This window comes from Malania oleifera, chromosome 7 (genome assembly GCF_029873635.1).
Source record: "Malania oleifera isolate guangnan ecotype guangnan chromosome 7, ASM2987363v1, whole genome shotgun sequence".
Lineage (NCBI taxonomy): Eukaryota > Viridiplantae > Streptophyta > Magnoliopsida > Santalales > Ximeniaceae > Malania > Malania oleifera.
This window is the reverse complement of record NC_080423.1, coordinates 59,981,941-60,054,029: the sequence shown is the minus strand read 5'-3', so window position 1 is coordinate 60,054,029 and position 72,089 is coordinate 59,981,941. Positions and strand designations below refer to the sequence as shown.

The 72,089-nt window shown below is 36.4% G+C and overlaps 1 protein-coding gene across 1 annotated transcript; it reads right to left on the bottom strand.

The window, feature by feature from the left end:
- Positions 1-15,536: 15,536 nt before the first annotated feature.
- LOC131160531 (2-succinylbenzoate--CoA ligase, chloroplastic/peroxisomal) lies at positions 15,537-53,873 on the bottom strand. Its single transcript, XM_058116316.1, has 11 exons — positions 46,511-53,873; positions 35,280-35,481; positions 34,315-34,387; positions 31,638-31,803; positions 31,439-31,537; positions 19,169-19,266; positions 18,775-18,968; positions 18,145-18,272; positions 16,681-17,069; positions 16,255-16,463; positions 15,537-16,173 (listed from the first exon to the last, which is right to left on the bottom strand). Exons 1-11 carry the CDS (start codon positions 47,157-47,159, stop codon positions 16,044-16,046), a joined length of 2,337 nt encoding a protein of 778 aa, XP_057972299.1. The 5' UTR covers positions 47,160-53,873; the 3' UTR covers positions 15,537-16,043.
- Between the last annotated feature and the right edge of the window lie 18,216 nt (positions 53,874-72,089).

Genomic DNA, 72,089 nt, shown 5'->3' with positions numbered 1-72,089 from the left:
GGAGAATAGTTGTGTATGTACAGTTTGAGGAATATTCTAGCACTCTAGTATTGTAATATATATATATGAATATGTTTTCATGTTTTCAGCTTCCCGCTGTTTAGGTTATTTGTGACATATATTTAATGGTATCAGAGTAGTGGAATTTCATGGCATTAAAAAAAAAAAAAACTAGCTAGTAATTAGAAAGTCATTACAGAGAGAGAGTTTTGGGTTTCTTAACCTCTTTGCAATGAAAAATGTTGTTTATAGATCCCTTGACCCGGTCAAATTCGTCGATGAATGGTGCCTTTGTCGACGAGCCACAAGAGACTCTTCATCGACAAACCTCTTCCTTCAGTGATGAACCCTAGTTTGATATTTTTTTCCCTATCGATCGGGATCTCTTCATCGCTGAGGCTCTGAATTTCAGCAATGAACCTTATAAGGGCATTTGTCAACGAGAACCTTGGCTTCATTGACGAAGCCTGCCAAAATTACCTTTTTACCCTTTTTTGATTTATTTCCTTATTTTATGGGTTTGGGTCTCTACAGAATGGGTCATTTTGTGTGGTTATCCATGTGTATCGCAATATAATGTTGGCAGGTCTAAGGGGTTCGTTATATTGTCATTGTATATGGGAGTAGAGCATTGGCAAGCCTGAGGAGGTTGTTCTACTGATATACTATGGATAGGTCATGGTGAAAGTATGACATGATGGTTGGGGGGGGGGGAGAATTTGTGAAGAATCCTGTGTGGATGTGAGTCTTGTGTGGATAGTATTTCCTGTGTGGATGTGAGTCCCGTGTGGATGGTATTTCTTGTGTTGATGTGAGTCCTGTGTGGACGGTATTTATTATTTGGATGTGTGTGAACTTAATTACATAAATATTTATGACAAAGTAAAACTCCCCGCCGAGGGCTTGCTAAGAAAGGCGAGTGCCCTGGTAATTTTTAGTCTGGTACCACAGAAAAGGGAAGCTACTTGCATGGGCGGGTGATCTTTCATATTCTAGGAGACTTTTCCTATATACATAACCCAAGGGTTTACTAAGTAAGGTGAGTGCCCTGGTATTGGAATCAGAGTAGAGGGTATCTACTTGTATGGGCGGGTAATCTTCCATATTCTCGAGAACTATCATTATAAATAATTATGTTTGAGTGAGTGCAATCTGTATGTGCTTCCTTTACTGATGTGGAATAACAAATGATTATATTTGTATTTATTATACTCTCTGCCACACACTGTTGTGATTTATTCTTCTTTATTGGGATGTGTCTCACCCTTGCAATTGATTATATTTTTAGGTCCATCAGGTGATCGAGCTTAGAGCTCCGGGCAGGGTAGTATTTTTGATATGTTTTGGGGTGATTGTAATAATAGATTATGTATAGTTTATGTTTTTAAATACTGAGATGTAATATAAACATATGGATACCGTAGTTTTTCGGGGTTTATAGATAGACTTTGGTATTTAAATTGAGATTGTTTATTTATTTCCTCCGCGTGATTGTAGTTTATGGTATTAGAAATAGGTGAAAGAAACACGTAACCTTCGGGCCTCACTTGGAGGGTTCGGGGCATTACAAGATGGTATTAGATCCTAACGGTTTTGAAGACTTTAAGGATGATTAATACTAGAGTATAGGTTCGAGTTAGGATAAGGATAAGAGTGGGTAGGTCAGGTGGAATAAAGGTCTGGAAACTTGGAGGCGGAGATCCTTTGATAGACTTCTGTGTTTTTCTAGGAATGAAGATTTCTATAAAACTACGGTAAATCCATTAATGGTTTCATTTCTGGGTTGAGAGACTAGAATTTTGGCACGTAAGTAGGAACATTAGGTTGGCTGAGCATGTTGTTGTGTCAATGTTACAGTTTTGTGGTAAGACGGTATGAATGAATTGTAGATTAGAACTTCTATGCTATAATAGCTTTTCGAAACAAACTTGTTTCAGTTATGATAAATGAGGAGATTCTCTAAGTTTTTTTTATCCTATCTTCAGGATGGATCCTAGGGGGAAGGACATTGACATCGAAGGAGATCATCACGAGGATACCTCTAGTGAGGATGAAGTTAATGCCTTGGCGTTGTTGCATAGCATAGCACATCAGGCTAAAAAGGAAGCTGAGAGAGAGCATAATCAGCCACTGGCTGATAGGGGCTGAACTTTTCAGTAGTTCACTTGGACGAGTTCGCCGGCTTTTGTAGGAGGTGCAGACCTGATTGTAACTAAGGACTAGAATCACGAGATGGAAGAGCTTCTGACTGTTCTGCACTATACTGAGGAGAAGAGGGTACAATACGCCACCTTTAAGCTGGTGGGGGAAGTAAAGAGGTGGTGGAGGTTGGCAAAGCTGGTGGAGGAACAGTGTCTAGGGTATGCATCTATTGCCTGGAGCCATTTTAAGGAGGTCTTCTTCGGCAGATACTTCCCTGTTGCCACCCAAGAGGCAAAAACAGAGGAGTTCCTACATTTGACCCAGGGGTCCATGACTGTGCAACAGTATGCGGCCAAGTTTGTGACGTTATCACACTTCGCTCCATACATGGTCCCGGACGAGCCACTGAAAGCCCAGATGTTTGAGAGAGGATTGAGGTAGGGGATACACGCTCAGGTGGTAGCATTGTTGACTCATAGTTTCTCTAAGATGGTGGATAGGGCCGTGGCAGTTGAGGTCAGTATACAGGAAAGTGAGGCAGAAGCGAAATAGAAGAAGAAATCCATACCTTCCAGCTCACATATCGATGTTCGACAGGATTCCTAGAGGGGAGATCGAGATGCTAGGGATCAGAGGTCAGATAGGGCTGATTAAGACTATCGGGAGAACTCATTCTGCCCCCTTTGTGCCAGATGTAATCAGAGACATTAGGAGGAATGCCGAGGTGGGAATACTGTCTGCTATAGGTGTGGCATACATGGCCACATAGCTTGTGATTGTCGTGCTCCACCGAGCAAAGCATACACTCCTAATTAGAATAGGAGAAACAACCCAGTACCTCGTGATGACGGTGGCCCGACTCGTGTCTACATGCTTACTCAAACAGATGGGGGCAATGCTAGAGGCACAGGTAAAATGTTTACGTTTGGATAAGCGATAGTTTTGTTTGATTTTAAGTAATTCAATGGTTTATATGTTAGAATTGTGTGAACTATGTGAATGTGGTTAGTTAACTTTTAAGTTGTGGAAAATGATGGATTAACGAATTTTGAGGACAAAATTTTTTAAGGGGAGAAGAATGTAGTAACCCGAACTTGGAAAATAAAATAAAAATGAATAAAGGAAAAAGGGAGAATAAAAGAAAGGGAAAAGAAAATTTTGAAAGGACATCAAGCAGGTACTTGTCGATGAAGTAGTTCTCCTCGTCGACAAACATCCTTCTGGGTTTCATCGACGAGTATACATGTTTTGTCGATGAAGATTTACTGGGAGAGGTTTTAGATATTTCTGAGATTCGTTGACGAATTCACGACTTCATCGACGAACGGTCTTCTTGGGCTCGTCGATGAATCCATGTGTCTTGTCAACGATGCCTTGCCTATAAAAAGGGTGGCTTTCATTTTAAGCAAGAATTTCTCTCTCCTCACACCACTCTCTCTCTACCTACGGCTCCCTCACCCTCTCTCTTCGATTTCAGACCTATTTCAACCCACATAGACGATCGGGAACCACCACGAGATCCCTAGGAAGATTCTCTGCAACTTAGGCGAAGCAGATTTTTAGTTTGGGGTTTCGGGGCACCATCCCAAAATCAAGGTAAATGAGATATTTTAGTGTTTATGTGTGCATTTTGAGTATGCTAGCCTAGGAAAGGTAGTAAATGATTTTTATACTGGGTTTGAGTTGATTTTGTTGGGGATAATGTAATTTCAGGGTTTGGAGTTTTGAACGCCTCAAGTGTGGTTAGGATTTTAGCAAGCTTTTCAGGAATCAGGTAAGGAAAATTAATTATAGCAAGTTTTACTATGTTTGAACCAGATAAATTTGATTATACAAATTAATATATATTTAGGTATGATTTATCTAAACAGTTAGGCATTTGGAGAATAATGATTTTTGATATATATTATATATGGGAAAAATCGTGTGGCATGAATATAACTTTCATAATTTAACTGGTTGCAAATACTGGCTTTTGTGAATATTGATTGGTAATAAATACTGACTTTTTGTGATTATTGGCTAGTTGTGGATACAGTTTATTTGTGAACATAGATTGGTTGTGAATACTGGCTACTTGTGATTACTGTGTGGTGAATAATTTGATGTGTGTGAATGGGTCATTTTGCGTGGTTATCCATGTGTATCACAATATAACGTTGGCAGGCCTGAGGAGTTTGTTATATTGCCTAGATATAATCACAATATAACGTTGGCAAGCCTGAGGAGTTCGCTATATTGTCATTATATATTGGGATAGAGCATTGGTAGGCCTGAGGAGGTTGTTCTACTGATACACTATGGATAGGTCATGGTGAAAGTATGACAGTGGTGGTTTGGGGGGGGGGGGGGGGGAAGAGTTTGTGCAAAATCCTGTGTGGATGTGAGTCCTGTGTGGACGGTATTTCTTGTGTGGATGTGAGTCCTAAGTGGATTGTATTTCTTTTGTGGATGTGAGTCCTGTGTGGACGACATTTCTTGTTTGGACGTGTGTGAACTTAATTACATAAATATTTATGGCAAAGTAAAACTTCCCATCGAGGGCTTGCTGTGAAAGGCGAGTGCCCTGGTAATTTTCAGTCTGATATCAAAGTAGAGGGAAGCTACTTGTATAGGTAGGTAATCTTCCCTATTCTCGGACATTTTGCCTATATACATAACCCAAAGGCTTACTGAGTAAGGTGAGTGCCCTGGTATTGGAATCAGAGCAGACAGAAGCTACTTGTATGAGCGGGTAATCTTCCCTATTTTCGGGAACTATCATTATAAATAATTATGTTTGAGTGAGTGGAATCTATATCTGTTTGAGTGAGTGGAATCTATATCTGTTTCCTTTACTGATGTGGAATAACAAATTATTATATTTGTATTTATTAAACTCTCTGCCACACACTGTTATGATTTATTCTTCCTTACTGGGATGTGTCTCACCCTTACAATTGATTATATTTTTAGGTTCATCAAGTGATCGAGCTTAGACCTCCAGGCAGGGTAGTATTTTTGGTAAATTTTGGGGTGATTGTAATAATAAATTATGTATAGTTTATGTTTTTAAATACTGAGATGTAATATAAACATATGGATATGATTGTTTTTCGGGGTTTATAGATAAACTTTGGTATTTAAATTAAGATTGTTTATTTATTTTCATTGCATGATTGTAGTTTACGGTATCAAAAACAGGTGAAGGAAACATGTAACCTTCGGGCCCCACTTGGTGGGTTTGGGACGTTACAGATTTGTTCTCTCATTGTAAGGCTTTTTCACTAGTGAAGGAGTTTTATAGTGGATTGTGGAATCCTTGAGTTGGTCTCAAGGCGTGGACATAGTGTAATGCCCCGAACCCACCAAGTGGGCCCTGAAGGTTACGTGTTTCATTCACCTGTTTCTGATGCCATACACCACAATCATGCAACAAAAATAAAATAAACAACCTCAAATTAAATACCAAAGTCTATTTATAACTCTCAAAAGCAACAACACCTATCTGTTTATATTACAACCCAATATTTAAAAAAAAAACATAAATTATACATAAACTGTTCTTATAGTCGCTCCCAAATTCCCCAAAATATAATACCACCCTGCCCAAAGCTCTAAGCTCAATCTTCTGATGAACCAAAAAATATAATCATCTGCTAGGGTGAGACACATCTCACTAAGGAAGAATAAATCATAGTAGTGTATGGCAGAAAGTTTAAATAAATACAGAATATATATTCATTTGTATTTCACTATCAACAGCAGCTGAGAAAACGTATCATTAATAATAACACTAACCTATGATATCAAACACACATTCATAATTATTTTAATGATAATACCCAAGAATAGGGAAGATTACATGCCCATAGAAGTAGCTTCCCTCTGCTCTTATACTAATATCAGGACACTCACCTTAGTCAATAAGCTCTCAAGCTATGTATATAGAAAAAGTCTCCAAGAATAGGGAAAATTACCCGCCCATACAAGTAGCTTCCCTCTGCTCTGGAACCAAATTGAAAATTACTAGGGCACTCGCCTTTCTTAGCAAGCTCTTGGCAGAATGTTTTACTTTGCCATAAATATGCATACAATTAAACTCATATACCATTTATCTTATCAAATCACATTCCACATAAGTTATCCACACAGAAGAACACCATCCACATGGAACTCACATCCATATAGAATACACGGTCCACACAGGACTCACATCCACACAAAATACACCATCCCCACTGGAATGGTCCACACAGGACACATGTCCACATAGGATACATGGTCCACACAGGACACACAATCCACATAGGACTCACATCCACACAGGTTACACGGTCCATAAAGGATTGTCACACAGAATATAACGTGGCCCACACAGACACCACTAACCACCACTACCAATCCCCATGACCTACCTGTAGTATATCAATAGAACAACCTCCTCAGGTCTGCTAATGCTCTACCCCAATATATAATGACAATATACAAACTCCTCAGGGCTGTCAACGTATATCGTGATTACATCTAGGAAATATAATGAACTCCTTAGGCCTACCAACGTTATATTGTGATACACACGAATAACCACAAAAAATGACTCATACACACGTGTCACATTGTTCATCACACAATAATCTCAAGCAACCAGTATTCACAACCAATCTTTGTTCACAAGTAAATTGTACTCACAGCTAGCCAATGTTCACAATCCAATAATACATTTCATCATTCGGTACTCACAACAGTCAATAAATTATGAAAGTTATATTTCTACCACACAATTTTATCCCATATATATTATATATCAAAAGTCATCATTTTTCCAAATGCCTAGTCGTTCAGATAAATCATATGTATATATATATATATACTCAAATTAATCGGTTTATAACTAATAAAAACCCACTATAATTAATTCCTCTTACCTGGTTTCCTAGATTACGCCTGCAAAAACCCAAAACGATGTCCGCAGCACACACCCGAACCTTAATTCAAAAACCCGAGTTTATCAACTCAAATCTCAATAAAACGATATTTTATCATTCCCTAAGCCCTATATACTCCATATTAACCATTAAACCAATATTTAATACCCTTACCTTAGTTTTGGGATGGTACTCCGGAACCCCAAACTAGAAATTTGCTCCGCCTAAGATGTAGAGAATCTTCTCAAGAACCCCGTAGCTGTTCCTAATCGTCAATCCAACCTTCAATGGAGTCGGAATCATAGCGAGAAGGAAGAGGGGTCATGGGTTTGCATGAGAGGGAGAGAGAGAGAGTATGTTGTTTAACCAAAATGCTCGCAGGATCTTTCATATAAAGCTTACTGTAAAGAAAACCGTCGCTAGTTTTCTCAGGCCCTTAGAAAACCGTTGTTGGTTTTCTATTTAACCGGCCTAGTTTTCACTGTTTACCCATTACCGTTCCATGGTAAATCTAAAAGCATTGCCGATTTTCTATTTCCTCTAGAAAATCGTCGTCTGTTTTCTCCTTAACTGGCCCAAAAACTTCTTTTTTCCATTTCTTTTATTATTCTATTTTCCTGGGTCCTTACACATAGGCTTGGTGTCGAACCATGTTAAAATACCGGTGTTGAGCTTTCTCTTCTCTATACTCTTTAATTTGTGTCTTGTGCATGATTTATATTTCATACATTATGATATAATTGCTTGTATCTTGCCAAGAATTTTATTTTGTAAAGAAAAGTGAAAATACATGAAAGAGTCCATTCACCCCCTCTAGACTCTACTCCTGGGCCGACAATTGGTATTAGAGTAAGGCGCTTTATTTTTTGGAGTAAATTCCAGAGCAGAAAGATCAATGATCCATATGGTGACTTCTTCCCTAAGACAATCTATATATCAACCACCGATGTTCGAAGGCACAAACTACCTCTCTTGGAAAAATCAAATGACCGTCTTCATTCAATTACACAACTTGAATTTATGGAAGATCATCTCAAATGGAGACTTCTCATTCACAAAGAAAAACGACAAGAATGAGGACATTACGAAGACCATAATGGAGCTATCAAAGAGCGAAAATAGGTTAGTTAGAGCTTAATTTTAAAGAAAAACATTTTCTTTATTGTGCTTTAAATGATATTGAACATAGTTGTATTTGTGGATGTGAAACCACAAAAGAAATGTGGGATATGCTTCAAATCATCTATAGAGACACATCTCAAAATAAACAATCAAAAATATGCACGCTAGTTAGAGAATATGAGATGTTTAGAATGAACGAAGGTGAAGAAATTTCATCCATGCTTAGTTGGTTCACACACCTCATAAACAACTCAAAAACACTTGGGAGAACTTATTCATTAGAAGATTATATTTAAAAATTTCTCCAAAATTTACCTAAGTCATCAATGACCATTGAAGAAGCAAGAAATATAAAGAAACCTAAGAAAGAAATTGGTCTTGCCGTAGTGCTACACACCAAGAGATAGATGAGGATGATATTGCATTCTTTACAAGAAATTTTAAGAAACTCTTAAGTAAAAGAAGGCAACAAATTAGAAGAGAAGAATCAAACAATAATAGTATTGAATGTCGTAATTGCAGTAACCCGGGCATGGCATGGTAAATTGCCCTTCAACTCAAAAACAAAGGGAATTTTCTAAATGGGGATCATAATGCCATGAATGTTGCTACTTGGGATGAAATCGATGGATTATCCACCGATGATGAAATAGAGAAAGAAGCACATTCTTGCTTTATGGCAAAAGAACAAGAGGAGGAAGTAAGTTCGGATGATGAGGATTATGCTCCTTCTTATGAAGAATTAAGAATCACATGTGCAAAAATATATAATGAATTAGTTGTGATCAAAAGGAAGAACAAAAATTTTGAGAAAGAAGTTGCCTTTTTAAACAAAGGGAATCCTCATTAAAAGAAGAAAATGATTCTTTTAAAAAGAAGAATGAGGAGCTCATTTTAAATACTCAAAAAGAACATATGACTTTTAAAGTAAAAATAGAAATTTTGAAAGATAAATTTTCAAAATGCAAACAAAAGGAACCTTATCTTTGTTCCACCTTAAAAGAGGAAAATATCTTTCTTAAAAGGGAAAATGAGGAGGTTATTAAAAAGGCTAAAAAAGACCATGAAGTTTTTCAAGAAGAAGTGGGAAATTTGAAAAATTAAATTGAAAATATTTTAAAAGAAAATACTCTCTTAAAAAAGAAAGGTGAAGATCATGGTAAAACCACAAGAGGAAAAGAAAACTCCAAAAAAATCTTAGAAGTTAAAAGAAACAACTTTTATGAAAAGAATTTTAAATCCTCTTTTAAATTGCATGGTTATGCCTCATTAAGCAAAAATAATGCAAACATGACAAAACCCTTACACACAAATAAAGTTTGTTTATATTGTGAAAGAAAGGGTCACATGTGATATTCTTGCCCCTTTAGAGGTGCTAGAGGCAAAGAAATGAAGCTAAAATGAGTAGTTAAGAAGACCAACCCCTTGGAACGCAAAGAAGAATGGATACCAAAAAGAATTACATGAATTCTTGAATATTGCTTCCTTAGAACCTAGGATTAGTTAATAGGATTTAGGTAGATTTAACCACAACTAGGTAAAAAGGGATTGTGATGACCAAGTTAGCACTCAAAGTATAAAATCCCAGTTTACACGTACATATTGTTTGATTACTATGCTGGGAACTTAAGAAAATCAAACCAATATTGATGAGTTCAAATGTTAAAACCAATACGATCTTTTAAGTTGCATATGTCCTATTAATTGATTTATTTATTGTCTATAGCTTATGGGATAAAATAGCATGCACACCCCCACAAGATCTATACTTAGGCTTGCTCTTTAAAGATTGGAAAGGAATGAAACAATATTTGATTTCGTGAGACATTAGATATCATTCCTCCAAAATGTCCAAGGGAAAAGGACTTAACTAGCTTACTTTTGGGTGAAAAAAAAAATCCTTGTAATTCTGATATGAATAACTTCAGTATTGAATAAAGGTTCAAAAGCATGGTATAATAGGTAAATCCATCTCTTATGGACAAGAGATGTAATCCTTAGTTACATAATTTGTTTTTGATGATATATGCTTAAATGTGGATACATTGTGAATATATTTTAAGCATAGCACAACTTACCATACATGAAGTTGAGTTTTAATGGAATTAATCTTTACAACAAGTGGTTTTCAAAAAAAAATTGAAAAAGCAGTCATCACAAATAATTTAACATTATCCTACTAGTGAAAATCTATAGTGGTTACCAAAAGATATCTCATCATGATCATATAGAAATATCTACTAGGGATTCTTAGCTATATTGACTTGAGATAGAGAATTTCCTCTATGGTTGATTTATAGGAAACTTCTTAACCATTATTAATGCAAGAGCATTCCCTTCCCCGACAAAATGCTACCATAGAAAAATACTCCAGGGCCGAAGGACATACTTACCATGCTTAAATCACAAGCATGAAGTCTTCATGGAAAATGTCCATTTCCATTTTTTATTACTTTGGAACAATATACTGAATTGGAAAAATAGCTCTCGAGCTATACTCAAATATGATAAGCATCCCCTACCAAGGAATGTATGACTCACTATTTGGATGCAAATCTGGAAAGAATAACGAAGTAATTCAAGAAGAGGTTATCTTAACATAGGAATTATCTACATCTTATCTTAGATTTACTTTGTTGAGATATTTACTCAACAAAAGCTTCAAGCGCTCAACAAAATTCTTCGGAAATTTCAATTTCATACATTGCACTATCCTAGAGCTACTAACCTGCCACATAATTCAACGTTTCTTATCGTTAGAGGAAAATTTGTCCTCTGTAGTGGCAATAATGGAAGCTTCTGATTGCCGAGTGGTGAATTGACTTGATCTTATCCCTAAGTCACTTGAATCAGGTTAAGTATTGCTTTGAGTGTCAAACAAGAAAGAAAAATATTTTTAATTAAATCAATGCCTCAAAAGCAATAATGGGTTCTGCAAATGAAAATTCATTCTTACTTGAGAAACCCACAACCAACCATGAGCATCAATATGTGTGTGAAATGCAATTTGTTGTCAAGCATTCACCAACTTTTGGTTGATTCAAAAAGAAGAAAGTTTCTTCTTATATTCTTATTCATTCATTGTTAACTATTCTTTATATAAGAGTATTCTTCCATACTTTAGTATCAGCTCTCAACCTTTGATAAATCAAATAAAGCTTTGTTTATTACAAGTCATCATTCATGAGTATGAAATTAAGTAAGGAAGCCAATATAGGCATTTCAAATGTTTTGGTTCAACACATACTCGCCTCACCAACATAGAAACTGATCTTAAGGGGGAGAAATTATTTTAGCTAAATGAATAGTACCTCTCTTTTTTATGATGATCAAAAGGAGAGAAGTTTTGTGGTGTTAGGTATGTGGGGGAGAAATGTATTATAGATTGATGCATTTAGTTTAGATTGAAAGTTCAGTTTGCTTATTGTTTTATTTTAGATTAACTTTTTAGTTTGTATAATTGTATGCAAAAGCTCCAATGGTTATAAAGCCTCAAGTTAATTGTGTTTATTGTGCCTTATATGCATATAGTAATGGGGAGCAAAATTTATATCTTATTTAACAATATGCATAAACTAAGGGGGAGCTTACAATTATAACCTATAAGAATACCAATAGATTGTCATCATCAAAAAGGGAGAGATTGTTAGCCTTGGTGGTTACATGAGCTTAATTGTCGTGTTTTGATGTAACAACCCATTAGTAATTCTAGTTAAACTAATTTTTGCATATCAATCTATGATAAGTACAAACTCAAATGTAAAAATTAAGTAAATTCTTAATAGGTTAGACATCATCAAAAATGGGGAGATTGTTAGCCTTGGTGGCTAGATAATCATGTTTAATATGTTTTGATGATATTAACATATTTGTTGTTCCAAGTGTATTCCATCTTTTCAGATTATGTTAAGTACAAGTACAAATGACAAATACATGAAGTACTGGATCAAAGGAAAAGATCAGACCGAGTAGACGTTCAAGTAGGAAAGATCAAAAGGACACTCACTCGGAAGTACTCAAACACATCCAATGAAGATAATGTTAAATTATATGTAATGGGGTTTGTTTGAGGTAGGAACTATTGTAACTCTTTTAGTTATGATCTCATAAGAATATTTAGCAAGAGTTGAGCAAATTGCATGTGCATACTAGGACACAAGAGTATATAGGATTTCACTAAGTCATAAGTTTAACACTCATGGTTTTCAAAGTTAAACCAAAGAGTTTGACAAAAATGTCGTATACTCAAATATGATTTCATAAGGGACAAGTTTTCAACATCTTAGTATTGCAAAATTTTAAATACTTGGTCCCGGTTGAGTCAAAGTAATTTTTATGTCCTAAAGATTCAAGAAAATCTAGTATAACTTTTATATAGGACATACTAAGTATATAAGATGTCCAAATGAGTTTTCAAATGCATTTTCATAAACAAGTTATCTTATATTCAAATGGAACTTCATAAGGACAAGTATTAATCATTATTAGCTTTCATATCTTTCATATACTTTTGTCCAAGATTGGTTTAATTCATTAAAAAGCATCTTAGTGTGAAAAATAGGGCAATTAGTCAACTAATGGACCCTTGTCGTCAATGAATTAAACCAGTAGCTAAATGTGATTTTCTACCTAGTGAAGTCATCGACGAATTGGGGGAAATCGTTGATGAATTGGAGCATGTTGTCGACAAATTAATCCAGTAGCTTAATGTGCTTTTCTACCCAGGTAATCGTCGACGAATTAGGGTAACTCATCAATGACTTGGGGCAACTCGTCGACGAATTGGGTATAACCATCAACGATTTGCATCGAGACCTGAATGCAACGAGCAGAAAAACAGCTAGTTCTCAAGCCAAACAAAGGTTTTTCACACCCAACGACTAGCTAGAGCATTTGCCTATAAATACAAGATCCTTGCATTAATTATACAACCCTTGGAACCATTATTAGTGATTTATTCATTGTTGCAAGCATTCTAGGGTATCATTTTTTCAAAACTCTGTTGTTCCTTATTCTTGTGAAGTATCATTTACTTGAGAGAGTAGTGTGAGGTTTTATATTGTAATACCAGCTCAAGAAGGAGTATTCTTTTGTATCATTTTACAATCTTTGTGAGCCAAGTTGTGAAGGTTCTTGGTGAACCAAACTGTCAGGCTTCTTAGTGAACCTTGTGGCTCTTAGTGAGCGTTAAGAGATTTGTTCTCTCATTGTAAGGTTCCTCCGCCAATGAAGGAGTTTTATAGTAGATTGTGGAATTCTTGAGTTGGTCTTAAGGCGTGGACGTAAGCTTGGTGTCGAACCACGTTAAAATACCAGTGTTGAGGTTTCTCTTCTCTATACTCTTTAATTTGAGTATTGCCAAGAATTTTATTTTGTAAAGAAAATTGAAAATACATGAAAGAGTCCATTCACCCCCCTCCCCCCCTCTATACTCTACTCCTAGCCTAATAGGAGGAATATTAGATACAAAGTTAAACTTGATGATGAAAAAATCAATAGCACTAGTAGATTTCGATACCTTGGATTTATTATGCAAATTGAGAAAGAAATTGAAAAGGATGTAATGTATAGACTTAAAGCAAGTTGGGTGAAATGGAGAAGTGTTTCAAGTATTCTTTTTGATTGTAGAATACCCTTAAAATTAAAAAGGAAAATTTATAGGATGACTATAAGACCAAGTATACTAAATAAATCTGAATATTGGGCGACTAAAAAATAAACATATCCAAAAAGTAACAGTTGCCGAGATGAGAATGCTTAGATGAATGAGTAGTAAAATGTTAGAAGATAAATTAAGAAATGAACATATTTGTAGTAAGTTAAGCGTAACTCCTATAAAAGATAAGATAAGAGAATGACAATTCAGATGGTTTGGACACTTGCAATGTGGGTCACATAGTACGTCACTGAGGAAGAGTGAGTTAATTGCTGTAAGGGGCAGTAGAAGGGATATAAATAGACTAAAAATAACTTGAATTGAGATAGTAAGGATTTAATTGTCATAAATTTGTTGAACGAAATTGTCCATGATCATATAAATTGGTTGAAAATGATTCATGTAACCGACCTCACTTAGTGGAAGTTAAGACTTGATTTGTTATTGTTGTTGAAAAATCGTAATAGTTACAATCCTTCAAATTTTTTTATGACAAAACAAATCTATTAATGAAAGAAATATTTACAATGAATGGTGGATAAGAAGTCCCATACGCCTCCAAAAGTGATTAGTCATATTAATGGTTGCCACATCATCCATAGTTACACTCCAAAAAAAATTTTAATGACAAAACAAATATATTAATTAAAGAAATATTTACAATGAATGGAGGAAAAGAAATCCTCTCAATATACTCCTCCAAAAGTGATTAGTCATATCAATGGTTGCCACATCATCCAACTTGACTGTGTCTTCCTCATAGTAACTCCTGATCACGACTAGATTATCATAACTTTCAAACGACCTACATAGTAAAGTAATTACCTTGGCTTCATCTTCTAATTTCATGCCAATGATTTCTAGCTGACTTAAGATATCATTGAAGCGTTCAAGTGATTTTTTAGATCTTAGGGCTTTCTCTCATCTCTAAGCGATGGCTTTCAAGAGAATCCAATTGAGGAAACACTCAGCTCTGGACAACATTCTAGCTTTTCTCATAAATTGACATCCTCACAGTTTGCGTTGTACACGAGCTCATCCCATGGGCAAGTTTCACCATATCAGCTATATAAATCCAACAAGATTGAAACCAAAGCTTTGTAGTTCCATTTTCTTTCTTACAACCAAGGTCTTAAATTTCAATTTCTACTCAGATTTCAAAGCTCAAAGAGTACGGAAATTTCGACAAAAATTTCGATTTCAATTTGAAAAATAACGAAAATTAGTAGTAAAGCGTGGGTTTCTTTGTGAAACTTTAGAAATGGTTAAAAAAACATAATAATATAAATTTTAGGACTTTTATGTTACAAATTAAATGCATCTATGTTTCGTATGAGATGGAAAAGTTGTAAAATAGTATGTGTATCAAACATATTTGTAAGATAATGTACATTAAATATATTCAGTTAATACAAAAGAAATTCATAAATCATTTAAATATTATTTATTATACAAATAATGATAATTTAGACATGAATGATTAAATAAAATGTTACCATAAGTTTATTTTTTCATACAATTTCAAAAGCACTTGTAATAAACTTGTTTCCATAACATAATTAAGATAGAAAATTTCACTTCACTCTCGAATTTTTCATTTCAATTCTAACGAAATTTCATCATATAGTCAAAATTTCAACAAGTTTCGCTAAAATTTCAAGATTTTGATAAATTTTGGATGATTCATTGAAATTTCGACAGAAATTATGCAAGATGGAAATCCACTGCCAGTTCGATTTTGAGGGTGATGGAAATTGAACTACAATATACAATTTTCTAGTTCTAACAAAACATTAGGATATGGCCCCTTGCCTTTCTCCTTTCATCCTGTTTCTCATTTTTGTTTACATAGACAGCTGTCCTTAAGAGTCCTGGACTACCGTGGCAAGTGTACAGCTACAACCTAAAGCCTCCTCTTATCAAGAAAAAATACCTACAATATGTTGGAAAAAAACTAAGGTGTCTCAGAATTATCATGCCCCCTCTATTAAACCTGCCACATAAGTTTATCTATAGTCACCTTGCTTATGTGGCATGGTTTTATTATAGGGGGTATGATTACCTCGAGACATGTAAGTCTTTCAATACGTCTTAATAGCCCCTTCGAACATATTAAGGCCTATTTTTGCGGAGCAAAGTATACAACTTTGTAAGTTTGGCTCTTCAATTTACAGTTGTTACCATAAGGGGAAGGTAGAAGAAATTTACTGCGGTACTCAAAGATTGCTGGCGAAGAATGGGAGACGAGATATTGCATCCTTTTTAACTTGGTCTCTTCTTAACTTTCCTGTCAATGTGACAGGGAATGGCTCCCTCCAAACAACAAAAAGTTTTGGTATTTTAAACCTGAAAAGGCAGAAGAAAATGAGAAAATATTCCAGAGATATTTTACCCACGATCAGTTAAAAATTATGAGGAGAAACGTACCCAGTTAAATTCCTTTCTTTACAAAATTGGCGGAGGGCATCACTGGATAAGTGTGGTTGTTTGCTAACAACAGTAGAGTGATCGTCAATCCACTGCCAATTTTCTTTCAAGCAAATACAAGCAACAACCATCTCTGTCAGGCGAACATCTGGAACTCCAACAACAACAATGCAAGAGACTCCTGGATGTTGTGATAGGACAGCTTCCACCTAAGCCATCATACAACAATACAGGTCTATATAATACAAATAAATCATACTTATTTAAGATTATGTACGAGAACCTATATAGAATACAGCGCTTTGAAACAAGATAAAAAAAAAGGAATATTTTCCCTGATTTTCACTGACGGTTAAGACAGTGATGAGACAACAGTTTTATCTCATTAGCAAAATAAACAAAGGAGTTTTGTTTTCTGATGCTTACCTCTTCTGGATAAACGTTCTCCCCACCACTCTTAATTCGACCACTGGCACGGCCAATGAGCCATAGATTACCATGACCATCAATCCGCCCTACATCACCAGTGTCAAGCCATCCTTCATCACAAGGACTTGATGTCTTTGCCAGAGCTTCACCCCAGTACCCGAGCATTACATGAGGACCACTAGTTAAGATCCTTCCCACATTAGATGACTCCTCCACCCTAATCCTCAGTTTAACATGTGGTGCAGGCTTTCCAACACAAAAAACATCTAGTTGCTGAACTGAATTGGATTTTATTCCATCAACTATCTGATGAGAGCGATTAGAGCTTTCATGTTTTGGGTCGTAGAGGGTCATGAAGGTAAGTGAAGAACATGCCTCTGTCATTCCTTCACAAAATTCAAAGAAATGACAAGAAAACAAGAACCCAAGGTTAAGTGTGCAGTTGTCAGAAATTCAAAAAAATCCTTGAAGTTTATTTGTCTGAGTTTCCAAATCCTGATCCCAATGTAGTTAGTCAAGCAAAATGAAGTGACATTAATCTCTTAATTAATCTCTAATCAATCGGACTAGAATTTCTCTTCAGAACCAAGCTCAAGTAGATTCAAGCTTTAGCTTGTGCACATGAAGCTTTGTTCAAGCTTGCTCATGAGATTAACAGAGGGAGCTCTATAGTGCAAAATTCAAATACGCTAAATTCTGTTTTAAACAATATCCACTGAACTCCTATTTAAAAAATGAAAAACTAGAGCATTAACAAAATCAAGAAAAATGGTGAAATTATTCCTTTAAACCATTGACTCTTCCTTCTTTGAGAAGATCGACGCTATATTTCAGGCAAACCACTTAATTAATTGCCCTAATAGCTCACTCATATCCATATGTTTCCAATGATTTAATACTTCACATTCCTAAAACAATTTTGACTAGTGTTTCATGAGATTTTCACTGTACAGAATTTCACTTGTCCATAAGACCAAAACACAGCTGATATAGACATTGCTGAAGCTTGGCTTGTTTAGCTGCTAAGGCTTTGCGCCTAACTCCATATTTGGATTGATTAGGTTAGTGACAGAACTTAAATAACACAAATTTGGACTGTTGATGAGCACCTTGCTCATTTATCAAGCCATTAAGCTTAATATCTCCGATCAGCTGAACTGGTTGCATAAGGTTTATACAGAACTGGCTGACAGTGCGAAGGAGTCTAAAAGGACCATTTTTGACATTGAGATAGAATCACTCTGTTGCAATCAATTCACTAGTTTTGAGTGAATGTTGGGGAAAATAATATCTGCAGTTGTTTAATTGGTCATCATTTTCATACTGGAGGTCATGAGAAGACATTCGATCAAGAAATTGCTTCAAGGACAACTAAGACGTACAAAGTTTCATCACGGAATCATATTCAGCAGCTTGAATTATAGAAATACTTGGAGGGGCATAATGGGAAAAGAGATTCACCATAAGCTGAAAGAAGCTTAGCTTTTGGGAAGAATTTGGTGGCTTCATTAATGAGCTGAGCAGTGAGGCTACCACCACCATTTAGTATTTTCTTCACACTCTGTTTGCCTTTCCATGTTTCTTTAGTCCTGAAATATGCTTCCAAAATCAAACAATGAAGTGAGAAAACTGACACAATCATGGCATGAGAAAATTTCTTGCCCATTTCACCAAGTTTTGTTTTTATCCTATAGTGATGCATCGAAGACAAAGATACGAAATAAGTATTAAAGCCACACAGCATAATGTTCCATGTGTGCTGTGAACAAGTGTGAGTTTTAGGCAAGGCAGAAGTGTAGCTGTCCTTATGTGGCAATTTCAGTCAGTTGTGAGGTTTCAGTAGGGTGTCATGTCTGTTAATAGAGTGTGAATCCACAGAAAGCAAGGATAAGGCATGTGGTTGAGTTGAATTTTCCAGGGACCAAAATTGACAAAGCAAGTCATGAAACAAGTGAATAATGAAAACAGAAGAAATAATGATGACACAAAATGCGTAGAAGATAGAAAAATGTATTTTTAAAGATTGTCCAGTGATCTAGCTTCAAATGTAATAAATTTTTTTATCACGTAATGAAGGACTATATGATTTACCTGATTAAAGAAACTAAATCAGCCATTATTGCAGGGACAGTGATTAGAGAAGTCACATGGTGTTGCTCTATGGCATCAAGTGCCAATCTAGCTTCAAACTTAGGTATTATTACATGGGAACCTCCTTTCATCAGCATTGCCAGAGCTGATGATATCCCACCAATATGGCACAATGGAGCAGCATGCAAATAAACCTGCAAATAACATAAAGCATCTAAAAGTCATTCCTTTTGAGCTATATTTATAGCAAACACCAACATTTTTTGTGAAACTTTAATTTTTCTATCCTTAAGTACTACCGCACAATTTCTAATACTTTAATTTCTAATTTCCCTATATGTTTAAAGCCACCAAAATAATAGTAAATCAATTTTAAAAAGGAAGGCCTACTTACATCATCCTCATTGTAGCCAACAACGTCAATTTTGGCTAGAGATTGTACAATCAATGCAGAATGACTTATTGTGACTCCCTTTGGCCTGCCAGTGGTTCCTGCAGCCCAAAAAACAATCAAAACCAAATGTACTGCTCTTCCAAGAAGATTTTCTGACACATAAAAGGAACTTCTTGTACCAACCTAAAGGACAGATGATTAATAATAACAGTTTACATCACATTACAATTTAAGTTACTAAATAATGTTATTCCATGGTGACCCTAAACCAAGCACCATTAGACAGGAACCTTAGGTGGCTAGAGGAAGCATACCAATGAACCTTATGGTTTAACTAGCTATACATATTTTGAGTTCAAAACAGCTTTTCAAAAATATAACTAATCATATATTCGTGAGATTTTCGTGCAGTGACTCTGCATTTACAATTACACAATTTTTAGTTTTGCCTTTTACATGGAAATTACATCCAGAGTCACGTGAAGTGGGTGGGAGAGTGGGGAAGCAGGGAGATGCAGATCATCCAAAGATCAGTAGTGCCTCAGAAGCATGCATTTAACTTATACATAATATAAGAGAAAATATAATCTATTATCTCTTTCCACTCATAGCCAATCCCAAGCCTGGATAGAGGATGGTTGCGTTAAGTAGCTGAGAGACAATGTAAACCTTATCAGATCTCTATGATGTGAATCTTATGGATGATTCACTGTAGACTCCCCTATGAGCAACATGTTGCACATTAACCAGGTGCATGCGATGAAAAATAGGCAAAGGAGTGACATATCATTGCCCCAATGAAACTCACTGCACTGGTGGCAATATCAAATATGCAAAGGTTCCTGCACCATTCTAGATGCATCTGGGCGAAGAATAATGTTCAGGTTACTAGGGTTTGGTTGGCAACTTGGAAGTTGGAACCTAAGGGCCCTTACTCATAAAATATTTCTACAACATTATTCATATAAACATGTAAAGAAGTTGCTTCAAGAGACCAGGATTAGGTTGGAAACTTGGAACATAGGGACCATTACAATGATTAAAAGAATAAGAAACTAAGTGGATATTGGAAAAATATAAAGAAATTGAAAATTATTTATTTTACCTTTGGAGCAGTAGGAAATAAAAACACAAGAATGGGATAGGCCCCATTGTAGACAAAGGCCTAAAAGTTTGTGAATAGATGTTTAAAGAGTAGAGGCAGAATCATAAAAATTAAGATGGTTTTAGGACAAGAGAGAAGTCATTGGTACTTACATTCCTCGTGTAAAGTTAACAAAAAATACCTAAAATGACAATTTTGGGACAGTTAATAAAGGTGGTGAGCACATGCAGTACAAGGATAAGGATACAAAAATAAGTCTCCTCAAATGATTTAATGCCGTGTTTGGTTGGCAAATTCTAAGATGCTGCCCAACATCATAATTCTTAGGAACCATAATACCCCAAATTATGGGATTCCCGGGAATATAGGATCCCTACATTTGGTTTAGAAGCATATTATTGGTATATTCCTAGGAATGTGACATTTTCATGTTTGGTTTATTCATGGGAATAATAATAAAATAACAATATTTTCCCAAAACATTCTCAAGCTGAATGAGTGACTCTTCTAAAAAAAAGTACTTAGTACATAATATTTAGCCAAAAAATCAATAAATAAAAAAATACAATAATAAAAAAAATTCACTCATTAAAGGCACAATATCAAAAATAAATAATTAAAATAACAAGAGGACAATGAGGGAGAAGTATCTGTGGAGAGGGGACAAAGAAGGAGAGATGACATGAGATTGAGAATAAAATAGGTTATAAAAATGTGAGGGTATTTCTGGATTTTTAAAATATATCTAGGGCATTTTTTGTCACTTCATGTTTTTCGGAGATTCCCTGATGTCGAGAATCTGGATACCCACTTTTAAAATGGGAATGAAGTTGTCTGCACTGAAGAGCATTGTGGGGATATGCACCATTCCCAGAAATGGGATTCCCAATTATAAAATGTGAACCAAACTTGGGAATACGCCGGAAGCAAATGAACCATTTCCAAGAATCATTGGTTAAGTCCATGAACCAAACACCACAATAGAGTTTCCTATGTCATATGATCTCAAAATAATCAACGCTTGCTTTAAGAAAGAGAAGACCACTGAATAACCTTTATGGATAAAATAAAAGCCAAATAGATTTTTCTTTTAACTAGGAGTGTACATCCTCTAATACGCAAGGAGTATAAAGTTATCAAAGTTTAACCACTGCACTAGAAAATGGAAAAGAAAGGTAACATATGCACGCTAACGAAAGAGAACTTGGCCGTGGAATCTAAAAGGTGAAAAAATAATAAATTTAAAGATAGAAGGACGAATTCAAGTGGACAATTGAAAACAACATAAACACAAACACCTCTTGTAAGAGGGTGGCTAATTCTGTTAGAGGTATAGTAGAAGTGGTTTTAGATTAATCCTGTTAGATTACCACTTTACCTAAAAGCTTAAGCTATTAGGTTGTGGGCAACAATGCATATCAAGCTTTAACACTCCCCTACATGTGCAGCCCGACAGCATGTGGAGAGATAAACACACAATAAATAACACTTATGATAGGGAACACAATAATATTTTTTAAGCACTCATAATAAATCCGGGCAACAAGACTAGGATCCAAGACCTCCTAGCAACTGGCTCTAATACCATGTTAGATTACCACTTTACCTAAAAGCTTAAGCTATTAGGTCTTGTGGCCAACAATGTAGGAGCATAACTAGTAAAGATTGGTGGTGGGATAAGAATGTCTAAAAGCAATTAAAAAAAAAGGATGTGGTTTGAGACGTGGCGATAATATAGAAATATAGAGAACTTTGAAAAGTATAAAGACGCAAGAAAATATGTAGAAAAGAAAAAAAAATAGAAAATATTCTTGTAGCTCTAATAATTTATATTCAAGATTAAGCACTAAAGATAGCAAAAAGTTCTAAAGACTAGAGAAAGAAAGAGTAGAGACTTAGGAAATATCAAATATATATATATATATATATATATATATATATATATATATATATAAATGAGGGTGAATGGATGATGATGTTTTAGTGAACAAATAAGGTGCAAAAAAGAAAGATGAACAACTTATTGTATAATTTATTTCATGAAAACCAAGTAGCAAAGCTAAATTTATAATTGATAAATAAAGGACTAAAATTTAATTGCAAAATTTAAGTAAATGAAGTTTGCATTAGATAAGATGAAAAATGGACAAGTTGCAGGACCAAATGAAATTCCCGTTGAAGTTTGGGAATGCTTAGGAGAAAATAAAGTAATACAGTGAATTAGTTTATTCAAAAAAAGTATGAGGAAAAAGAAGAAATGGAAATAGGAAAAATCACTCTAATAGCTACATATAAAAATATGATATTCAAAATTATAATAACTATCATGGAACTAAATTGAGCCATATGATGGAACTTTTGGAAAAGGTAGTTTGAAAAAGGCCATTACAAATGAGGATTTCAAAAAATTAGCTTGGCTTCCATGCAAGGTCTTAAATTTCGATTTCGACTCAAATTTCGAAGCTCCAAAAGTACTGAAATTTCGACGGAAATTTTGATTTTGATGTCGATTTCGATTTCGATTTGAAAAAATAACGGAAACCAGTAGTAAAACATGGAATTCTTTGTGAAACTTTAGAAATGGTTAACAAACATAAAAATATAAGTTTTAAGACTAACATATTGCAAATTAAATACATCTATGTTTTGTATGAGGTGGAAAAGTTGTAAAATAGTATGTGTATCAAACATGTTTGTAAGATAATGTACATTAAACATATTCAGTTAATGCAAATGAAATTCATAAATCATTTAAATATTATTTATTATACAAATATTGATAATTTAGACATGAATGCTTAAATAAAATATTGCTATAAGTTTATTTTTTCATATAATTTCAAAAGCACTTATGATAACCTTTTGTTTCAATAAAATAAATAAAAAAATAAATTTCACTTCACTCTCGAGGTTTCGATAAATTTCGACAAATTTCACTAAAATTTCGAAGTTTCGATAAATTTCGGATGATTCGTTGAGATTTTGACGGAAATTATGCAAGACGGAAATCGATTGCCATTTCGATTTCGAATGTGACGGAAATCAGAAATTTCGACGGAAATTTCGACAGTTTCATGGAAATTTAAGACCATGCTTCCATGGAAGCTATATATCTATCAAGTAGATTAATGGAAAAATTTAAGGAAAAGAAAAGGGACTTGCACATAGTTTTCATTGACTAAAAGAAGCCTATGATTGGTAATGGAGTCTCATGGTGAGTTCTAGGCAGGAAGAAAAAAAAAGAGTGCATAGTAGGCAGAAAGATGTAACTAAGAATAATGCCCAATGAGGTAATGACTTGTTTTAAGAGTCCAATACCAGTAAGTGTACATAAAGGTCTGCCTTGGAGGTCCTTATATTTTACTTTAATGGATGAACCGACATATCCAACACGAAGCCCCATGGTGGATGTTGTCTGTGAGAAGGTTTGAAAACCACCACACTTGTAAAGTGGTGAGTGTTGTGTATATATAATAATTTACATATTACATTGAATAATTACAAATCAATTACCTATTAATTAGAGGAAAGATGAAAGGAAAGTATATACATAATATCCTCCTAGAATTAAGGCAGAGAATCCTTAACACCCATTCGCAAGCTTAGCGTCGGATTGGAACGAATGTGAAGCTTGGATCAGAAGAATATAAAGAGAGGTCTGGACACACTTTTGGTGAAGATGTCGGCAACTTGCAAATGAGAAGGCACATACTGGGTGCAAAGCTTGCCAGTGAGAACAAGTTCACGAAGAAAGTGGTAGTCTAGCTCAACATGCTTGGACCTTTTGTGAGAAACGGGATTGGAACTCAAGAAGATTGCACTCTTGTTGTCACAAAGTAGAAGAGGCCGCTGCAGAAGAGGGACTTTAAGATCATGAAGGAGATGCGTGAGCCAAAGGATTTCGGTAGTAATGAGAGCCAAGGCACGATACTCAAATTCATAACTGGAGCGAGAAACAGTAGGTTGTTTCTTTGCACTCCAAGACACCAAATTGTCACCAAGATAAATACAATAACCAGAGGTAGAGCAACGAGTGTCAGGGCATCTTGCCCAGTCTACATCTGAGTAAGCAACTAAAGCACCAGAAGCAACAAATGGATGAAAAGTGAGGCCAAAATGCAGTGTGCCCTTAATATAGCGAAGAATACATTTAATTGCAAGGAAATGGTCTTCATTCGAAGAATGTAGAAATTGACTGACAGAGTTGATAGCATGAGCAATATCAGGACGTGTGATAGTTAGGAATTGAAGAGCACTAGCAAGAGATCTATAAAGCATGGGATCTGAAAACAGAGGACCATCAACAGACAAGTGCTGGGAAACAACCATTGGGGTGTGGACTAGTTTTTTGTCAAGTAACTAAGCTTGTGTGAGAATGTCCCGTGCATATTTCAGTTAATTGATAAGACCATTAGTGGTGGATGTAGCTTCAAGACCAAGGAAGTAACTGAGAGAACCCAAATCCTTAGTAGCGAACTCAGAATTGAGCTTGCAAGTAAAACTATCAAGAAGAGAAGAGTTGTTGCCTGTAATAATGATGTCATCAACATAGAGAAGCAATAGATCATGTCAGACTCCTTATGAAAAACAAAGAGTGATATGTCTGCACGACTGCAATAAAAACCAAGTTGAGTGATAAAAGAGCTGAAACGCTGAAACCAGGCGCGAGGGGCTTGCTTTAGGTCATAGAGACCTTTCTTCAACTAACAAACATGATTGGGGAAATGAGGGTCAATATACCTAGGGGTTGTTCCATATAAACATGTTCAGTGAGATGGCCGTTGAGGAACGTAGTTTTGACAACAAGTTAGCGAAGAGACCATTTGTTTGTCACAACAAGAGAGAGTATAACACAGACAGTGGTAGCCTTGATGACAGGACTAAAGGTGTCAATATAGTCAAGACTAGATAACTGTGTGTAGCCCTTGGAAACAAGACGGGCTTTAAGACGCTCGATAGATCCATCGGGTAACTATTTGGTCTAAAACACCCATTTGGAACCTACAATGTTGGTGTTGGCAGGTCGAGGAACCAAAATCCAGGTACGATTATTTTGCAGGGCTTGAACTTCTTCGTCTATGGTGGCAAGGCAAACAGGATTCTTAGTAGCGCATTTGAACCTTTTTGGCTCAGTGGATGCACAAAGAGCAGAACGAAGTCTAAAGGATTTCACAAGGTCGAGATGCGATGGGTGGCGAATCTTAAAAATACCAGCTTTGGCTCGTGTGAGCATAGGATGGGAGCCCAATAGGGTAGCTGCAATAGAAGTGCAGGAATGATAAACAACTCAGTGTTGGGCTTAGGAGAAGCTTGTCGGAGGTCTGAATGCGGCAAAGATGGACTTGCATGAGAATTAGCTGCCTGCAAAGACTGAACCACTGGATCAGAACAAATAACACACGGGGTGGGTTCGGATTGAGGAATGTGTCGGGGAGGTGGTGCAGGAGAAGGTAGGGGCATGTCTGTATAGGAAAGACTAGGTTCTAGAAATTTTGAGATGTGGAGGGAGGATATGGGTTGGGCCTAGGAAGTATGTTGGAAGGGAAAGTGATTCTCATCAAATTAGGTATGTCGGGTGATATAAAGCCTAGAGGTGGTAAGGTCAAGCCAACGAAACCCTTTGTAAGATGAATTGTAATCCATAAAAATGCAAGGAAGACTATGGAGGGGGGGGGGGGGGATTTGTCAGTCATGTAATCACGTAAGCAAGGATAAACACTACAACCAAAGGGATGAAAGTTCTCTTAATTAGGAGAGGAACCATACAGAAGCTTAAAAGGGGACTTACCTTCGAGAAGCAGTGTGGGCAAATGGTTGATGATGTAAGCAGCAGTGCTAAAAGCGTCAACCCATAAGTGAGTAAGAGTGTGAGAGTGGAAAAGGAGGGCCAAGCCTGTCTCAGTCACATGACAGTGTTTCCTTTCGATGCGACTGTTTTGGGCGGGTGTATATGGACAAGAGAGTTGATGATGAATGCCAGAGGTAAGAAGGTGTGCTTTAAAGCAGTTTCTAGTGAATTTTGCACCAACATTACTTTGAAATATTCTTGTATGAGCAAAATGTTGATTTTCCACAAATTTTTGAAATTGAAGAAAAGTACTATAGAAGTCAGATTTTAATTTCAATGGGTAAAGCCAAGTGAAACAAGAAAAACGATCAACAAATAAAACATAGTATACAAAACCCAAATTTGACTTTAGAGGAGAAGGGCCCCATATATCACAATGAATAAGATCTAACACTTTGGATGATTGATGTTCATTATGAGTATAAGGCAATTGGTGATTCTTCGCAATTTGACATGTACTACATAATAAAGGAGATGGCAATAAAAAGGTAAGATAAAACTATTCTTTTTTATTCAAAAGAGAGATAATAGAATGATTCACATGGCCAAGGCGAGCATGCCATAAATCATAAGAAGCATGAAGAGATTTATTTTGGAGGGTAGAAACAAAAGCGAAATTTTCGCGTTCTAGCACATATAAGCCGCCATCTCGTTTAACAGTTGCCACTACCCTTCCCGTTTAGCAATTCTGAACAGTAAATAAATTATTAGTAAATATAATGGATAATGGGAAATCAGACGTTAATTTACTAATGGACAACAGATTTTTAGTGATGTGAGGGACAACCAAAACAACTAACAATTGAAAATCAGGGGGGGGGGGGGGAATTTTACCAGTGTGGGTGATGGGTACGGACGCACCATTCCCAACAATAACACAATCTTTACCCATATTAGACTGATCCAAGTTGGACTGAGTTGGAGTCATGTGGGCCAAAGGCCCTGTATCTAAATACCAATCCGAGTCCTCATATTCGGAGATGGAGCACGATGAGGTGAGGGCTTCAGCAAGTTGAGCTTTAGAGGCATGACCATGGCAATCATACCATTTGCTGCACCGATCCACATACCCTCCATGCGGCATATTTGGCAACTTGGGGAATGTCGTCCAGAGGAAAAGCGCCCCTATCCTCGTCCATAGCTTCCAGTTCGGCCTTGTTGATTTTGAGAGAAATTGGACCTTGGGTTCTTCTTCGGAGGGTGGCAATGGGTAGCAATGAACGCCGCAGTGGGCGGGGCAGCAGGTTCTAATGATTTTTGAAAGAGCTCAAAGCTCTCGGCTTTTGGCACCAAGTTAAAAAAATAGGGTAACGGGGTGAGAGCCATTTGTGCTATGGAAAAACTCGAGAATTCCGTCCAATTGCATGAAGTTGAGCACATAGAGCCTTGAAGGCTCGAGCGTACTCCAAAATGGACCTGGTGCTACGTTTCATCAGTTGCAAATCATCCTTTAGATGGATTTCATGGGCCTTGGAGCGATGGTTGAAGGTGTTCTCCAAGGTAACCTAGACCTCGCGTGAATTGGAGAGGTCCATGAACTCAACCATGGCCTCCTCAGTGAGGGAGGACAAGAGAAGTCTAAGGAGACGTTTATCTGTATTTGTCCATGCCACATATTTGATGTTTGGTGTCTTAATTAGAATCCGCAGGGTCAAAGCGGGGTGGGGGCTCAAGAGTTCCATCCACACAACCGATCTATTCTTGGCTCTCTAAGAGAGGAAGCAATTGACTCTTCCATAGGAGATAGTTGGAAGAGGAGAGTTTGATTGTAACCATGTGGATGAGGGTGTTGAAAGGAAGAAGAGTGGAGGAGGGTTTGGCAGGGCAGCCATGGGTGGCGAGTTGGCGACAACAAGGGGGCAATGGTGATGGCAGCTCAGCGAGAGGGTAAGGGCAACTGCAAAGACTGTTGCGGTTAATGGAGGACAACACGGTGTGATGGCTTGTAGAGAGCAAGCTTCGATGCAACAAACCGAGGTTGGAGGAGAACAGAAGGTGGGGATTGGCGAGTCGGCGATTATGTCATTAGTGCGACGGCTGTGCAGAGGCCATGGGAGGGAGGGAAGGCCCGCAATCATGGTTTTAAATAAAGGTCGCAACTGTTATGTAACGGTATTTTGGGTTACCGATACCGTTACACACCGCGAAATCAGTAAGTAGAAAAATCATGGTCGTAGCCGCCGTTACGGACTGCGACCGTTACGTAAAGACTACTATGACCGTTACGTAACCACTACAAGACTGTTACACCAAAAAAATATTTTATTTTTTACTTTTTCTTCTCACTTTTTCTCTCTCTTTCATATATCATTATCAACATACCAAGTGGCAAGAGGGGGGAAAGATTATAATGAGGATGAAAATGAAACAAAATTTACTATTTCTTTAAATACTCACAATATATGCATTAATTAACAATTTTAAAATACTAACTTGTTAGGAAAATATTTTTTTTTATATAATATTAGTAATGTGATATTTATGTTCTTTATTTTTCAACTTCAACCTTCTTTCTTTTCTAACTATTTTATATTTATATTATTCATGTCTTATGTGTCTAATAGATTAATGGAGTATATAATATATTTTGTTTTATTAATTAATTTAGCACACATAAGAATTTATCATAGATAATAACAATGAGAAGTATAAATACGCACACACATGTAATTTTCTATCAATGGTGGTTTAAAACAAATGTAAACTTATTGCCCTTACCATATAACTTAGTTACTCGAACTAAAGGATCCAAAATACACAACTCTTTCTAAGAATGGCTACAAGCTCAAAACATGCAAGTACGCTAATATGCACAAGGTTGTGTGTGCTTCAAAAAAACTCACAGCCGTTACACCCGCTTCCCGTTACACCCGTTACCATTACGTTACGCTACCCGCTACCGTGAATTAAAACCATGCCCGCAATAGAGAACGAGTGGTGCCAAGAATCAGAGGGCTATGGTGGCGCTGTGCACAGAGAAGGCCGGTGATACTCTTGGTTTCACAAGAGAGAGAGAGAGGCTCGGTACAGTCATGGAGAAAGCAGGTGCGGCGACTGTAGCCTGCAGATCCCTTAGGGCTTCTGTGCGAAGAAGAGGGTTTGGGGTAGGAATGGGCGAGATAGGGTTGACACCGTGATGGCAGTGCAGCGGCTCTGGGTTGCAGCAGAAAAGATTAGGGTTGCTGGGAGGGGGGAGGGGAGAGTAACTGGTGGGGTTGCGGCAGTGATGTCCACAAGAGATCAAGGTGGATCGTTTAGGCTTATCTGATACCATAAGAAGGTTTGAAAATCGCCACGCTTGTAAAGTCGTGAGTGTTGTGTATTTATAATAATTTACAAATTACACTGAATAATTACAAATCAATTACCTATTAATTAGAGGATAGATGAAAGGAAAATATATAAATAATATCCTAATATAATTAAGGCAGAGGATCCTCAACAGTCTGTTAATTGTATCATATAAATCTATTAACTAGTGGAGTAGAATCTAAATTGGAATCATGGAGAAAAGCTTTAAAATCTGGAGGTTTCAGGCAAGGAGTAAAATTTCAATTTTAATGAAATTTTCAAAGGTCACAATTTATGGTTGATTTTGATAGAAATTTTGATCGTGATTTAAGAAACACCTGAAAATTATACTAAGTCATGGAAAACTTTGGGAAATATTAAAATACATAAGTGTGAATAATTTAGAAACAAAATTTTAAAACCCTTAAAAAAATTTGCTCCTTTATTCAATTTTTAGTTTCAATTCCAAAGATTTCAGCCAAATATTTGCAAAAAAAGAAATTGAATTTTGATTCCCTTTCAAACACTCCTCATATTTGAAATTTCAAACAGAATTTGGACATATTTTTGAAATTTAAGACAACGATTTCAAGATAACTAGGAATAGACAAAATACTTGAAATGCAATTTTAGTCATCTACGAGGAATGGTAGATAAATATTATAATTTATTGTCAAGAAATCCTAATATGAGTACATTTTTGGAACCATTGATCTATTATGCAAGTTGAGGGAGAAATTGAATATGTAATACATAAAATTAAAGCAGATTGTATAAAATGGTGAAGTGTTTCAAGTGCATTGTGTGACTATAGAATACCTTCAAAATTAAAAATAAAACCAGCCATGATACATGGATTAGAATACTAGGCAACTAAGCAATCATATAAGAATAGCTATAGCAATAAAAATGCCAAGATGGATGGCTAGTAACTTTTGACGACAAAATGAGGAACAAGCACTTCTATGGTAGGCTAGGTGTAACACTAGTAGAGGATAAGATAAGGAAAGTGTGGTTAAGATGCTTTGGACACTTACAACATAGACCGAATAACGCTCAAGTGAGGAGGGGTGATTTACCTTATGTTAGGCAGTATGAACTAGGAAAGGAAAGGGTAGACCTAGAATAACTTCGGCCGATGGTTAGTAAGGGTTTGAAAGCACTTCAACTTTCTGAGAATGTTGTCCCGAATTGCATGGAATGGTGGAACAGGCTTCATGTAACCAACAGCCAAGACTAAATGCTTGGGTGTTGTTGTTCTTCTTAAAGGCAAAAATATATATCAAACTATGAAATAAAAAATAACATATAATATTTTCAAATAAATTTTTCTTACCCCCCCTGCATGCAAACTATCATAATTATACAAAGACTGTTTTCAAATGGCAATGCCTAAAAATTGCAAAATTACATTGCCACTTCAATTTTAAGTGGAAATAATTAACTCTAGGTACATGGCCTACAAAAAGAATTTTGAGGCTTGTAATGGTTGAAGTGATGTTTGGTCATGATTGGAGTGAGGTCCTTTCAAAATTCGATGCAAGTACAGCAGCATTGAGGTTCTGATATGGAAGCATCAGCTACAATAGAGGTTCTTGTAACTAGATTACATCACATTGACTTTGAAAACTGGTTTCAACAACCTAAGCGTTAATAAAAAAGCCCTTCATATGCTTACATGATGCAAGAACAAGGTGAATAGTACCATGCAGACTTTCTACTGTGTCTAGGAGCCTTATTTTTTTTCCATCTAAAACAAGCAGTGTCCTAACAAGTAGCCAGTCTTTATGTCAAAAATATGAACTCCTGAGTGAAAATTTTTTAACAGGGAAAAATTTGCAATATATGGATGTGTTTCCTCCATCACCCTTGCATCCATGCCTATTGTTTTCTATAGTTGCTTGCACAAAATTTGAAGGGTTTTAAGCATCATACAATGAACATAAGGACTCAAATGTTCTCGAAGTTTCTTCAATAGATTTACAAGAAATAAATAAATAACAAAAACAAACAATAGAAACTATACCTGAAGTGAAGCATATAAGAACAGCATCCTGGGGTGCCCAAGAGTAATTGAAAAATGGAGGCCTTAAAGAACAGCTCTTGAGCATTTCTGTAGTTAATGCTAGATGAATATATGTATATATATATATTGTGGAAATAACATTAGTAAGGTGAGGCTCTTACCACCAGCTGTAATTTTGGATGTCAAGAAAAATACATACCAATCTCTGTATTGTTTCGATCTGGATGGGAACACATGAAAACATACCACCTAAGAGAAGGTATATGATTATTTTGGAGCTCTGAATGCCAGTAACTACAGCTATCATCAGTCACCAACATTATTGGGCTCACAACTTCCATTGCTGATCGTGCCTCTTCAAAGCTCTATAAATTGATGTACAGTACCATTATAATATTGAAGTGTGTGTGACGTGCATGGCAAAATTAAGTACATACTACAATGATTCCTAGAATATTCAAGGAAATGCTGAAACTTAATGCTTTGTTAGTACAGTTACAGTCAGGGGCAGATCTAAGGGAGGGCTGGAGGGGACAACCGCCCCCCCTAAGCTACCCCACAATTTTTAAAAAAAAATGAAGTCAACAAACTTCCATAAGCTTCCCCCCACGTTCCACTTGCTTGCCCCCTTGGCCCCCACCTTGGCCCACTATTTTTTTTGCTTACTTTATAACCCTCTCAATTCTTTCTCCCTTAATTTTCAAATTACAAATCCAAATTTCCAAATTTCAATTTTAAATAGTAAAAAAAGTTAAAACTTGAACAATTAGATAAAATATGATCAAACCAATTAAAAAATAATAAAAAAGGTATTTATGTTGCAAATATTGTAGTTTCAAAATAATAAATGTTGTTTTGTGAGATTGCAAAAGATTTATTTATTATTATTATTATTATTATTTAGTAACTATAAGTTGTCCTGTTTGTAAAATTATTTATGAAAATTTTAAAGTACTTGCACTTAATGTTTTAAGTTAATATAGGTGGGTTAGAAGGCTTCTTGATAATAGGAAATCTTGGATTTGATTCGGCACTAAGACCAATTCTTGATTTATTCGGAAATAATTGTGGGGTTGGTCACATTCTTCCCTGGTTTGGTTTCACTTTGTAGGAGTCAAAGGATTCCAAGTTGAAGTTTCGAGTCAGAAAAAAAAAAATTGTTTCAAGTTAGGATTCTACTGAAAATTCTTCTTCATATGTTTTTAAATAGTCGATCATTTTTTTTTTTTACTCTTTTTCACCATTATTGGAATGTTTTTATTCATGGTTATAATTAAAAAATTAATTTTTTCATATTAATAAAGTAGATAATTTAGTTAAATTCAGTGAAAATTATAATAAGTATGAATATACTAAGGGTTTGTTTGGTTCAAGGACTTTTCTTGGAAAGAAAAATAAAGACAAATAAGAAGAAAAGTGATTTTTCATTATATTTTCTTTTTATATTAAATTATTTTAAAAAGATAATATAGTTAAAGTTCAATGAAAATTATAATAAGTATAAATATACTAAGGGTTTGTTTGGTTCAAGGACTTTTCTTGGAAATAAGAATACAGAAAAATAAGAAGGAAAGTGATTTTTCACTATATTAAACTCTTTCTATTAAATTATTTAAAAAATAAAAATTTGTTTTAATTTTATAGTGTAAGGAAAAATTAAATGCTAATGACGTGTAAAATTAAATTTTCGTTTGATACAATCATTATTTTTTATTTTCTTTTGTCCTTTCCTCAATTATGAAAAGTAAAAAAAAATGGATTTCTTCAAAAAAAACTCGCTAACGTCTTTCAAAAAATCTAAAACATTTTCAATACTATTTTTATTAGTATACTTTGCCCCCCTAACTACTATTTCTGGATCCGCATCATCAGCCACTGGTTATAGTGAGCTGTAATTAAGCTTGTAAACAGGATAATGACATCATGATGATCATCATGTGATTTTTCCACTGCTGTCGGTTTATGCCACTTGGTATATAAGTGAATTAAATCCTAATCTTTATCATTTTCATAGAATGCACCTTTTATGTACTTTCAGTTTTTATTACTTTTAAATTTTAATACAGATATTAACTTTGTGCAAATACTAAAATGTCAAAGAAATAAAATGTGATGATTCTGGTATGTCACACTTCAATCTTAAATATGAAGGTGCGTGCACGTCTATCACTGGAATTAAAATTTTCTCCAAAATTCAATTAATTTTTATTCCAAACCAAGAAGACGATAGTTCTATATTCTTGTACTCTTTTTTTTTTCTGGGAAATAATTATGAATACAGTTGATAAACTATTGATCAAAAAATACAACTAATCTATTGAATCAGGCAGCTTTGTACATTCAAACAGCTTGATGTATACTTGACCAAAATTTAAGAAAATTCTTACAAGAACACAACATGGTCGAACAAACTGGCTTCAATGTTATTTAATCCACCTTGATTTAGTTATTTCCTTATATAAAGCATATGCATTCATACAGGTATGATGTATTAGTTCCAGGCAGAACTCCACGGAACACAAATTTATGAAGTTTATAAATCATTCAGAGCTCCATTCAATGGATTAGATTTTAAGGGAGAGTACAACAGACAAGGTAGATAAGAGGGAATTGAAAACACATTTATTAAGGTTAGAATTCTTTCAGAGCTCCATTCCATTGATTGGGTTTTAAGTGAGAGCTCAACAGACAAGGTAGATAGGAATGAAGGACATATTTCCGAATGTTCCTCCAGCTCCCACCAAAAAAGGGGAAATTTTAGAGAGAGAGAGTTTCACGACATGTGGAATAACTAGTCTGTTCCACATGTTAAACATCAACAGTAAAACCATTTCCATGAATCAAATAAGAACTACTAAGCATAATGTATGACTTACCCATCGGTAATTCAGAGGAGCAACTATCGCTCCAACAAATGCAACAGCCAGTAACCATTCCAAATACAAGTCCCTAAAAGAGCATATAATCAAAGGTTATTATACATGAAGATCAACTATAAAGGGAAAAGCTAGAATCATTCATCTCTAGAGCTACTACTCGTTTTCATTTTTTTTTAGAAGGTAAAGGTAGTCAATGGAGCTAAAGCAACCAGTCCAAATATGAGTCCTTAAACAAAACATAATAGGGGTTTATTTCACAATTTGCATGAGGGGAGTTGATAAATTTTCCACCCATTGTAGATATCAATGACTAACAAAAATTTTAAACCATCTAGTCACTTGTCTTTTCGGAAACACTAAGTTTTCTGTTCAGTTTTTTGACAAAAACAGAAGGGATTAGTTTTATTGTGTTCCCAATTATAAAGAAATCAAGAGACATTGTTGCAAAACTATTCAGGGAATAATTGGAATTTGGAAGCAACATTTTCCTGTTTTGAAGATATGCTCATTTTTAATTACATATTTTCAGCAAGACAAAATGAAACAGTTTTACCTTGTCTTTTGCTACTATTTAGAGTAAGGTATGACAAATTAAGAAAGAAAAATGTTTGCAACATCACCTTCAGTTTCTATCATCTGAATGTTGGACCACAATCATTAGAAATGAAAACGCAGCACTAAAAGCACTCATATGCTTTCCATGCCCTACATATATATACAGAAGGATGGGTAATTTTTTCATACTACAATGCAGTTCTTCAATTCTATTTGTTCTTCCATTTCTAAAAGTGATCCTTCAGCTTGAGCCAACCTGTGTCAACAGTTAATGCCTTAATGGTGGTATAATCCATGCTGTGACATGAATATGCCTATTGTACATCACAAGGATCATGCATGCAATTTGTTTTATGAAGTCTTTACTTTTTTGCTGAAGTGACGAAGAGAAGCAACTGAGCACAAACCTGTTAAAAGCAGAGATGGCAACAATGTATCCAGATCCAACGCCCAACTGAAGCAGTCCATAGGCCAGGTCCAACACACCCTCGACGAACTGCTTACCCGTCATTTTCCGGTCTCCAGTTATTATGACTGTAGAGTCACACTGAAGTGTCGCTAACTGGCTCAAGCACTGGCAAATATGACCTCCCGAGTAATAATCCATTTCTGCAGAGATTACAATTGGAACTTGGCCAGTCTACTCTATTAAATCATTTCATAGAAACCCCTCAAGATTCATCAATTTAATTTCAAGAACAGTTCTACAAGACTTCAATACAATTATAAGTGCTGATTTTTAATTACTGCTATCAAATAGATTAGACAACTAGTGTACAAAGATCAAAGGAACATTCTTCTAGTGCAATGAAAAAAATTTCATAATATCAAGCACAAGAGCACGGGCTCAATTCTTCAAGGGATCACTTAACATTAAAAAAACATGATGAAGGTTGGGACTGTAGGGGATCTAGGAGCAACAATAACACCACAAGAAAAATAAACACCAAGATTTAACGTGATTTTGGTCCAAACTGACCTATGTCCACAAAACACACTGAATTTCACTAGAACTGGGAGAAAATACAAGAGGAGGAGGCTCCTGCACTCTACTCAACTCAACTCACTTTTCTCACACCTCTCTCTGTCTCTCTCACCTTCAACTCAATTCCATTCACTCACGTTCACAATTTTATTTCATGCACACACATTTATATATATGAATGGGAATGGACATAGATGGAAGATGGTAATGAGGGTTTAATGGGGTGATTCAATGGGATGAGCTGGGATTAGCAGCGACACTCCAGCACATCAAAGCTGGCTCTCCACAGCTCCTCACAGTTGTCTGTCTCTACAACTCATCAAGACTCGTCAAGGCTCCGTTTCCATTTTAGCTTCAACAATCTCCCACTTGGAGACGAAGACACCATCTCAACCAGTATATAGGTAAATGATGTGCTCAAATCTGTCTTCAAGCATGAAGACCAACTGAAGTTGAGCACAACTTCAGCTTCTCTGTAGTCACCACCTTTGTCAACATATCTACTGGATTCCTGTTACCTTGGATTTTTTCAAGTTGTAGGCCCTCAGAGGCAACAATGCTCAAGACAAATTTGATGGTTGCTAGCTTCACAACTGGTGCAAAAATGTTAGTGTAGTCGATTCCTTCCTTCTGCTTGAAGCCTTTGACTACCAACCAGACTTTGTACCTCTTGGAGCCATTATGCTCCTCTTTGATCTTGTACATCCACTTGTTGTGAAGAGTCTTCTTACCTTTGGGCAACTTAGTTAGTTCCCACATTTTGTTGTAGGTAAGGGACTTCATCTTGTCCTTAATCGCAAGCTGCCACTTACTCGAATCTCCCGCCTAACATGCTTCATCATAGCATTTGGGTTCTCCTCCATCTGTAAGAAGTAAATAATTCATATACCTCTTATTTGGTACATGGTGCCGATAAAATTTCTTAAGCTTCAGAGCTGGAGTAGGAAGCAGTGGTACGACGATCTGCTCCACAGGTTCCTCTGCCTGAGGATTACAGGTGTTTTTCTGTTGTGTCTCCTTCGTCTGAGGATTCTCGGTGTTTTTCTGCTATGTCTCGAAACCTTCTAGGACATCATCCAAGTCTACATAGGTTGCTTCATTCTGAACTAGTTCTATGGGTTCTATTATGTGTCTGTCTTTGTACACCACATTTTCATTAAAGATCATGTCTCTGCTTCTAATTACCTTCTTGTTTTCATCGTCCCAAATGCGATACCCATACTCATCTTCACCGTAGCCAACGAAGGTGCATTTCTGAGACTTTGAATCAAGTTTGTTTCTCACACGATCACTAACATGCACATGTTGGAATAGAATAATGGAAAAATAGAAAAAACTGAGAAGAAAAATACTGAAAAATGCCTCTTTAATTTACTGACTTGATAAAGAAATTACATATATAAAAAGCTACAGTGCTGCAACACTTTTTGCTGGATTTTTGAGATTCTTTTCTATTTTTTCACTACTTACAATGACTGGGATAAGGCCACTATTTATAGGGCAAAGTACATGGGGAATAAATGGGAAATTTTAATATTCTAGGGACTTAACAACTCATTAAATAAACCCTAGAAACAAGGCAAAGAATATGACAAGTTCCTAGACTAAATAACTCACTCTTGTGCTATTAATGGATGATAGTTGTATTCCACTTTGAAAAACAAAACAAAACTTTGAATAAGAATCACACTGGCTGCAACTTGCTGATTGAATAATTTTATTGGTAAATGTTCTGCTGACTATAAGCTGAGTTGTTTGCTGACTTTTCAACTAAATAACTGAATTAACTAACTTTAGTAGGTTCGCGGCTTTCTCACAAATTCCCCTCTAAAGCCATGAGTCCTAACATGTCTTTGAACTTCAAAAACTTTTCAGTAGTAATAGGTTTTGTGAGCATGTCTGCTGGTTGTTCATTAGTGCTGATGAATTCTCGCTGAATTTCTTCCTACTGCACAAGGTCACGAATAAAGTGATGTTTGACCTCAATATGCTTTGTCCTAGCATGAAAATCTGGGTTCTTAGTTAGAGCTATTGCTGACATATTATCACAATAAATGGTTGTAGGACCTGCTTCAGCCCTAAATCACTAAGTAATTTCCTCAGCCAAACTCCTTCACAAGCAGCCTCTGTTGCTGAAATATATTCTGCTTTTGTAGATGACAAGGCAGCAGTGTTTTGCTTTCTTGAACACCATGAAATGGTGCCATTTCCAAGGCAGAAAACATATGCCGATGTACTTTTTCGATCATCAACTAATTCGTCCCAATCACTGTCAGTGAAACCGATCAAAACAAACTCAGAATCTTTGTTGTACTTCAATCCAAGTTTTAGTGTGCCTTTAAGGTATCTTAATACCCTTTTAGCTACTGCATAATGAAGTACACATGGTTTGTGCATGAACCTAGACAACATAGTAACAGCTTGTGTAATATCAGGCCTATTATGAGTCAAGTAAATAAGGGATCCAACTAAACTCCTATACTGATTTTCGTCGAATTTCTTAGCTCCATCATCAGAATTTAATTTTTCATTTAGAGCCATAGGAGTACTTACAGCCTTACAGTCCTTCATATGAAATTTCTTCAAGATATCAGCTGCATACTTTTCTTGGGAAATGAAAATTTTCCTTCTTCCTTGCTTAATTTGCATCCCAAGAAAGTACTTCATGATCCCCAAGTCTGTCATCTCAAAATTTTTCATCATTGAGTGCTTGAAATTAGCAAGAAATGAAGATTGCTTCCAAAGTAAATCAGATCATCAACGTACAAGCAAACAATGATGAAATTAGTTGCTTTTTTTAAAAAAAAAAATAAAGAGCTAATTCATGAGAGCTTTTCTGAAATCCTAAATTCTGAAAATAAGAATCAAGTTTACTGTTCCAAGCTTGTGGAGCTTGTTTGAGGCCATACAAAGCCTTGTTCAGTTTCTATACCTTTCCTTCTTTGCCTTTCACTTCATATCCACATGGTTGCTCAACATAAACTTCTTCATTCAGTTCTCCGTTGAGAAACGCAGATTTAACATCCATTTGATACACATTTAACTCCATTTTGGCAGCTATTGCAAGTAGAAGCCGAATTGTCTCAATTCTTGCAACCGGTGCAAAGGTCTTGTTGAAATCAACTCCAAGTTGTTGAGAATAACCTTTGGCAACCAATCTGGCCTTGTACTTTTGAATGGAACCATCCTCGTTGTACTTCGTTTTGTAGACCCACTTGAGACCAATAATGTCTTTGCCTTCAGGAGGATCCACAAGCTTCCATGTGTTGTTATTTTCAATCACGTTTAGCTCTTCTTCCATGGCCTTTTTCCATTTTTTATCCTTCACTGCATCTTCAAAATTTTGTGGCTCACAAGAGAAAAGAGCAAATTCTGAATTTTCATTATAAAAATAGCTTCTAAAATCACCACACCTCTCCGAAGGTCTTCTAACTCGTTTAGATCTTCTTAGGACGGGTGAAGAAGATGAAGTTCCTTCAGTTTTTGAATTTTCATATTTTGAACTAAGGTTCCTAGGTGCAATTTCAGCTTCTAAAATTACTGGATTATGAGATTCAGTAGCTGATTTAGGTCTTGTTGCTTCAGCTAGTACAAAATCTAGAATATTTGTTGAGTTCTGGCTATAGGAAGTCCACTGCCATACTCCCCTTTCATCAAAGATGACATCTCTTGCCACTGTCAGCTTGTGATTAACAGGATTCAGCAGCCGGTAGCCCTTTGATTCATCACTGCACCCAATAAACAGAAGCTTTTCTCCCTTATGATCAAACTTGTCCTTATTAGGAGCTTTGTTGAGTGAGTAGGCTAAACAACCAAACACTTTCAGATGGCTAACATATGGTTTTCTCCCACTCCAAGCCTCATAGGGAGTTCTATTCTTCCCTGATTTTGTTGGTGACCTATTTAAGATATAAACATTGGTATATACAGCTTCAGCCCAAAGAGAATTTGGAAGATCTTTACCTTTTAACATACTCCGAGCCATTTCAACAATGGTCCAGTTCTTTCTTTCAACAACTCCGTTCTGCTGAGGGCTTCTACTCACTATTAGTTGCCTTTGAATGCCTTCCTTCTTGCAATAATTCATGAACGGGTGATACATGAGTTCACCTCCACGATCAGTTCTTAAGGTCTTCATTTTCAGCCCACTTTGCCTTTCAACGAGGGCTTTGAACTCCAGAAATATTGAGAAGGCATTTGATTTTTGCTGAATAAAATACAACCATATTATTCTAGTAAAATTATCAACAAAAAGAATGAAATACCTTTTGTTTCCAAGAGATGGTGTTCTTATGAGACCAAACATATCCGCATGAACAAGCTCCAAAGGAGCTTTGGCCCTACAAGAAGTTTTGGGGAAAGGAAGGTGGTGCATCTTCCCGTAAGTACAACCTTCACAAACTCCTTCAATTTGATTTATTTGGGGAAGACCACGAACCATATCCTTTTGCTTGAGAAGCTATGGTCCCTTATGATTTACATGCCCATATCTGAGATGCCATAGTTGAGATTCGTTTGAACTTTTACTCTTCAAAGCCACTAGACTTGTGTAGTTGATGGAGAGTGGAAAAACCATGTTTCGAGTCATCTCAACTTTAGCCATCAGTGAGTTCTTCTTCTTGTCTATGATTCTACATTCATTTCCTTCGAAATGGACTTGATATCCTTTTTGAATTAACTGCACCACACTTAAGAGATTGTGAGCAAGACTTGGGACATAAAGAACATCATGGATGAAGTTTTGCCCACCTGATATGGACTGCACTGCTAGTCTACTATTACACCTTTTCCTTCAACTTTTACAAATTTCCCATCACCAAGAATAACAGAATTTGAAGCATTTTCATCAATTTTAACAAATAGCTCACGGTTACCTGTCATATGACTGCTGCAACCACTGTCAAGGTACCAAACCTTGTCGTTGTTGCTTTCAGCATTGAGACAAGTGAGAAACACTTGCTATTCATCATTTTCCTTGCTGAAATTTGCTTCTGAACTTTCATTCTTCTTGTGCCAACAATCCCGGTCTGAATATTTGGAATGCGGCACCTTTTACACCTTAAATATCATTCATCTGAGAAGTGATTTGACTTCTTGCATATGATGCAATTTTGTCCTTGATTGCTAGACCTTTGAGGCTGAAAATTCCTGCCTCTGCCATGGCCTCTTCCACAACCACAGGACTGATTATTTTGGCCTCTTTAAGACTAGTCTTGTTGCCGAAAATTTTCCTTGCACTCTTGATAAATCTAGTTCAAATTGAGCTTTGATTGAAAAGCCTGCTCCTAGGACTGACCTGAAGATCTTTTAATTCTTTCCTCATGTGATTCTAAAGAACCACAGAGGTCAAACATGGTCATAATTGAGAGGTCTTTTGATTCTTTAATTGTTGCAGCTGCATGATCAAATTTTGGTGGTAAACTTCTAAGAATTTTTTCAGCGATCTTTTTTTCTTCTATCCGATCACCATAAGCTCTGATTTGGTTGACTATTTTAGCAACCTTGGAGAAAAAATCTTTGATGCTTTCAGAATCTTTCATTGCCAAGCAATCAAAGTTCTTCCAAAGAGATTGTAGTCGGATCAAGACTACTTTTTTGTTTCCTTGAAATTCCTTCCGCAGTGTTTCCCATGCATCTTTAGCCTTTTGAATGCCAAAGATGCAGGGAGACCATGATCCCTTGATGAAGATGAATCAAAGCAAGAGCATTATTTTTTATTTTTTCTTTGTTCTGGGTAGATCTCTAAGATGAGGTTGCTGTGCTTGTGTTTGTCGAGGATGAATTATCATTTGTTGAAGTTGAATCATTATACCCTTCTTCAATAATCTCCCATAAGTCTCGTGCAATGAAAAAAATTTTCATTTGATCAGCCTAGTACCCATAATTTTCTCCTTCGAAGATGGGTACTTGGTTTTGAGAATAATTGAACATAGTTCCAGTAGAGGAAGAGGTGCTGGATGACATGGCTCTGATACCAAATTTTGTTGGAACAGAAGAATAGAAAAACAGAAAAAATTGAGAAGAAAAATACTGAAAAATGCCTCTTTAATTTATTGACTTGATGAAGAAATTACATATATAAAAAGCTACAGTGCTGCAGCACTTTTTGCTGGATTTTTGAGATTCTTTTCTATTTTTTCACTACTTAAAATGACTAGGCTAAGGCAACTATTTATAGGGCAGAGTACATGGGGAATAGATGGGAAATTTTAATATTCTAGGGACTTAACAACTCATTAAATAAACCTAGAAACAAGGCAAAGAATATGACAAGTTCCTAGACTAAATAACTCACTCATGTGCTATTAATGGATGACAACTGTATTCCACTTTGAAAAACTAAACAAAACTTTGAATAAGAATCACATTGGCTACAACTTGCTGACTGAATAATTTTATTACTGAATGTTCTGCTGACTATAAGCTGAGTTGTCTGCTAACTTTTCAACTAAATAACTGAATTAACTAACTTCAGTAGGTTCATGGCTTTCTCACAGCACATATGCAACACAACCACAAACTTTCAAATGTGAAAGTCTCACCTCTTTTCTGCTCCATACTTCTTCTAGCAGTTTGTGGTCCAATGGTACTGATAGACTCCTGCTAATCAAGTGTGCTACTGTGTTGACTACTTCTGCCCCGAACTGCTTCGGTAAGTCTGACAGCATATGCATGCTTCTGGCTCTTTCAGTCAACGATCGGTTCATCTGCTTGGCTATGCCATTGTGCTGGGGCGTACTTGGCACAGTTCTTTCCATCGTGATACTATACTCATAATAGAATTTCTTGAACCTGGTGTCTTCATACTCACCACCGTTGTAAGTTCTTAGCTTCTTGATTTTTAAACCAATTTCATTTTCAACCATTACTTTCCAAATCTTGAAAGCATCAAAGACATCTGATTTATATTTCAGAAAGTAAACACATACCTTCAGAGAATGATCGTCAATAAATGTCACGAAGTAATTCCTTCCATCTGTGAATGAGAAGGTCATCGGTCCCCATATGTCTGAATGGACTAGTTCAAGTTTCTCCTCCTTTGGGGTACGGGTGTATGTTTGGAAACTGACCCTCTTCTGTTTCCCAAGTATGCAATCCTCGCACATGTCAATCTCTATTGACCGTAGATCACTCAATTTTCCTTTTGAGTGCATCACCCTGAGTCCCTTCTCATTCATGTGACCGAGTCGTTGGTGCCAAATGTTGCTATTGTCATTTCCTATAGCAACTGAAATAGACATGCAGGTATTAGAGGTCACATAAAGTGTTCCACTTTTCTTACCTCGTGTAATCGTCAGTACACCCTTTGATATCTTCCATTCATCACCAATGAATGTTGTGGTGTATCCCTCATCTTCCAGTTGTCCTACTAAGATCAAGTTCTTTTTTAGGTCTGGAATATATCTGACATCCTTCAGCTTCCATATTAACCCGTTCATCTTGTTCTTCACAATTCTTTTTCCGACTATGTCGCAAGGTCGATCATTGCCAAGGTATACCTTACCGAAATCTCTCGGTGTATACTACTCTAGGCAATCTCTACCGCAAATGGCATGAAATGAAGCTTCAGAGTCTAAGACTCAAGACTCCTTCTTGCTCTTCAAAGAGCATATCAACATATCACCGCTTTCAGAAGCGACATTTGCTTTTGTCTTCGCCTCATATTATTTCCTTGGACCTTTGCACTGATTTCTGTAATGCCCAATCTTTCCACAGTTCCAACATTCAATTTTCTTTGTACCCTGGGAACCTCTGGGATTTCTGTATCTGGACCGCCTGGTCCTAGATTTGCCGCGATTGTTTGATCATCCATGTTCGCTTCCTTTCCATGAATCTCTCCCTCGGCTTTCCACGTTCAAGGCTGAACTTGAAGTGGAAGCATTGTTTGGCTGCATCCTGATCTCTTCCGTCAATATCATGCTAATGATCTCATCATAATTTAGCTTTGATTTTCCTGCGGAGCTACTGATTGCAGTAACAATATCTTTCCAACTCTCAAGCAACTGACTAAGAATCAGTAAGGCTCAGATCTCACAGTCAAATGTAATTTCAACTGAGGCGAGTTGATCTGACATCTCGTTGAAATTGTTCGGATGTTTGTTAAAACTTTCACCTACGGGCATGTGCATGGTAAATAACTTTTTCATTAAGTGTACCTTATTGGCGGCTAATGGCTGCTCGTACATGTTGAAAAGCGAATCCATAAGTGATTTCGTGGTTGTCATGTGCTTGATGTTGACGGAAACAAACTTTGCCAACATCATCCCAATAGCTCCAAGAGCTTTTCGGTCAAGCAACTCCCACTTGTCCTCCGTTATGCATTCTGGCTTTCACTTCAATGGTATGTGCAACTCCTTACGAAACAAGTAGTCTTCGATCTGCATCTTTCAGAAACCAAAATTGGTGTCGCCAAACATCTCAATCTTTGAGCTCTTTTCATTCGACATCTCAATTCGCCTATCTAGAGATGGAATTGGCTCAAACGGACAGCACGTTTGGATCCAAAATGGCCAAAAACCCTATAAATAGTTCAACTTGTTTGAAAAACAGACCTGAAATGGCTCCAAAAGCCTAGTCAAACTTTCTGGTCAAACTCTATTAAACTTAACAGAATATTCTCCCTCTTAACGTAATATACTGCTGCTATTACTGACGCCGTTAACTAACGCTATTTGCTGGCGTGGCAATGTGGGCCCAGTTGATGATGTGGCAGCTGACAAGGCAATGTGGGTCCCAGTTCAGATGTGGCAGCTGACAAGGCATTGTGGGTCCCAGTTCAGATGTGACAGCTAACGTGGCAGTTGGTCGTAGCTGCTGACATGGCAGCTGTCTGGATGACATGTGGCATGATGTAACTGCTGCAGAATGCTAACACAAACGCTAACGAGGCACTGACTGCTGACGGGACGTTGACATCAGCTATTCTTCAAGCTTCAACACACGCCGTCAGTTGATCGGCGAGTGAGGGCACGTCTGGCGGCACGTGAAGGCGCTGTGGACTCCTAGGGGTGCGTGTGGACTCGTGGGACCTCTGTTCGAGCTTCGGTTTGTACCGTTGGCTTCGTCTCATCGAGAGGAACAAGGTGGTGTGCTCAAAACTTGATTTTGAGATACTAGGCAGAGGCTCCGAACTGGCGGCTCGCTCCAATCTGGCGATTTTGCTCTGATCTGGCTTTGATACCAATTGTAGGGGATCTAGGAGCAACAATAACACCACAAGAAAAATAAACACCAAGATTTAACGTGGTTTAGTCTAAACTGACCTACGTCCATGGAGCACACCAAATTTCACTATAACTGGGAGAAAATACAAGAGGAGGAGGAGGCTCTTGCACTTCACTCAACTCAACTCACTTTTCTCACACCTCTCTCGGTCTATCTCACCTTCAACTCAATTCCACTCACTTACATTCACAAATTTATTTCACGCACACACATTTATATATATGAATGGGAATGGACATAGATGGAACATGGTAATGAGGGTTTAATGGGGTGATTCAATGGGATAAGCTGGGATTAGCACCGACACTCCAGCACATCAAGGCTGGCGCTCCACAGCTCATCATGATTGTCTATCTCTACAGCTCATCAAGACACAATAAGTCTCTGTTTCCATTTTAGCTTCAACAGGGACTGCCGATGCCATGCTGAGCAAGGCCAACGCCTCAATAGCCTTAGCAATACACAAGGATACAACAAGAATCCTAGTTTCATTTCATGTACTTAGGCCAAGTTCAACTTATTACAAACCTCAAAGCCAAAGTCAAAGGCCATCGATCACAGTTATAGTCTTCCATTCTCTTCATTCTTAAAAATAAAGTGATTTGCAAATAACAACCCACGAGAAACTTCTTGAACATGCATTTAATTCATCAATAAGAATAGCCAAGAAAGAACATCAAAGTTGAACCCTTCTCCATATTAACTATAAATGGAAACTTCCTCCTGAAAATATTCATTGTTTCTAGTTTCTACCCCACTAACATATCTTTGATGATGTCAAGAAGCAACACCAAGATCTTTTTTCTTTTCTTTTGGTACGAACCAACATTTTCTTTTGGTCCAAACTGAATCCCCTTTTAAACATACCTACCAATAGAACTTTTAAAAGCACCTATCATAATATCCTTATAGTCATTAGGAGTAATGAAGATTACTCCTTGCCATTTAAGAAACACAATCAATCACTAAAAGATAAGGTAGCTACAACTGCAATATATTTTGGTATAGGAAGCCAGCCACATACCTCTTTCTTAGGTTTTACTCTATCAATCCCCAGGGGAAATAATCAAAGGGATATAAACACTCATGGATAAGTACACACTTGATACATGGATTACAAGATAAACAATTATGACCCAAATTTGAAATTCGATCCAATATTTAAATGAAAATAAAAATGGTTTCGACCTGTTGGAATTTTAGGGTCTACATTTTTTGTCTTAATGTCTTAACCTTCCATAGGGTTTGCTATCATTATATAGAAAAAGTTTACATAGTTGGTGCCATATTTTCAGGCATATTTTCAGCACTTAAATGCTGCCAGAAATTCTGGAACATGCTGCCAGAATTTCAGGCTGCCTAATTGCAGCATTAATTACAGCTACACTATAAATATAAAATAAACATCATATAATACAAATTACTAACCATGTTTTCCCACACTCCCCCTCAAGCTGGAGAATGGGTATTTTCCATTCCAATTTGCTGGTTTGCCATGTAGTTTCCAGCAGGTTTCTTGGGTATGGCATGGCTTATTACAATAGTCACACCATACTTGAGATTTTTGATTGGAATATGACCGCTGTGCAGAGGAATTCGCAACAGCCAAAACAATAGGATTAGCAGCAACCAAAGCCGAGTTCTCAACTGTTCCAGCAGCCCCTTTTTTCTTTACCATAACATCCCGGCAACAATCTTCACGTCTCACTTCAGAATCTCCGATTGGAGGCAGAGACTGTCTACCAAGAATCCTCCCCCTGACCTCATCAATCTCATCATTAAGTCCTTCCAAGAATTTAAAAATTCTTGCATTCTCCACCATCTTCTTGTTGTAGTTGCAATCATCAGGGCTTTTCCATTCATAATCATTGAATAGATCCAAGTCCTGCCACAGTCCCTTAAGGACATTGAAATACTTAGTCACATTATCTTCCCCTTGTTGGGGCTTGCCAATTTTTTGCTGCAATTCATAAATCTTGGAATAATTTCCAAGGTCAGAATGCATCTGACTAACATTATCCCAGAGTTCTTTTGCAATCGGATAGCACATGTAATTAGCACTAATATCTTCATCCATTGCATTCACAAGCAGCCATAATCATGGAATTTTCAGCATCCCATATAGCATATGATGGGTCTGCTCTGTCAAGGGCCTTGGTTTCACCAGTAAGGTAGCCAATCTTACCTCTCCCACGGATATACATTCGAACTGACTGAGACCATCTCAAGAAGTTGGCTTCATTGAGACGGATATTTGTGATTTGGACTGAATGGGATTTGGTATGGGCTACCTTGGTTTCAGTTTTGGTGTTGATCAAAGGTTCAGGTTTGGCCATGGTGGAAGTTTCGGAAGTTTCAGACATACTGGAGGCTGAACAGAGTTAAGGCAGTGAGGCCAAGGTTTTAGGGGCTATGACTGCCGAAAGAAAAGAACTGAAACTGGTTCTAAGAATTTTCAGCAATGAAGGCTGAACAAAAAGATGCAAACCATACTCTGTTTTTGAACTAAAAACCAGAGTGAAACAGCAAAGAAGCAGCAGCAGGCTCTAATACCATGTTGGAATTTTAGGGTCTACATTTTTTGTCTTAATGTCTTACCCTTCCATAGGATTTGCTATCATTATATAGAAGAAGTTTACATAGTTGGTGCCATATTTTCAGGCATATTTTCAGCACCTAAATGCTGCCAGAAATTCTGGAACATGCTGTGCCAGCATGCTGCCTAATTGCAGCATTATTTACAGCTACACTATAAATATAAAATAAGCATCATATAATACAAATTATTAACATGTTTTCCCACAAGACTCTCTCTAAAAAAATTAATTGATTAAAATTAATTATATGCCAAGTCCACACTTTTATTATTGGTAAGAAATTGGGGACAAAAAGCACCAGTTTTGGTGATTATTGCTAGCCAAAAACAAAAACGTTGCCCTGTGGGTGGACCATATCAATAAGTGTCAAGTTATAAATGGTAGAGTCAACTGACATTATGTTAAATGTTCCTTCTGTTGAGGACACTTCGCCTCAATCAAAGGCCTCCCATATGTGATATAATTGACCCTGAATTCTAGGCCTTAATTCTAGAAGATTGTCCTCCCTTAATTCTAGGAGATTGACCTCATTGATTTTTGTATATTCTTTCCTTTTCTATTGTAATCACAATTAATGTATACAAATTGTAAATCATTACAAATAGAAAAATACTCACCACTCTAAATGTGTGATGGTTTCATCAAATATTCTCATGGTATCAGAGTCATTGCTGGATTAACATCCCTCGATCCCGATGGCCTCTAATTCCCCCTCCACCATTCCTCCCTTCAACACCATGATTCACATGGTCACTATCAAGCTTTCTTCTTCCAACTATCTGCTATGGAAGACTCAACTTCTTCCCTTTCTTGAGAGTCAAGAACTGCTGGGTCATGTTGATGGCACCCTTTTGCCGCCACCCCGATTTGAACCTGCCAACTCTCAGATGCCAAACGACAAACACTTGGCATGGAAAGCTACAGATCAGCGTCTCCTTAGTATGCTTCACTCCTCCCTCACCGAGAAAACTAGGGCTAAAGTCATTGGCCTCTCCACCTCTGTGAGGTCTGGCTCGCCTTGGAGAACACCTTCAACCACCGCTCCAAATCCCGTGAACTCTGTCTTAAGGATGACCTCCAGCGGATGAAGCACAGCTCCCGCCCTGTTGCTGCATATGCCAAAGCCTTCAAGGCACTCTGTGACCAAATCCATGCGATTGGTCGGCCCATTGACGGCACCAATAAGGTGCATTGGTTCCTTTGCGGCTTAGGGCCTGATTTCTCAAGCTTCTCCATCACTCAAATGGCACTTACTCCTCTCCCATCATTCACGGATTTTAGGTCTCAAAAGCAGAGAGATTTGAGATTTTTCAGAAATCTCTTGACCCCTCTGCCTCCTCTACTGCAGCGTTTATCGCCACCAAGAATTTCTTTAACCGTGGTGGTGGCTCTTCTCGCAACCAATGTGGCCATAACAATGGCCCCAACAGCAACATTTCCATTCAAGGACAAGGACAAGGATGTCCTTACACTAGCCAAGGGTGTCGTCCTCCACGATGCTAGATCTGCCGAATGAAAGGTCACTATGCTGACCGGTGCCGCCATTGCGAAGATCGCAGTGAGCCTTCTGCTCAACTTGCCAAGGCCTTTAACAGTTCGTGCTCACTCTCTGAAGTTTCGGAATCTGACTAGTTCTTGGACACTAGAGCTTCGGCCCATAGGACAACAAACCCATCTCAACTAGATCACTCAAATAACTACATGGGTAAGGATTGTGTAATTGTCAGAATAGTGCGTCTCTACCCATTACAATATCGGTACAATTTCTCCTACCCCGAATATCCACTTATTAGATGTCTTAGTTGTTCCTCATCTCACCAAAAATCTATTGTCAATTAGTAAATTAACGTCTGATTTTCCTTCATCTGTTACATTTACTAATAATCTTTTTACTATTCAAAATCGCAATACAGGAAGGGTGGTAGCAATTGGTAAACGATATGGAGGCTTATATGTGCTAGAGCGTGGAAATTACGCTTTTATTTCTGTCCTTAAAAATAAATCTCTTCATGCTTCATATGATTTATAGCATGCAGGAGTTGGACATGTGAATCATTCCGTTATTTCCTTCTTTACTAAAAAAGGACATCTTTATCTTACATCTTGATTAGCCTCTCCTGTATTGTGTAGTACATGTCAACTTGCGAAAAATCATCGTTTGCCTCATTCTCGTAATGAACATAGGTCGTCTAATGTGCTAGATCTTGTTCATTGCGATATATGGGGCCCTTCCCCTGTCAAATCAAATTTGGGTTTCGCCTACTATATTCTATTCATTGATGATTATTCACGCGCTTCACTTGGCTTTACCCTTTGAAATTAAAATATGATTTTTATGATATTTTTATTCAATTTAAAAAGTTTGTGGAAAATCAATATTCTGCTCATCAAAATTTTCCAAAGTGACGGAGATGTTGAATTTACTAGCACTTGTTTTAAAACTCATCTTTGTAATTCTGGCATTCACCATCAATTCTCTTGTCCTTATACACCTGCCCAAAATGGTCGCGCAGAAAGAAAACACCGTCATGTGATTGACACGAGAGTGGCCCTTCTTTTCCATTCTCACATTTCTCCTCGTTTTTGGGGTTGACGCCTTTAGCACTGCAGCTTACATCATCAACCACTTGCCCACACCACTTCTTGGAGGTAAATCACCTTTTGAGGTTTTGTATGGTAACTCCCCGACTCAATTTGATGAAAATCATTTTCCTTTCCAATTTCCAATTTCTTGGAACCCAGTCTTCTCCGTACAAATCCACCCCATTCCTCTAAACCACACTCCCCACACATTGCTCAATCCAGATCTAGCCCCTATGTTATTGTACTGACCCAATGAATGAGTCCTTGCAGACCCCTGATTCTCTTATAGGCTCCTCTTTGAAGCACAAGGAGCCCAGCCCGCCTCCTTCTGAGTCTAGTGTCAATTCTCATGCTGCTAATTCCACTCCTGCTGCAGTATTTCCATTGGGTTCTCATCCTATGCTCACAAGAGCTAAAGCTGGTATTTTCAAGACTCGTCATCCGACAAACCTTAGTTTCTTGGGATCCTTTGGTCTGCTTCTTGCTCTTCTAGCAGTTACTGAGCCTAAAGGATACAAATATGCTACTAAGAATCTTGCTTGGCTTGCAGCCATGAATGAAGAAGTTCAAGCACTGCAAAATAATCGTAACTGGATTTTGGTCCCTCGACCCGCCAACACCAACATTGTGGGCTCCAAATGGGCTTTCCAGACCAAATATTTTCCCAATGGATCCATTGAGCATCTCAAAGCCTAACTTGTTGCCCAGGGTTATACACAGATACCTGGTCTTGACTACACTGACACTTTCAGTCCTATTATCAAGGCTACTACTGTCCATGTTGTGCTTTCTCTTGCTGTGACCAACAAATGGCCCCTTCGCCAACTTGATGTCAAAAATGCATTTCTCAATGGTTATCTCACTGAACATGCTTATATAGAACAACCTCCTAGGTACATTGACCCTCGCTTCCCCAATCATGTATGTCAATTGAAGAAAGCTCTCTATGGTTTGAAGCAAGCACCTTGTGCCTGGTTTCATTGATTTAGTTCTTCCCTAATCCATCTTCGTTTTTATTGCAGTCGTGCTGACCCATCTCTCTGTCTTTCATAAGAAGTCTGATATCATTTATTTGCTTCTTTATGTTGACGACATTATTATTACAGGCAACAATTCATATCTCCTTGAAAGCTTCACTTGTAAACTCAATTATGAGTTTGCCACTAAGGACTTGGGTCACCTCAATTACTTCCTTGGTCTTGAAGCTTCACCCACTACTGATGGTCTCTTCATCATTCAACAAAAATATGCACAGGATATTCTTACTTGGGCTCAGTTACTTGACATCAAGCCTGTTCACACTCCCATGGTTGTTTCCTAGCATCTGTTTGCCAATGGCTCTCCGTTTTCTGATCCCACTCTCTACAGATCTCTTGTTGGTGCACTTCAGTACTTGACCATCACGTGTCCAAATATTGCTCATGTTGTCAACTCCATCAATCAATTTCTGCACACTAGAACTAAAGATCACTTTCTTGTTAAGCATATCCTTCGCTATGTTAACGGCACACTCCACTTTGACTTAACATTTAGCCCATCCACTTCTCCCCATGCCATCATTGCTTATTCTGATGCTGATTGAGTTGGTTGTCCGGATACTCATCGTTCCACTTCTGGTAATTATATTTATCTTGGCAATTTGGTTTCCAAGAGCACCAAGAAGCAACCATCTGTCTCCCGTTCTAGCTGTGAATTCGAGTATCGCGCTCTTGCCCTCACTGCTGCCGAAATTCTTTGGCTTACACATCTCCTTCATGACCTCAAGGTTCCCCTTCCACAGCGGCCTCTTCTCTTTTACAACAACAAAAGCACGATTTTTTTGAGCTCCAACCCAATTTCTCACAAGTAGGCCAAGCATGTTGAATTAGATTACCATTTCCTTCGCGAACTCGTTGTCGTTGGCAAACTTCACACACAGTGTGTGCCTTCTCACTTACAGATTGCTAACATCTTCACAAAGAGTGTCCCTAGACCTCTATTTGACTTCTTTTGATCCAAGCTCCACGTCCAATCCAATCCGACGCTCAGCTTGCCAGGGGGGTGTTAAGGATACTTCGCCTTAATCAAAGGCCTCCTATATGTGATATAATTAACCCTTAAATCTAGGCCTTAATTCTAGGAGATTGACCTCATTGAATTTTGTATATTCTTTCCTTTTCTATTGTAATCACAATTAATGTATACAAACTATAAATCATTATAAATAGAAAATACTCACCACTCTAAATGTGTGTTGGTTTCATCGAATATTCTCACCTTTAAAAATCATATCTGTTATTTCTACAACACAACAACAACAAACCAAACTTTAAGTCCCACAAGGTGGGATCGGCTATATGAATCATTTTTCCACCAATTTATACAATCATGGCAATTTCTTCCGACAAATTCAAGGCTATTAAATCCTTACCCACTATTTCATTACAAGTTATTTTAAGTCTACCTCTACCCCTCCTACTGCCTCTCGTACTATTTCATTACAAGTTATTTTAAGTCTACCTCTACCCCTCCTACTGCCTCTCGTAGTAACTAACTCACTTTTTCTCACTAGCACACTATTTGACCTACAGATGCCCAAACTATTTGAGTCGTCCCTCCCTCATCTTCTACAAGAACTACGCCTAACTTACTATGAATATGTTCATTCCTCAATTTACATTTTAACATTATAACACTCATCCATCTTAGTGTTCTCATCTCAACAACTTTTACTTATTGGATGTATTGTTTCTTAGTTGCTCAATATTCAAATCCATATAACATAACTAGTCTTACAACTATTCTATAGAACTTTCCTTCTAATTTTAAGGGCATTCTACCATCACACAAGACGCTCAAAACACTTTTCCATTTTACCCAACTTGCTTTAACTCTATGCATTACATCTTCTTCAATCTTTCTATGCCTAGTATTACTATTAGCATCAATAGTTTCATATGTTTTACCAAAACACCTCAATGATGCCTGATGCCCCCTATCTCAATGGGTCAGATGCTTCAATTTCTCAACCAGCACCAAATCACTTGAAGAAAAATTTATCTGTCAATACTTTTTAGTTCTTACACTTCCTAAGTTCTAAAAATCCAACAACAAGGGCAATGAGCACCCCTCAACCTGCCCCCACAACTTATCGAAGTTCCTATAATGCGCACTTAGTCTAAAATATGGATTTGGATTCTTCAATTGAAACAAGTTTGTTGCTCCCAACCTAAAAAGAGAAATGATGAAGAAAGAATGATCCGACTGATTGAATACAAACTCAATGTCAAGCACAAGCAACAACCAGATGAGAGAGAGAGAGAGTAGATTACCAGAAATTATGCGGGATAAATTAGGGAAACCTTTAGTATACCTGAAGTGGGCAACACGGGCTGCGACAAATCAGCTAGGACAAATTAGGCGGAATCGTAGGTGACAGGCAAGCAAATATAACCTAATATTTCATAGATTTCAGGTTTACAGCGAGAGAGAGAGAGAGAGAGAGAGAGAGAGAAGCGCGTAGAGGCAGCACAGAAGGAGGGAAAGCAGAGAGGCAGAAGGGGAGGAGGATAAAACAGATAACGACTATGAAGAGACCCAATCAGAGGCGCGGAAACAGAAACGAGAAATCCATCTTCATTTGCAACTTCTATCTAAACTACTTATTGTTTACTTATTTTTAAGTACTTTACAGGCCCAATCAGCCTCCAAACAGCACTTAAAAAAAAGTCCTCGTAACATTTTTGAGCTATTTTTTACAAAAAAAAAAAAGGTGATTTTAATTTGTATCTACCAAATAGTTACTAGAAAAAGTATTTTTTCAGAAATCCTTAGGCAAGTCCATTTTTGTAAATATAGTAAATTTTAGTGGTAATTTTATAATTTTAAAAAATATATAGCAATAAAGAGTTTTTTACCAAAATATTAAAAAAAAAATCAAAAAACAAAAATATGAAAGAAATTGGGAAAATTTACACAAATGTACCAAACCGACTTTCGAAAAGTCGGTTTGCACTTAAAAAAAAAAAAGTTAGCCGCAATTCTTGACTGTCAAAATAAAATAAAAATAAAAATTGAGAACCGAATTTCCAAAAGTTAGTTTAGGTTTTAAATTTTTTTTTTTTTTAAAAAAAGTCGGCCGCAATTCTTGATTGCCAAAATTTTAAAAAAAAAATTGAGAACCGACTTTTCAAATATATATAATTTTTCATTTTAATATTTAAATAAAAAGTTATAAATAAATAATATATTTTTAAGTGTCATTTAATACAAAAATATTTTTTACATTTTATTTATTTTTCAAATGAATTTAAAAAAGTAATTTAATTTTTTAATTTCAAAAAATTATATAAAAATGAATACAATAATAAAAAATTTTGAACTAATTTACTTTTGGGAATATTAAGACAAAAAATGACATTTTACTTCCTAATTACATAAAAAAAATTATTTAATATATAATTAAGAATGGAAAAATTATTTAACATATTATTTTATGTATATTTTATATAGGAAAATTTTAAAATTTAATATTTCTTACCTAATCGACTTTTCATAAGTCGGTTTGGATTAAAAAAAAAACAAAACAAAACAAAAAACTTGCACAAAAATTTAGGCACAAAAAACAATTAGAATGAAATAATAGAATGGAAGAAAAATGTAATGAAATAAAAATAATTATAACACGTGCTTCATGTGTTCTCCCGTCACCGATGTGTCCAACCCGTGCTGCCCACGCACTGCAATTGGATAAAAATCCAGGCATTCCCGCATTCCGATTTTCGGAGTAGAGTGGAGTGGGTGCTTCGCCTTGACCCAATTTACGAAATCTCTGCTTTGGTACAAGTAGGTAATTCCCTGGGGCTGCCGATGACCATTCTCTAGTGCTCATCTCGCCCAATCCAGCTCATGGTCGGGTCACGGAACGCACTCGTGTTCATGTTCGAGGTGAGAACCACAAGGGGGTTGTCGTCGGGTTCAATCCATTCATGGAGATACGGGTCGGATAAGTTAGCAGGTACGACGTAGTTTTGGACCTTCCTGTTCTGGGGGTTGAGTCTGGTGTAGAGGATGACGGGTTTGTTGCCCGGGAGGATGGTGGCATATCTGGACCAGCACCCATTTATATTGAAGGGCTTGGACGGGTAGATGGTCGGGTCAAGGGCGACCCAGTTGATAAGGTCCTTGGAGATGGAGTGAGCCCAACTGATGTTGCCCCACATAACTCCCTTCGGGTTGTACTGGTAAAAGAGATGATAGATTCCATTGTAGTACATTGGCTCTATTTGGTTTGAAAGAAAAGTAGAATAGTGGGGAAAGGAAAGATTAATTAAAATTAGAGATAAATTTTCTATTTTGGGAAAAAAAAATGGAAGTTAGTTTTTTTAAATAATTTTTTTTATGTAATTAGGAAATAAGATGTCCTTTTTGTCTTATTATTTTTAAAAGTAAATTATTTCAATTTTTTTTGTTATTGTATTCATTTTTATATAATATTTTGAAATTAAAAAATTAATTTACTTTTTTTAATTAATTTGAAAAATAAATAAAAAGTAGAAAATATTTTTTATATTAAACGACACTTAAAAATATTTTTTTATTTACAAATTTTTATTTAAATCTTAAAATTTGAAAAATAATATATATTTTATTATTATTTAAATTAAAAATAATATATATTTTATTATTTGATTTTGGGTGGGGGGTTGGGATTTGGTTTTTGGGGGGGTGACTTTTGAAAAGTCGGTTCTCAATTTTTATTTTTATTTTTATTTTATTTTGACAGTAAAGAATTGCGGCTGACTTTTTTTTTTTAATTTTAAAGCTCAAACCGACTTTTGGAAAGTCGGTTCTCAATTTTTATTTTTATTTTTTATTTTGGCAATCAAGAATTATGGCTGATTTTTTTTTTATTATTTTAAAGCACAAACCGACTTTTGGTACATTTGTGTAAATTTTTCCAATTTCCTTCATATTTGTGTTTTTTGATTTCTTTTTTTAATATTTTGGTAAAAAAAACTCCAAAAATAGTCATATATTATTTTTTTTATATGTATTATAACATATTAAATATTGATGAACATAATTTAATTTTGGAATGAGAAAAGAGTCATCTATTAATTAAAATTAACATTAAATAAATATAAAATATTAATTTAATTAAGAATATTATTTTAACATAAATTAATATGATAATCATATGTCATAAATATATATTAAGAACAAAATTATTGTTGATTAAAAATAATATTATTTTATACTTAATAAAAATATGTAAATATTAGTTATAATAATAATTAATGATAACTATTAATTAAATTTTTAATTAGAAAATATTACTATTTTTATTTTAAAATATATTATAAAATAATCATATAATATTTTTTTTTATGTATTCTTTGCATTCCAAGTTATTTAAGAAGACATAGTACATAAAATTAAAATAGGTCAGGTGAAATGAAGGAATGTGTTAGGTGTGTTGTGTGACTGTACAATACCCTTAAAACTAAAAGAAAAGTTTTATAAAATGATTATAAGGTTGCTATGCTTTATCGTTCAGAATGTTGAGTAACTAAGAAACAAAATGTACAAAGAGTAAAAGTTACTGAAATCCAAATGTTACAATGGATGTGTGGTATATCATTAAAGTAAAATTGAACATACATATTGTAGAGACCCAAACTCGGAAATTAAATAAGAAAGAAAGAAAAATTTCAACATGGAACAGCAGGCTTCATTGACGAAGTCAATGTTCTTGTCGACGAAGGCCCTTCTGTGCTTCGTCGTCAAATTCAGAGTCTCGTCGACGAAGAGATCCAGAATGTCTGAAAATATCAAGTTTAGGGTTCGTTGACGAAGCCCTTCATTCGTCGACGAACAACCTTCTGTGGTTCATTGATGAAGGCGCCATTTCATCAATGAATTTGACCAGGTCAAGGGGTCTATAAATAGGATTTTTGTTTGCTTCTTCATTAAGAAATCAAAATCTCTCTCTCTCTCTCTCTCTCTCTCTAGAACCCTCGCCCAACGTATCTCTCTCTTCGATCTTCCGCCATTCGTTGACCATTTCAACGATCGGAAGATACAAGGAGGATTAGGGGAAAAATCTTTACAAGTCTAGCGGAGTGGATTCTCAAACTCGTAGAAAAACTAGGGTTTAGATTTCAAGCGTCTCGGGTTGTTTTTAGGAATTAGGTAAAGGGAGTATATTATGTCAGCTATACTTAAGAGTTTTAACCGAATGAAATGTTAAAATGATTTTTATATATTTAGTTACTTCTTTTCTAGGGTTTCCGAGCCTAGGGTTCGGTTAACTGACATTATTTTCAAAATCAACCATTTAAATTTAAGTATGATATTTTTAAATTATAGTACAAGTCTTTATGAACGTTTTCACCGGTTGGGAAATCGGTATTTCAAACCATAAGCTTATTTTAAAATTAACCAAAGATGATAGGGTTAATTTTCTCCATTTTTCTTGTATTTAGCTATATATCTATGTTTAATAAAATACCAACCTGGAAATATTCATACCCCAGTTTTAGTTGCAAAAATTACTTTAGCAAGCAAATGATTTATTTATGAATTAACAGATGAAAAATTGTGTGGCATGAGTATAGTTTTTAATTGGCATTAAATGAGTAGATTTTGTGAAATACTAAAGTGTAACGACTATATGTCGAGATATGAGATATGATATGATATGATACGCCAGTTTTTACCGAGTCAGTATCTAGCAGATATGTAGTAGAGATATGTACAGTTTTATGAAATGAATTATGAATATAGTTCTATACGATGTAAATTGTCATATGTGATAGTAGAGCCATATTATTATGTTCTCATGTTAAAGGTTGGTAATGTAGCTAAATGTATGTAGAGGTGCAATCCACATACCAAGAGTGTGGATGGGAAAGGTGATTGGCGACCTGGGTAAAGTACTCCCAAAGGTTTGGATTCTGGGGCTCCATCCGATGCATTAATTCCGGATGACTCGGCCTTCAGGCACAGGGTAGGCACCATCGTACTACTTTACTACTAACTTAGCTATAGTTGGCCGGCTATTTGCTAATGTCCAACCTTTGGGCCGCACAACCCGCCATGGGGAGAACATGTCACATGTGTATGTGATGGCGTGACGACGCTAGTCCTACAGACCAGTTTGTATCTTCTAGGCATATATGGGCACATTTACTATAGAAAGAGCTATATTGAGCCAGTAGTATGTTATTATGAAAACATGTATTTTTAGATATATATTTTAGTACAGTTTTAAAATGGCAGTTAAATATTTAATAACAACAGTATATGTACACATGAAATCTCATGCTAGCCACACATTGATAATAATATAATTCGTCTTAATAAGAGGTGTCTCACCCGAGTACACAAATGTTGTTTCAAGTCCTCCGAAGGATCGAGCCTAGCATTCGGTCGAGCTAAGTTTAGGTAGTAAACAGACTTTGCCAGAGCTAATGAGATATTAGTCAGTGTCTATCTCTTTTAAGGATTGTATTAATAAATTATGTTTTGGTTATATATGGATGTGTATGAAAATCAGTCTAGATACTTTGGTAAGTATTAGATGATATATGTATTTCCGCTGTGTATGTTTATACAGATTAGTATGGAACACTCGTTTTTCCCTTGCTTATGTGGGTTGTATATGTATGGTATCAGAAGGTATGTATGTTATGTATGTTTAGTAGCACTCCGGGCCCACCTAGAGGGCTGGGGCATTATAGTTGGTATCAGAGCCAGGTTCCAACTAGAAATGTAACAACCTGCTTAATTTCCATGTTTTTTTTTTTTTATACTATGACGTCTAACATGCTCTGATACCATACTGGGGGAAAACCCAACCATAAACCTAATCAGTAAGAAGCAGAAATCAAATAAACATAACCATATGTAAATATATATATATATATATATATATATATATATATATACACACACACACACAATACCAGAGTACTAACATGTTTCCCAAAATATACACATATATCTGTTTCCCAAAATACCCTCAACTATGCTGGGATATACAAAAATCCTCCACAATACTCACTTCACTGACAGGGCACTACCGAAGCCCCTCTATTTGCGAGACTGGTCTGCTCGCCTACCTAGATCACCTGAAAAATGATTCAACACTCGGATGAGCCAACGCTCAATAAGAAGAAATATACTATTACTAGTGTGTGGCAAATGAGCTACAATATTATGAAAATTTGTTTTCATATAATTATGTATAACCGAATATGTAAATTCAGTACAAGTGATAAAATCCACCACCCTTTCCATGTTACTTAACATAACAGTATTGTAGGTTACTATTCAAAATACTTCTAATGTACGTAAGTATATTCCCGGTTTCTATAAATCTATATATACATAATAGTAACTGAAAACTTTCCCTGTGGAAAACTGTGTGTCATGATTTAACCTCTCATGACAGGGTTGTGCGGCCCGTAGGTGAGATCTATACTGGCTGGCCGACTAGGGTAAATCACTATACTCCATCGGTCTGATCTGCCCACCTCAACCCATATCTAATGGGGAACCTATCCACATCAAGGGCCTAGGTGATCGACCTACTACCACGTATTATCTAAATAGGTGGTTGCACTCATAACATAAAATAATATCTGTAGCAACGGTACCGTGCTCTGTAAATGCATAGTCCAACACGGTCTTATTATATAATATATCTCTATATACCACTATCTGATTTACCATGATTCTGAAAAAACTGTAATAACCATGATGCTGCATAAACTGTAACTGTAATTCATACATTATAGTACTGAGAACTGTATAATCATAACACTGATAACTGTATAATCATAGTACTGAAATTCGTATAATCATGGTACTAAGATTCGTATAATCATGGTACTAGAATTCGTATAATCATGGTACTAAAATTCATAAAATCATGATACTGAAATTTATAAAACATATCTCCGTACTATATTCATATTCTCAAGCCACATCATACTTTAATGCATAATATTCATAATTTAATAAACTATATAATATCTTAAAATTTCTTAGCATAGCATATTTCCTTTACCTGATTACTAAAAAGCCCCTATGGTATACTGGCCTAACGCCCGAAAGGCCTCCTATACAACACCCTGAAAACAACATTTTTCAGAACATAATATCAGTATTTTTCTACCTATATCATTTTCTATAACTGTCATAAGGTCAAAAATGGACTAAAATGCCTTACCCTAAATTTGGGATGAAATCTAACTTCGTTTCATCAACGATCCGCTCTGACAAACTTGCAAAGAATTTCTCTAGGAGCATCGTGGTGGCTTCGGATCATCGATCCGGCGACTGGCAGGGCCGAAATCGAAGAGAGAAGTGAGAGAGACCGTAGGAGAGAGAGAGAGAGAGAAAGAGGAGAGAGAGAGAGAGAGAGAGGCACTGAAATGTGATAAAAATCTGATTTTGCACTATTTATAGGGCCAGATTCGTCGACGAGACACGTGACCTCGTCGACGAGTCCTTCAGTAAATTCGTCAACAAACCTTACCCTTCGTCGATGAAATTCAGAGCAGCCCAAAATCTTTGCTCGGTATTTTCTTGTCGACGAAATGTAGCTTCGTCGACGAATTTCCTTATGCGCTCGTCGACGAACCCCTGTATTCATTGACAAGTCCTGGTAGTTCCTTGAAATTATTATTATTATTATTATTATTATTATTATTATCTCCAAAATGCGATGTCGTCAACGAACGCTCCGCTTTTCTCGACGAAGTCTACTGCCTCCTTCTGTTCCTGTTTCCATTTTCCTCCCTCTTTATTATTAAAATAATATTATTCTTCAAGTCACTACAAGAAATGTGATAAGATGCACATCACTTGGGTTTGGTAATGTTAAGAGCACTAGGTTTACTAGGTACTGCAGAGTAAATCAGAGAGTCTTACCAAAGTTTAGGTATTAGAGCAGGACAAGGATAGGAATGGGTATAATAGGACTTTCGAGTTTGGCTTCATAAGCCTGGAGACAGAAATCCATTGGCGGACTTCTGTGTTTTTCTAGATCAGTAGATGAGTTTAGAAAATTACGGCAATCCATTGACGGTTTTGTTTCCAAGTGGAGGGGCGGAACTTGAGCTAGAATGAGGGTATCAAGTTAGTAGATTATGTCATCATTAGGGACGTTAATTCATTAAGATAAATTTCATAAGTATTGTAGTTGTAGTAGATATGTAAGGTACCAAGATTCTAAATAATTTTCTTGATTGTCTTTTCAGGATGGAGTTCAGGGATAATACTGCTAACGTAGAAGGCAGTAGTAGTGAGGGAGTCAGCCATGAGACTGGCCATGATTCCACAGTGGTGTTGTGAGACGTCGCCCAACAACTTATGGCTAAGGTGGTGCGAACATCCAGTGGGCAGGATCAACCCACAGTTGAGCTGGGTGATTCTATCGAGAGATTTACTCGGCTGAAGCCCCATAACTTTGCAGGAAGTACCAACCTGATCCGAGTAGAGAACTGGATTCAGGAGATCGAGAAGATCTTGGTTGTTCTATGTTGCACTGATGAGTAGAAGGTACTCTACGCAACGTATAAGCTGATGAAGAAGCCAAAAGGTGGTGGGAATCAGTGAGGATGTTGGAGGAGCAGAGGCCAGTACAAGTGGCAATGTCATGGGGCCATTTTAAAGAAGTGTGCTTTGAGCGGTACTTCCTAGCCATTGTCAAGAATGCGAAGATGGAGGAGTTCATAATCCTGACTCAGGGGCGACTGACAGTTCAGTAGTATGCCGCCCGATTCATGGAGTTATCATGCTTTACTCTATTTATGGTACCGGATGAGGTGAGAAAAGCTTGAAAGTGTAAGAGGGGTCTGAAGAAGGAAATTTCAAAGCAGACGGTGATACTGCAGTTAGAGGACTTTGCTACTCTGGTGGATAAAGCCATTGTGGCAGAGGAGAGACTGCAGAAAGACATAGAGGTTCAGAGCGTGAAGAAAAGGCTGACACCTTCCAGTTCTTATTCAACTACGAGGCAAGGCACTTGGAAGAAATATACTGGTGGCGGAGGCCAGTGGTGAAAGACTTGTGGAGGTACATCTCAGGGGACCTCATCTTCCCCTGCTTGTCCTATGTATGGCAAGCGGCATGCAGGGAAGTGCTTGATAGGTTTAGGTGTTTGCTACAGGTGTGGTAGACCAGGGCACTTGGCGCATGATTGCAGCACACCAGGAAGCAATGTACCCCCACAACAACCATATCAAGGAGGTGTTCAGGCACCACATGATAGTTATCAAAGGGCTACAGCTTAAGCGAGGGTGTATTCCTTGACTCCTGGAGACGCAGAGAACGCAGGAAACACAGTGACAGGTAATATTTATATGCTTTCGAATAAAGTTGTGATATTATTTGATTCAGGAGCTACACATTCCTTTATCTCCTGGGGATTCGTCAGGTTATATGGGTTAGAGGCACGACTATTAGATGTTGTCTTATCAGTGGCTACAGCGTTAGGGTTTGTAGTCGTGTGTAGTAGGGTGATTTGGGATTTCCTAGTAGAGATTCAGGGGAGAGTTTTTCTAGTCAGATTAATTATGTTTGATATGCACGACCTCGACATTATTCTAGGGATGGATAGGCTAGCAGCCAATTACGCCAGCATTGATTGTCGAAGGAGAGAAGTGGTATTCAGGCCTCCTAGGGAGCAAGAATTCAAGTTTGTAGGGTTGTGTGTGCATTCTAAACCATGTATTTTTTTTTTTCAGTTTTTCAAGCTAGAAGGTTACTCCATGAGGGATGCCCAGGGTACTTAGCGTTTGTGAAAGAAACGCCGAGAGGACAACTTAAGTTGGAGGAGTTTCTTGTAGTAAGTGAGTTCCCAAATGTTTTCCTAGAGGACTTGCCAAGATTGCCTCCTGATCGTGAGGTAAAGTTTGCTATAGAATTGAATCCAAGCACGACATTGATATCGAAAGCCCCGTATCCTATGGCTCTTGCAAAACTAAGGGGATTGAAGGAGCAACTATAGAAATTACTAGATAAAGGCTACATCCGACTGAGTGTTTCACCCTGGGGAGCACCGGTGCTGTTTTTGAAGAAGAAGGATGAGTCGATGAGGATGTGCATCGACTACAGAGAGATTAACAAGGTGACAGTGAAGAATAAATACCCATTACCTATAATTGATGATCTGTTTGACCAACTATAGGGCACATAGGTCTTCTTTAAGATCAATCTGCGATTTGGGTATCATCAGCTAAAGGTGAGATCGGAGGATGTATCGAAGACTACATTCCATACTAGGTATGGCCACTATGAATTTTTGGTTATGCCTTTCGGATTGACCAATGCTTTTGCAGCATTTATGGACTTGATGAATAGGGTGTTCCATGAGTATCTAGATTAATTCGAGGTTATTTTCATTGACGACAACCTAGTTTATTCAAGTAATCCTAAGGAGCTTGCAGATCATTTGAGGATAGTACTTCAAGTGCTCAGGGAGAAGAAGCTTTTTGCAAAGTTCAAGAAATGCAAGTTTTGGTCAAAGCAAGTGGCATTTCTGGGGCATGTAGTGTCCAAAGAAGGGGTATCAATAGACCTGAACAAAATAAAAGTGGTAGTGGACTGGGCAAGATCAAAGAATGTTCAGGAGGTCAAGAGTTTTCTAGGTCTTGTAGGATACTACCGACGATTCATAGAAGGGTTCTCCAGTTTATCAGGTCCATTGACAGGACTCACAAGGAAGAATGTGAAGTATGATTGGACTGATGAGTGCAAGCAGAGTTTTTAGGAACTAAAGCAGTAGTTGGTTACTGCCCCAGTTCTGACCATTCCGTCAGGGGATGATGGGTTTGTTATTTTCAGTGGCGCCTCAAAGAAGGGTCTCAAGTGTATTCTAATGCAGCAAGGTAAGGTAATTTCTTATGTTTCTTATCAACTCAAAGAGTACAAGAAAAACTATCTAACACATGATATGGAATTAGTAGCGGTAGTGTATGCATTAAAGATTTGGAGACACTACTTGTATGGTGAAGGGTGCGAGATTTTTACCGATCATAAAAGTCTTAAGTACATTTTCACCCAGAAGGAGCTGGATATAAGGCAACGTAGATGGCTTGAGTTGATAAAGGACTACAACTGTACCATTAGCTATCACCCTGGAAAAGCTAATGTGGTAGCTGATACTCTGAGTTGGAAGTCAGTTGATGTGTCAGTCTCAGCAGTGGGAGTTCAGCATCAGATCTGTATGGACCTAGAAAGGTTGGGCTTGGAGGTAGTGGAAGGAAACCACCAGGCCTTCATTACTAGCTTGGTGGTACATCGGACCTTACATGAGAGGATCAGAACAGCTCAGACGATAGATGCAAAGTTGGTAAAGGTTATGGAGGGAGTTTGGGATGGATTGAAATTGGATTTTAACATCTCAGATGATGGGGGTATAAAGATTCCATACCAAGATCTGCATATCAAATGACGCCGAGATTAAACGGGTCATTCTAGAGGAGGCACATCGCTCGCTCTACATAGTACATCCAAGGAGTACGAAGATATATAGGGATTTATGGGAATCTTTCTGGTGGTCTAACATGAAAAGAGAGATTGTCCGTTTCGTAGAGCAGTGCCTGACATGCCAGCAGGTGAAGGTCAAGCACCAGAGGCCGGCGAGACCATTGCAACCACTTCTTATTCCTAAATGGAAGTGGGAGCACATCTCCATGGACTTTGTCACAGGGTTACCGTCAGCCCTTTATGCGCAGAATGCGATTTGGGTTGTGGTTGATAGATTGACGAAGACAACCCATTTCATCCCAGTGAAAGGCAATTATTCCATGGATAAGTTGGCAGAGTTGTATGTTCAATAGATAGTTAGGTTGCATGGAGTGCTGGTATCTATTGTTTCAAATAGGGATCCATGGTTTACTTCCCGATTTTGGAAGAGTCTTCAGGAACCATTGGGATCTCAACTTACGTTCAGTACAACGTTTTACCCATAGACAGATGGTTAGCTTGAGAGGACCATCCAGATTTTAGAGGATATGTTAAGGGCATGTGTATTGGATTTCGGTGGCAATTAGATTAGACATCTATCATTGGTTGAGTTTGCCTATAACAACAATTACCAGTCCAGTATCGGGGTAGCACCATATGAGGCACTATATGGCTGGAGATGTCGATCTCTGTTGTTCTGGAATAAGGTTGGTGAGCGGCAGATTTTGGGGCTGAAGCTGGTCTAGCAGGCTTAAGAGAAGGTCAAGCTTATCAGGGAATGGATTAAAGCAGCTTAGAGTCGGCAGAAGAGCTATGTAGGTACACAAAGACGGGAGCTAGAGTTTGAGGTGGGTTATAGTGTATTTTTTAGGATTGTTCCTATGAAAGGAGTAATGAGGTTTGGTAAGAAGGGCAAGCTGAGCCCTAGATACGTCAAATTGTTCAAAATTTTGAAGAGAGTCGATTCAGTGGCGTACAGGATAGCATTACCTCCCGCATTGTCCAAGATTCACAACGTATTCCACGTATCCATGCTTAGGAGGTATGTACCAGATCCTTCGCATGTGAATAGTTACAAGTCGTTGGAGCTTGGGGAAACATTATTATATGAGGATATACCAGTTCAGATCCTAGATCATAGAGAGCGGGAGCTACGTATGAAGAGGATTCCACTAGTAAAGGTACTGTGGCAGAATCATGCAGTGGAGGAAGCTTCATGGGAGTTGGAGTTAGAGATACGTTAAAAGTATCCTCACCTTTTTAGAGACGCTCAGAGCTAGTTAGGTAAGTAGGTTAGTAGGTAAGTGGTTTTCATGCATGTATAGTGGTTAGAGTAGGTTTGGTTATGTTTTAGCGTAAGTTGGGTCTTTGGAAGAGTTTTGTTTTGATATTGTAGTCTCTCGAGACATTATGTGTAACCACGGGATTCCTCCTCCATAAATGAGGGTAGGTAATAAATTTGGGACAAGACTGCTATGTGAGTGGCCGCCAGCTCTTCCTAGAGTTGGAGTAGTGATAGTTTAGATGATATGTTAGAAACCAGTAGCAAATTTCAAGGATGAAATTTTATATGGAGGGCAGATTGTAGAGACTTAGACCCAGAAATTAAATAAGAAAGAAAGAAAAAAAAAATTCAAAATGGAACAGCAAGCTTCATCGATGAAGCCAATGTTCTTGTCGACAAAGGCCCTTCTGTGCTTCGCCGCCAAAATTCAGAGTCCCATCGACGAAGAGATCCAGAACGTCTAAAAATATCAAGTTTAGGGTTCGTCGAAGAAGCCCTTCTTTCGTCGAGAAACAGCCTTCTGTGGTTTTTCAACGAAGGTGCCATTTCGTCGACAAATTTGACTAGGTCAAGGGGTCTATAAATAGGATTTTTGTTTGCTTCTTCATTAAGAAATCAAAATCTCTCTCTCTCTCTCTCTCTCTCTCTCTCTCTCTCTCTCTCTCTCTCTCTCTCTCTCTCTCTCTCTCTCTCTCTCTCTATAGAACCCACGCCCAACATCTCTCTCTCTCTCTCTCTCGCTCTCTTTCTCTCTCTTCGATCTTCCACCGTTCGTTGGCCATTTCAACGATCAGAAGATACCACGAGGATCAAGGGACAAATCTTTACAAGTCTATTGAAGTGGATTCTCGAACTCGAAGAAAAGCTAGGGTTCGATTTTCAAGTGTCTCAGGTTGTTTTTAGGAATCAGATAAGGGGATTATATTATGTCACATATACTTAAGAGTTTTAACCAAATGAAATGTTAAAATGATTTTTATATATTTAGTTATGACTTTTCTAGGGTTTCCGGGCCTAGGGTTCGGTTAACCTAATTTATTTTCGAAACCAACCGTTTAACTTTAAGTATAATATTTTTAAATAGTACAGGTCTTTATGAATGTTTCACCGGTTGGGAAATCGTTATTTCAAACCATAAACTTATTTTAAAATTAACCAATGACGGTAGGGTTGATTTTCTCCATTTTTCTCGTATTTAGCTACATATCTATGTTTAATAAAATAATAACCTGGAGATATTCATACCCTAGTTTTAGCAACAAAAATTACTTTAGCAAGCAGATGATTTATTTATGAATTAATAGATGAAAGATTGTGTGGCATGAGTATAGTTTTTAATTGGCATTAAATGAGCAAGCTTTGTGAAATACTGAAATGTAACGGCTATATACCAAGATATGAGATATGATATGATATGATGCGCCGATTTTTACCGAGCTAGTATCTAGTAGATATGTAGCAGAGATATGTACAGTTTTTTGAAATGAATTATGAATACAGTTTTATACAATGTAAATTGTCATATATGATAGTAGAGCCCTGTTATTATGTTCTCATGTTAAAGCTCAGTACCGTAGCTAAATGTATGTAGAGTACTCCCCAAAGGTTTAGATTCTGGGGCTCCATTCGATGCTGTAATTCACCATCGTACTACTTTACGACCGACTTAACAATAGTCGGCCGGCTATTTGCTAATGTCCAGCCTTCGGTCCGCACAACCCATCATAAGGGGAAGCATGTCGCACGTGTATGTGATGGCGTGACGACACTAGTCCTACAGACCAGACTGTATCTTCTAGACATATATGGGCACATTTACTATAAAAACGGCTATATTGAGCCAGCAGTATGTTATTATGAAAGCATGTATTTTTAGATATATATTTCAGTACAGTTTTAAAATGCTAGTTAAATATTTAATGACAAGAGTATATGTACACATGAAATCTCATGCTAGCCACACATTGATAATAATATAATCCATCTTACTGAGAGGTGTCTCACCCTAGTATACAAATGTTGTTTCAGGTCCTTCGAGGGATCGAGCCTAGCGTTCAGCCGGGCTAAGTTTAGGCAGTAGACAGACTTTGCCAGAGTTGGTGAGATATTAGTCAATGTCTGTCTCTTTTGGGGATTGTATTAATAGATTGTGTTTTAGTTATGTATGGATGTATATGGAAAGTACTCTAGATACTCTGGTAAGTATTAGATGATGTATATATTTCCACTGTGTATATAGATTAGTGTGGAACACCAGTTTTTCCCTTGGTTGGGCGGGGTGTATATCTATGGTATCAGAAGGTATGTATGTTATGTATGTTTAGTAGCACTCCAGGTCCACCTAGAGGGTCAGGGCGTTACACATATAATAACTTAGACATAGCACCGACCAAAAATAAGATAAAGGAGAGACAACTTAGATGGTTGGACATTTGAAATGTAGACCTAGTAAAGTACTTGTGAAGAGTGAGTTAGTTATTGTTTATATCATGAAGAGGGATAGGATATGCCTAAAATAACTTGGAATGAGGTAGTGAGCAAAAATTTAATAGTCCTTAGCCCTCAATCTAATAAAGGAAAATGCTCTCAATCAGGTGAATTGACAAAAAAAGGATTCATGTAGTCGACCTCACCTAGTGAGACTAAAGGCTTATTATTGTTGTTATTGTTTTGTATTTTATTATGTATTCTTAAATATCAATTATTGAAGAAATATAATTTAACTCTGAAATGAATAAAAAAAAGCATATATAATTTAAATTAATATTAAATAAGTTAACATTTTAATTTATTTGTTAATACTATTTTTAATATAAATGAGTGTAAACCATATGTTATAAATATATATATATTATAACAAATTATTGTTGATTAAAAAAGTATTATATATTTTTAATTAATAGAAAATATTTCGATTTTAATTAAAAATATTTAACATAATTATCAATTAAAATTTTAATTAAAAAGTATTAATATTTTTATTAAAAATATATTAGAAAATAATTATATATTATTTTATTATATAATATTACAAATTAGTTATTAATGAAATACAATAACATAAATTTATATAACACCTATAATAAAAGTGAGCATCCAACTACTTATTTTAAAAGCAACTAAATATCACTTATGATTTACATATTAGTTATTAATGAAATACAATATCATAAATTTATATAACACCTATAATAAAAGTGAGTATCCAACTACTTATTTTAAAAGCAACTAAATGTCACTTATGATTTTCAGTATTTTTTCATTTCAACATTTATCATCAGTGTTAATTAAATTTATTTTTTGTTTCTAAAAAACACTTCTTGATAATGGGTTCCAAGCAATTTCATACTTATTTTTTTGGATGTTCCTAATGAAAAACAAACTAGAAGTTGTTAGCAAAGGAATAGTTCCGTAGTCATTAGTCTTTCTCCTTTTAGTTTTGAAAAATTGTTAAAGTGCAATTGTTGATTTCAAAGAAATAAAAATGGGAGTTATTCTTTTTCTTTGGACTTTAATAGTTTCTTACTTAAATTTATTTTAACATGATTTAAAAAAAAAATTTACTCCCAAACAGACGAATGTAATTAGTAAATTCGTCGTATTTATCTAATTTACGAGAAAAAAATGTTTGAACTTGAATAAAAATTTTACTTATATTTTTATGCATAAAATATATTGCATATTATCATGATTTTTTAAGTTATATCGATTGGTCTCCTATAGGTATGTAATTTTCATTGCTGAATCTCACTACTCCCATATTAATTATTTATCATTTAGTTCTTAAATAACATTCATTAAATGGAAGTTCTTCTACTCATATACACAATGGATAGACGTTGAATTAAAAAGACATCCAATTAAATGTTTTCAAATATATATATATATATATATATATATATATAACAAGGGTTAGAATCTTATTTTGATGATAACAAATTAAAGGTACTTAACATATTTGGTTAAGTTTCAGGGTTCAAATGATTTCATAAAGACCAAGATCAAGTGTTTTGAAGAGATTGAATGATGATTATGCTTAAAGACATGAGTATTGATGAAGCTAAAGAAAAAGCTCAAGATAGACACAAAGAATGAAAGCAAAAACATGAAGACTTAGCGCTTAGCAAGTTATTGTCTTTAAGAAGTCTGACGTAAGTACTTCACGATTTCAATATAAATGTTTGAAACTTTTAGGAACTATATTTGACTTAGAGACTTGTTTTTGAAAACCATGGAAAATATTTTTAAAGTCTTATTTAAGCTTTTCAAGTTTTTAAAAGATAATAGTTTTGGAAACAAAATTTTGAAAGCATATAAGTTGCAAGACAGGACAGGCAATTGATGAATCCTCATCACGCGACAAACATTCTTATGCTAATAAATTTAAACAAGCAGAACCGAGATAGACGACTAACCACTCAAGCTCAAACGACTGACTCAACACTGTATTTCAAAATACGCTGAACTTAAAAGGCTCAGGCGATTGACCCTCAGGTCACAGTCTACTAATGCTCGTATTTTAACTTTTAAAACAGTGAGGGAAAGTTTCCAAAATTGATTTCTTGACTCTCAAATTTTTAGAAAACTTGGGAAACACTGCAAGTAATTTGGGGAATACGTTCATATACTTTTTAACTCTATAATACTTGTTGTTTTCACAAATAACAAACAACAATCAACAACAATCAAGCATACACATCTTGAAAATTCAAAATTCCCTGCTAAAATTTCTCTAAAGAAATTGATGTCCTTGTACTGATACTACTCATGGTATTCTGATAGTTTTCTGCTGATATTTTCAAATCAAATCAGAACCCCGGTGATATTCATCTGAGCTTCACTTCTTTATATTGTTTATTGCTGAAGTATATTGTTTTTCAATTGTATAAAGTCTGCACTAACTAAGAGTGTTCTCGTATAACCAAAGAAAGTTTTTTGTTTCTTATTTTCTTAATGATTCAGGGATATTGGGTCGTTTCCTAGCAAGAAGGGGTATTCTTGTTAGAAAGGGATCTCCACCTCATATAGATGGAAGTTGTAACTTTGCTTGGTAAAAGTTAGAAAGGAAAATCCTCACAGCGGTTGCTTAGGGCAAGGACGTAGGCTGTTGGCCGAACCTTGTAAAAATTTGGTCTTCAACTCTTCTTCCCTAATCTCTTTATTTTGTTGCAAGTATATAACATGTGTGTATGTTTATTAAACACTTATTGCATATTGGAAGTTTTTGAAATACTAAGTGTGGTTCATATTTAAAATCAGCACACTATCTTGTTGGTTGTTGGTTGGTTTAATAAGTTCAAAATTGAATATTGATTTTGAATATCACAAGCTAAAGTTAATTTTTTTAAATTCATTATTCTATTGAAGGAACGTTGCAGGGCTTTATAAAATTAATCTTCTTGCAAATATCTTTGATATTATCACTATTCATTGTTGAAGGATAATTTCTGATTTTGAATATAAAAAGTTCTGAGATTTTAATCAAGCTTATATTTAATATCATTTATTCATAAAGGATTGAACTTGTATTGATCAAAGGATTATTAGCTGTAATTATGAGGTTGCTAATCAATATTATTGTGTTTGTGTGATTGCTGAAAATAAATTTGCTAGGTTAATACTTAAACTAAGGAATTTGTAAAACAAAGTTATAAAGAAATTTTAAAAACTCAATTCACCCCCCTCTTGGGAGTATACCTAAATTCTCAATTGGTATCAGAGTCCTAGGTTGTAGTAAATCTTAAACTAGAAGCTACATAAAAATCTCTATGGCACACCTAGGTGTATCTCCTTTTGCCAAACGCCAATCCTCTTCTAGACCACCCATATTCTACTGTGTTAACTACACCTTCTGGAAATAGCGAATGAGAATCTATTTGCAAATCATGGATTGGAAAGTTTGGAAAATAGTCACACATGGTGACCTCATCCCCACCAAAAATGTAGATAACAAAGAAATATGTAAGGAAGAAAAAGAGATGACTGACAATGATCTAAAGATGCTGCACATAAATTCTAGTGCAATGAATACATTATATTGTGTTTTAAATGTAAATGAGTTCAATAGGATTAAGTGTAGAGA

Coding starts and splice junctions, on each gene's coding strand:
- LOC131160531 (XM_058116316.1), bottom strand. CDS start 47,159: ATGGATGAAGATATTAGTGCTAATTACATGTGCTATCCGATTGCAAAA. Junction 35,482..46,510: donor GGGGAGTGTGGGAAAACATG/GTTAGTAATTTG, acceptor TAATCTCTGCAG/AAATGGATTATTACTCGGGA. Junction 18,273..18,774: donor GATTTAGTTTCTTTAATCAG/GTAAATCATATA, acceptor AGCATATTTCAG/GACTAAAGAAACATGGAAAG.